This window comes from Abramis brama (genome assembly GCF_963993115.1).
Source record: "Abramis brama genome assembly, chromosome: 11".
NCBI lineage: Eukaryota > Metazoa > Chordata > Actinopteri > Cypriniformes > Leuciscidae > Abramis > Abramis brama.
In genome coordinates this window covers 12,969,796-13,041,884 of record NC_139973.1, presented here as the reverse complement: position 1 = coordinate 13,041,884, position 72,089 = coordinate 12,969,796, and the positions used below count along the sequence as shown (strand labels likewise).

At 38.6% G+C, this 72,089-nt stretch overlaps 2 protein-coding genes across 2 annotated transcripts; one reads left to right on the top strand and one right to left on the bottom strand.

Annotated features, from left to right (window-relative positions):
* Nucleotides 1–14,453: 14,453 nt before the first annotated feature.
* Nucleotides 14,454–16,896, bottom strand: her6 (hairy-related 6). The gene is made up of 4 exons (XM_084127878.1): nt 16,491–16,896; nt 16,261–16,356; nt 16,054–16,141; nt 14,454–15,839 (listed from the first exon to the last, which is right to left on the bottom strand). The coding sequence occupies exons 1-4, from the start codon at nt 16,596–16,598 to the stop codon at nt 15,319–15,321; spliced, it is 813 nt and encodes a 270-aa protein (XP_083984004.1). The 5' UTR covers nt 16,599–16,896; the 3' UTR covers nt 14,454–15,318.
* Nucleotides 16,897–27,795: 10,899 nt separating this feature from the next.
* On the top strand, nt 27,796–43,760 carry LOC311092741 (uncharacterized protein; the record flags this gene model as incomplete). Its single annotated transcript, XM_084129687.1, has 6 exons — nt 27,796–27,902; nt 29,376–29,456; nt 34,211–34,258; nt 35,132–35,408; nt 35,533–35,632; nt 43,120–43,760. The coding sequence occupies 6 exons, from the start codon at nt 27,796–27,798 to the stop codon at nt 43,167–43,169; spliced, it is 663 nt and encodes a 220-aa protein (XP_083985813.1). The 3' UTR covers nt 43,170–43,760.
* Nucleotides 43,761–72,089: the final 28,329 nt, after the last annotated feature.

Below are 72,089 nucleotides of genomic sequence, written 5' to 3'. Positions count from 1 at the left end.
TATATATATATATATATATATATATATAAAATAAATTAATACTATATATATATATATATATATATATATATATATATATATATATATATATATATATATATGTATGTATTTTTTCTTTCTCTCATACCCTCACACACTTTCCATGGCACGCCAGTGCAGCCAAAGCTTTCAGTGGCTTGCAGAGTGAAATAGATTTTTCTCCCTCTATTATCCACCATTTTAATCCCATTTTCATCTCTCTCCTGTCACACAAAGAGAGCTGGCATGGCAGGAGCTCTGGAGTTCTCCTCGGAGCAGGCATGCCATCAGGGTTATGATTAGAATGTCAGAGCGGCTGTGAGCCGGCCTGCTGTTTGATGCTGGACTAGCACACACTGGATCTAAGGCCTGAATTCTCTCCGACCTGCCATAAGGCAAGTCTTCTAAAAAATGCAACCATAAAAATACCTAAGAGCACCCCCACCCAACACATTTAGCTCAGTTCTAAGAAAATGGGGGTGCTCAGATGTGCTCTTCTTTTCAATTGTGATTTTCAATCACAGGCCAGGGATGCTGAGGCCTGCAAATCTGCCACCTTGAAAAGGCTGAGGGAAATTGATGGAGGTCTGTTTGAAAGGGCTGTTCACAGAGCACATGGAGAACTGCTTCATCAAAAGGTGGCACTGCCAAGACCCAGGACAAGGCTCTTGGAGTTAATCCCCAATTAGCTGAATCAGCAAAAAAAAAAAAAAAACCAAGCCAACAATTATTAGTTTAGAGAGTTTGTAAGAATGAAAAGCAAAGTCCAAAGGGAATCATTATACATTGACTTCAGACCCAATGAGTCACACATAGTTCAACAGTTAAGAAACGGCAAGACCAAAGATAATTAACCAAAACAAACTATTAATTTTAGAATGAGACAAGGGGGCAGACACAGGAATGAATGAGCCACGACCATTAGGAGTCTTGCAGCTGTCTGGCTTAGAGAGTGAGTTTCCTTTCTTTTTGCTTTCCAACTAATTGCCTTATATATAAGCATTAGCTTATAGACTTGAGCAAGGCATTTAATCACCATTTTCTTACCATTCAGCTTTTGTGCCAAAGAATGCTATCCATGTGCTCATTTAAAACATTAAATAGGAAATGGTCAACATGAAATGCTTATTTGAAAACCACTATATATATATATATATATATAATAGTAATGTAACATAATATAACGTTTATCGTAATATAGTATATTATAGTAATATAACGTTTAATATGTTTTATTTTAAAATATTGATATAATATTTACATTTATGTGCAATATAATTATTTAGGTTCAAGGATACCAATAGCACTGTGATGAAATCCTGTCAAAGCAGTTTGCAGACCACACTTGTCACTTCAGTGCCTAGTGTTTAAAAACTTGAGGGCCCTGGAATACAAAGCTTGGAATGTGCCCTCGCCGAAGGAAAGTACGTGGAAGGACTTTGCCCGTCTCTGTCGCATTATGGTATGGGGTAAACACACTTGTCTGCCGCTGGTGGGAAAGCTATGCCTAGCTTGGCGTGGGGCAGGAGGGGGTGTGTGGGGGCTCTTTGAGTTTTTGTATGGGAATGTGTGGTTACTCAGTGAGACTGCTTTGAATGTGAAAGAGCACCCACCTCAGAGAGACAGCCCAGGCGGCCGGCCCATGAAAGACGGGTTGGCAGCTGCACGGCACGGAACCAATGTGACCGTGAAGGGGCAGCATGGGGAGCATGCAGTATGTGGCAGAACCTTCCTGGCACCTCACGCCAGCTCGACTTTCCACGCCGCTCACTCTCCACCCTGGGACCTCCACCAACAACCCCTGCAGACCCTGTCCCGCACCCTCAGTAATCCCACAGGAAAAATAGGGCTATGCAGGTGGTCCCCTCTGACAGCCCTGACTCTACGCGTCTTTGCATGCCGTCACTCTATCCGTGGATAGCTAAAGGAAAGCAAAGGGATGGTTAGATGGCAGATAAAACAGTTTTTCAGAAAAGTGGCTGGGGGAAACATGATGCTCTACACCACAGGGATTTCTTCTGCTCTTCAAGCTCCATTAGTACCTGATGCAGAGCCTTTTCTAATTTTGCTGGTTCTTTTGTCTCTCCCAGATCTTGTCTGAGTGGGTGAAAGGTTTAGATGTTGAGGTTAAATGGGCATTATTCTCTCTGTGTTCTCAAAAGCCTAATAAGGGTTCTTCCTTTCTGTTCAGATCCCTCTGGTAGTATTCTAGAGAGAATTTCAGAGCCATTGAGATCCTCTCAAGAGCCACTATCAACAAAAACTTCACACGTGATTATGATCATGTGCCTCTGGAGAATTTTAAATAGACCCTTTTTGTGTTTCATATACGTGTAATACTGAGCAAGACACACACATGCATATCATCAATCAGTTAATATTAACAATTAAAATTTCTGAAGTCCAATTTACATAGACCTTAAAGTCATGATTTTACAGGGTTTGTTGACTGTGCATGTATACCTTCATTTTACAGAAAGGAGAGATTTGTGGGGGATGGAAAAGAGACAGTAAGCCTGCATCCAATTTTTTTTTTTAAAGCTTCCTGTGTAAGAGAGAAACTGCACGCTATAAGTGATGAAAGGGGCTCATTCTCCCAATGCGAGATCCTCTCGGATTCTTCAGGCTCACTTAAGCAGAACCATACACACACATCCCACTGTCCACCCGACATGATCAAATTCACAAAACTTCCAGTTTATCTCACACCTGAAGCATCTACTCTGAACTCCTCCCATCTTATTCTGCGGTAGTCTGTCATTGCGAGGCTGTTTACCCAAATGTGGTGTGTGGGTGAACACATTTTTATTTACACACATTTTTTACACACCATAACCCACAGATGGCCTGCACTTTGCTTCCAAAAGCCATGGTATATGTTTGTATAATGTTGTTGTTGTTTCTTTTGGGTTTTTTTTGTTGTTTTTTTGCATTCATAGCTGTAACAAAGACTATTAGTTTTATTTTCAAATATAGAGGGGTGAATTCAGGTAAATTGGAGCACTCTTTGCCATTGAGATGACTGGATGAAATGTCCCAATAATCCTGAATTAATCCTATGTATGAATAAATTAGTTACATACACCATAATAAATATTATGATGTATTTATTATCTGGAGTTTTTTCTACTGAAATGTTGATTTAATTTACTGGTCACTTCAAAAGGGATGCAGAAGCACCATAAACGTGTACTAAAACATTGTACAATTCATGCACTTTATTTCAAGTCTTCTGAAATCATATGATAGCTTTGTGTGGCAAATAGACCAAAATAAAATCATTATTCACTGATAATCTTCCCCTCCAATGAGCTAATTACGGAAGAGGATTAGGGCCAAGCAATAATAAAAAAATAAAACCATCTCGAGATTAAAGTCATTATAATGCGAGATTAAACTCGTTAAATTTCGAGAAAAAACGTTGAAATACAATCTTGAGTATTAAATAAAGTCGTTATGTTTCGAGAAAAAACTCGTTAAATTTCGAGAAAAAAAGTCGAAGTAATCGTGAGAATAATCTCATTAAATTTCGAGAATAAAGTCGTTGTGTTTCGAGAAAAAAGTCGAAATGAAATGTAGAGAATAACGCATTCGATCAGTGTTCATTGCATAGCCTACTGATATCAACCTCATCGAGGTTTCGTGGTTTCCCAGGATACCATAAGACGTATTATTAATCGTTGTTGGTTGTGTACGCCTCCATCCACAGCAATGCCGTACGGTTTTAATTTATCATAGCTGTCCATATGCCAGAGTGCATTTGGGCCAGCGCAAGTGTACTGGCGCCTTCTCAAGCGTCTCCTTCGTCGAAATTCCACACCTTGAGGATCAACAAGTTTAATAATGCGTCTTATGGTATCCTGGGAAACCACGAAACCTCGATGAATTTCATGTTGGACAAAAGCGAGTACATCGCGCAAATTGGACTGATTTTTTCTTCTAAAAAGACCTAGCCAACCTAGACCTAAGAATGTTCTATTCTTTGTTACTGAAAGAAAGTCTAAAATATAGCTTGACTAAGTGATCCAACTCTGCAATATCCTCTATCAGTAGGCTATGCAATGAACACTGATCGAATGCGTTATACATTTCGACTTTTTTTCTCGAAACACGACTTTATTCTCGAAATTTAACGAGTTTATTCTCACGATTACTTTGACTTTTTTTCTCGAAATTTAACGAGTTTTTTCTCGAAACACAACGACTTTATTCTCGAAATGTAATGAGTTTATTCTCAAGATTGTATTTCGACTTTTTTTCTCGAAATTTAACGAGTTTAATCTCGCATTATAATGACTTTAATCTCGAGATGGTTTTATTTTTTTTATTATTGCCTGGCCCTAATCCTCTTCCGTAGCTAATAACCAGTAAGTTGAGAATGATTTTTTTTATTTCACAGGTCAGATGTCGCTACTTCTCTCATGAAAGCATGGAGCTTTTTAGTCAAAAACAATAGCATAAAAGTTGTGTGGACCACTTTTATGATTTTTTTAGATTTTTTTTATTATTTACTTTTATTAAGTTGAAAAGGGTGGCCAAATATTCATCAAAATGTCACATTTTGTGCTCTGTGAAAGAAAGAAACAACATTAAGGAGATTAAATAAAGATGAAACTATGAACTATTGCTTTAAATGGAGGCCTGCAGTTTTTGGAATTATTTTTTTGTCTGTTAATTCCCAGGACATAAGGACTTGAAATATTTTGTGCTTCCTAAGGAACAAGGCAGCAAATAACCCCTTGGGCCCTATCAGTGAAATCTACACCACAGAATGATTTCACATTCTCTGTCTGTGTTTTCAGTGACCACCTGTTCAGCTTTCTGCCGAGGACTGATCTGTGTCCGACCCTATTGTAGTACCCAAATATTCTTTACAGCTATTACTGGCCAAGAAACTAAAGTCTTTTCCAGTTTCCCCCTATCATTTTATGGAGCTTTACTATCATCTCACCATGGTTACATGTCTTTCTTCACCATTTAACCAGACAAGCGGTGCAGAGGAAGAAGTCTTTAGATTTCTATATGTCTGCCCGGCTGTCTCGTATAGCACGACGTGCTGTCAAAGAGAATTCTGGGAACGACAGGAGTTTGCTGCTGCCACGACAAAAGGTTTAGATTTACAGGGATTTTTTGGGGGGTGAGACTGCAAAATGGACTGTAACATTGAAACATTTATAGAAGGGGGCTTCAGTTTTAACAGTTTGCTTTGAAAGAAGGTTCTTACTGCATGTATAAACGAAAGCGAGAAGTGTCTTTATTGTACAGCACATCTACATTTTTACTGCAGACTGCATTGATCTGCAAGACACAAGGTGTACAGTGTTCAGACAGTGTAGGGGCCAAAAGGAATGTCCATATAGTAAATGTGGTGTGTTTATATAGGTGTTTGCATGTGAAACCCCAATAGACTGTAAAATAAAGTCTACATTTCTAATAGGATGCAGAAGACCTCTAAAAATATACAGATGTTCTGTGTGCAGCATCACTTCTTTTACCACTAAATGAATGTGTAGACACTGAATGGATATGGACAAATAGTGACAAAGTGGTGAAATATAGGCATCTGTGAGCCATTGATACAGAAACAGTCATATCTGCCATCTGAATCAAATTGTCCCTGCTTTCAGAGAGCATCCTACAGTCTTTAGTGTTACACAGAGATGGTAATACAACTTGACTATTATTAATATTCTCCTAGGCCTCATACATAGAAAGCTCGCCTAAATTATGCTAATAAAGGCAGATTTTGACCTAAAGGGAACACAAACTGAATACCTCCAATGCCTTCTTGAGACAGGTCACTGCTCAAAGGAGGATTATAAAAAAATTAGTCACAGAATCCACATTTCAATGACGCCACATATTTCAAGTCACTGCTGATTACTCTGACACCGTTTGTTGAGGGTTCTGGCTTTCAGGGGTAAAAGGAAGCCACATTGCATTGAGACACATGGGAACAGGATACTCGATCTCCCTCCTCCTGCACTTTAGTGAACTGAAAATATTGTATCTGTTTCAATTATGGATATTTTTAGACCCTTTCATGTGTGTTGTTCTACTTATACCCTTTTGTTTCATTTCCACAGATTAAAGGGATAGTTCACTCAAAAATTTAAATTATGTCATCATTTACTTACCCTCTTGTCATTCCAAACCTAAATGAATTTTTCTGTGGTATACAAAAGAAGATATTTTGTAAAATGTTGGAAACTAAACAGTTACCAACAGTTACTGGATGTCAATGCTAACCAAAACTGTTTGGTTGCCCAAATTATTCAAACAATCTTTTGTGTTCAGCAGAAGAAAGTCATACAGGTTGCAAACAACATGAGTGTGAGTAAATGATGACTGAATTTTCATTGTTGACTTTCCCTTTAAAGCAACACTATGGAAGTTTTCCTCTGCAGTCCCCCTACAGGTTGGAAGCGGAATTGTCCATTACCGCTGTCGTAAATCATTTAGCCTACTGTTAATCATGCCCACTGTTTATCCAGCACCGGCTTTGGAATGAACGATGTCCACAGACAAGGTAGAGTATGATGCATGATTTTATGAAAGTATGATCTATTGCAACATCAGAAACGAAGAAAAACAAAATAATGACTATTGTAACGCTTTCCGTAAAGCAAGTCAAATTTGTAGTTTTCTTATGTCTCATTATAACTACAGAAACTCAACCCGATCTGGCAATCTTACATAGTATGGTTATAGCAGATAAAGGACCGCAAAGCGGAGGCATAAGTGCCTTTCACCCTGTAACGACTTGATGTACCACAGAAATGATTTTGGAAACATTATTTTAAGGTAATAAATGTTACATAGTGTTGCTTTAAGACATACACTATAAAAAAAATATATATTGTTAATGAGATTTTATAGATTGTATGGAGAAATCTTGGTCCCCTGCTTGCTGCCAAAACAGCATTGACCCGCCGAGGCAAGACCCCTGAAGGTGTCCTGTGGTATCTGGCACCAAGATATTAGCTCCAGATACTTTAAGTCCTGTAGGTTGCGAGGTGGAGCCACCGTGGATAGAACTTGTTGGTCCAGCACATCCCACAGATGCTCAATTGGACTGAGATCTGGGGAATTTGGAGGCCAGGGCAATGCATTGAACTCTTCATCATATTCCTCAAACCATTCCTGAACAATATGTGGCAGGGTGCATTATCCTGCTGAAAGAGGATCCTCTTCCACCAGGGAACACCACTGTCATGTAGAGGTGTACCTGGTCTGCAACAATGTTTAGGTAGGTGGCACGCTTCAAATTTACGTCCACATGATTGGCCTGATCCAGGGTTTCCCAGCAGAACATTGCCCAGAGCATCACACTCCCTACACAGGCTTTTTGTCATCCACAGTGCATCCTGGTGCCATCACTTCCGGCACATGGTAAACGGCACACACGTACATGGCCGTCCACGTGATGTAAAAGAAAATGGGACTCATCGGACCAGGTGATCTTCTTCCACTGTTCCAAAGTCCACTTCCGACGCTTGCGTGCCCATTGTAGGCATTTTCGACAGTGAACAGGGGTCATCATAGACATTCTGATTAGTCTGCAGCTACACAGCCCTATACACAGCAGAGTGTGATGTACAGTGTGTGGTGACACATTCCTCCCATAACCATCATTAAAATTTCGTGTGACTGGTTTGTTTTGTCAGACCACTGTTGGTAAATTCTCAACACTGCTGACTGGGAGTAACCATAGACTGTAAAAAAAATATGGATGGAGTGTACGTGGCGTCAACCGTAGGTTTCTGAAGAGCATTTTTCGTCACCATCTTGGTAGCGCGTCACTCCCAGATAAACGAAAATGGGCAAAAAGGCGAGATTAGCTGAGGTGACATGACAGCTAACAGACAACAGACAAATGGCTAGTAGTGACAGCAGCGGCAATCCACCTGTCCTGCAAGTGGCCACGCCATTAATTATGCAGAAACTTAAGGCTTGATATAATTTAAAGGGGTGAGTTATAAAAAAAATCATCCCCCTCACAACTGTCATGAAGGGTAAAATTAGCTATATAGACCAAAACTACTTTTTGCACCAGGCTGGTTCAAGGACTTTTGTTGTCTCGTCGTCTCCAGCCCCCTTGACGACGAGACCCTGAAGACATTGTTCTGGATCGAGGCAACTTTCCACCACCCAATCAACCTCCCAGACACCACCAGATTGGACTGGAGGGAGACTATCATTAGGTGTCTGGAGAGCGGCGTGTCCCGATCCAGAACCCAACTAGACCCAGAGCCCGGATTACCACCTTCAACTTCGGAGAACTCGTGGGCTACCAACCGCCGCGACGTGTCAGCCAGAGCCCGAGGAGAAGAGGACAGGGCTGACCGTCAACCCGGAAGAGGAGCTCCAGCATGAGTCTGACCAGGGGTGTGAGCCCACGACATCAGCAGACGAGGGAATGGTATCTACAGAGAATGAGGACTGGCTGATTAACTTCAATGAAGAGATATCAACTCCCACCTATCCCCCCTGGTACCTTCATCATCGCGGTGTTTGAAAAGCAACAATGACTGTTTCTCTTACCATTTGTCTGTCAAGTGTTGTGGCCTCCAGTCCTCCAGCCCCACTGCTGCCGGATGTCTACAGCCCTGCGCCTTCTCCGGGGAGTCCCTGTGACGTTGAGCCTCTGTTCTCTTCACTCCAACTCGGCCAGTCGACCTGTCAACTCCGTATTGGCTGCTCCCACCTTCGACTCACCTTCGGTCCCCTCGTCCTGCCGGCTCCCCCTTTGTCAGTCGTCACACTGCTTCCGCCACGGACTTACGTTCCTCCTTCCCTTCGGTGTCACCTCTGCCTTCCATCATGCCGGCTCCACCTCATCCCTTCACAATCCCGTCACTCCAGCCTCTCACCATCACCTCGCCATCACCTGGTCCACCTCTAGAGTCCCCTCCGGCAATCCCTCTGTTGCCCTGTTACAGCACGAGGCCACGAGGGGGGAGTCATGTTTAGTTGTATTTGGTTCAAGAACTTTTAGTTTGTTTTCATTCAGCACATGTATTTCTGTTTTGCTTTGTCTACATTCCCGCCACTCTTTAGTTTCCATGGTGACTATGATTAGTTAGATTGGTTCAGCTGTGTTAATCTTGTAATTGTTAGTATTTAAGTTCATGTGTGTTCCTTTGAGTTTGTCCAGTCTCGTTTCAGTGTGTTTACCGCTACCTGTTTGGATGTATGCCTGTTTGGATTCTTATATTAAACCTTGTATTGGAACTTTATTTGTCTTTTTCTTCATCAGTCTGCCGACGCACACGCGTTACTTTAAAACCATTAAGAAGTTTTTTTTAGTTTTTTTCATAGTGTAGTACATCAGCAGGTTGCTAAATTAAAAAAATATATAAAATAGTAATGAAGTAAATAAATGCTCTCAATGCTCTGCAATTTAAAAAAAAAAAATTTTAGAAAATGAGTTTTGGACAAATCACCTTTTTATGTGTGGATTTTTTTTTTAGTGGACAAACTTTTTTCTGATCTGTGTAGTGGTGCCACTTTTCTTCGTCTTGACTGAGATGAAATTCAGTCCCACTCCAGGCGCTGAAGGTGATCTGGAGGCCGTCAAACATCTTGAGTTTCCACCATTACTCCTGCACCTCTGAAACAAGACCACATTTCAATCAAGGCCAGGTGGGTCAGTTTGCATTGAGAATTAACATTTTGCACAACGAATATACTGTACAACTGTTGAACCAGAAGTGTGAAAAAAAAGTCAAATGTTTGAACAGGTTTGCCTCAAGTTTTACCACTTTAATGAGAACCATGTACACTTTAAAATATTGCAGTATATCCTTGAAGCCACCAGGGGGCATTAGTAGATTCTAACACAGGACTCAATACCTTTTGAACATGACTGCCCTGCAACTAACTTTGTAAGAAACAGAGAAAGAAAGAATACAAACATAAGTAACCCTCTTACTGAATTTACATTCAATAGATATGGCACATGTGATGCAACCTTAGCATGCCCACCGCCATCAAAACATGTCTCCCTACCCATCTCATTATGTCTGATGCAAAAGAGCATCGGCAGAACAGCAGCCTGTGGGTGTCAGATCAGAGTACCTTCCCAGAGTGATCGCTGGCAAGAATAAAAGCTCTGCGGTGGATCTGAAAGACAAGAATGTAAATAAAAACACAGACAGCGCGGCACTTTAATGGCTTGTCACACTAGTGCACTATCGCACTGCCCAGCGATGTAGCGGTCCCGCCACTGGTTTTATACAAGAAAGGGGATTAGCCAGTGGCCCACGGAAGCATTGCTGCGGCTTAAGCCATTTTGCGTGGACGGTGTGAGAGGCGGTGGGATAATGCCATTTCACATCCCTGTGTTTCAGAAGCTCATGGAACCTTTAGCATGATTTGGGCCTCTATCTGGTACTGCAAAGTCCAGAAGAATGACTATGAGAACAAAACGTCACCTATGGATTAGATTTCAGAAAACAAGCACCACCTAATCTAAAGTGAGGAATGTAGACTGAAGCATACAATAATTTGACTTTAGGATTAAAACCGTGTGTGTTCTGTAAGATTGTAGTATACAAGCTGAAAAAAAAGGAACTAAGCGTTAAAACCTTGAGCTGATATTGTACAAATTAGGTTACACTTTATTTCGATAGTCCACTTTAGACATTCTACAAACTATAAGTAACTTTTCAACTACATGTCTAACTACAACTAACTGTCATTAGAGTATTAGTAGAGTGTAGTAGACTGTCAGTAGACTGTTAGGTTAGGGTTAGGTGACTTGAAGTTGCCAAGTTACTTATAGTCAGTAGAATGTCTGTTAGGGGAACAACAAAATAAAGTGTTAGCAAATATTAAGCAGACAGTCTACTAATACTCTAATGACAGTTAGTAGACATGTAGCTGCAAAGTTACTTATAGTTAGTAGAATGTCTAAAGTGGACTATAGAAATAAAGTGTTACCAGAAGTTATTTTAAGTAGGAATATAACAACAGCCACACAATCACAAGTCTGTGTCTTTTTGCATGTCTGTATGTGTGTGTAAATATACATCCTATAGGAGTTTCCCAATGGTCCTGTGACGGACACAGTCTGACCTATGACAGGAAACACGTGTCCTCACACCTGCTTGAATTCTTTTTATCTCTAAATGTTCATACCGTCTCAACTTGACGAAAAAAAAAAAAAAAAAAACCTTATGCATGTGTAACGGATTTAGATTGAAGAAAAAAGTGCCAGAAATGTGTCAGTATTCACACAAATACAAACCTCCAGAGACATTAGACTTCCAGAAAGGAAATCTATTAATTGTATTGTAGTTGATTTACAGGAAAAGAACTACACAGGCAACCAAAAACTGCAGGATGGCTTCAATGGCTGCACATTCAATGTAAAAACTGACAACTTGCATATTATGTCATTATTAAGTAATTAAGTAATAATTATAAGATTTAGAACAGAATGGTGGGAGCAAAAGACTCAAAAAGCTACCATTCAGGTTCACAGATTGTGTTTTATACTCTTATTATATAGTCTTAATAGTCTTTGCTATTTAGCATTTAGTTGAGAGATTTGAATGTGTCAAAAAAAATGTGATTGGCCCCAAGTCGAGTATCCTGTCTAAGTGTATAATGTTTGGTTACATTGTGAAAAGGCAGCATATTTATATGACAGCATATCTATTTTGAACTTGATCTTAAGCAGTGTATCTGTTTTCAGCATTGATAATAATAAGAAATACTTCAAATTGGCATATTAAAATGATTTCTGAAGGATCATGGGAATGAAGACTGGAGTAATGGCTGCTGAAAATTCAGCTTTGCCTTCAATAAATTACATTTTAAAATATATTAAAATAGAAAAAAAGGTATTTATAAAAGCTAACAATATTACTTTTACTGTATTTTTAATCAAATGCATATATGAGATACTAAATGCAGTCTTCCTTGCTTGTTACACATATTTACAAGCCACAATACGTCTCAGTGCTTAATTGAGCAAAACAAAACAAAAAAGTTTGCTATGATTCATTTTCAAATTTCAAATAATCCCATTTCTTTGCCATAGACAAAATACATATCTTCCATCAAAATTTTGAAAAGAATTCCCATCTTGCGTTCATATTCCTTTAAGCTTTTTAAACTTTAAATGCTGCAGATCTTTTGCCATCTCCCTCATTCGCCTTGCCAAATTGTCACTTTGATTATTCATAGGTCTCTCACATTAATCCTTATTTGCTCCAGTCAGAATGAAAGCCCTTGACCATTACTTCTCCTGTCTGGGAGGAAGTAAAGTTGTTTAGAGGCTCTCAGTCTCAAACCAAAGCTTCCTGTTTATATAAAAGACAGTCTTTTTTTTTTTTTGGCACAGTGAAAATTACATTTTTGTTAGCAAGAAGATAAAGAGTGAACTGATTGAATATTATGAATAATACATTTGTTTTTCTGTATTTGCAGCTTTGTAACTGACTATCCAACTCCTGCTTCTCTTTGAATGGTATCACCTGCTACAAACACTACTTCTCTAACTGTATATTTAGTGAACATGTTCTTCTCGTCGTGGCTTCCATCATTCCATCCTCCTTCCTGTCCCCTGTCCTCTGTCCTCATCCTCACATACGCCTCTGCTGTCAAACTTTCCACATACTGCCCCAATCAGCTCCACTCTACCCCCCTCAGATGGGCCCTGTGCGTCAGCGCTTGCTGGCAGGCAGGCGGTGGGGTGTTTGGGCAAGCAGCGGGAGAGTTGATGCGTGTGTCAGAGAGACGCTCTCCCACATTCCCCCGGCGGCTGGCAGTGCGCCGGCTGTGGGAAGGGGGTTCGCCTCTTTCTCACGACCTCTCAGGTTCCTCAGCTCATCTGGGAGCTATTCATTTCCTGCCAGAAAACAGCCTTTCCCCTGCAACTGCAGGAGAGGGCGAGAGAGGGAAAAGGAGTGCGAATGAGAGAAAGAGGGCTGCATAGTGAGTCCAGAGCTTGGTACAGCAATCCCTGTGCTTAAATCATAAATCCCAGGCTTGTCAGGGCTACAATCAAAGACAAGGCGGTAATGATGACGAGTTAAGAGAGAGAAAGAAGGAGAGAGAGAGATAGAGTGAGGCAAAGAAAGAGAGCAAGAGAGAGTTCGTGCCATATGGTAACACTTAAGAGCCAAGGAGGAAGCAGAGAGGGGGCTTTCGTTTAGTCCTTTTTATTTTTCTCCCTTTCCCCCCTCCTCCTTTCTCCTCTCAAGCCTCTTGCATTTGCAGAGTGTGGGAAAAGTTAATTGACATACATGCCGGCTAACCCTCCGGTCATGTTGTGACATGTGCACGGGTGCCCCGGCACAGTGGTCAGTGCGCCAGTAACCTGAGACCCTCGTAAAGCTGTCCTCCAGAGGCGGGTTGTAGCAAGACGGGCAGGGGGAAGCATGCCTGAAGGGGGTCGGGTGTTTTTTTGGGTTGCACTGCTCGCCTCTGGATCTATCTGTAACCTTGGAATAAACAGGAAATGAATGCATGGTCCGACACATCATTGTGGATCTGTTGAGGTGGTGTTGTGCTCAAAGTTAAGGTGGGCAAAACAGGCTGACCCACCGTGTATGCGGTTCGAGATGAGCATGTCCTTGCAGGCAACATGTGGTTCCAATCTCTATACTCTCGGCACCACAAAAGGTGTGATGGAAATTCAAAATGATTGCACTTATCTACACTTTGTGCCTCAAAGCAGGTAATTGCAAACACCTGCAATGCCCCCTTCAAAGAATGGCCACACTGAAATAGCTATAGGCAACACACACCTGGAAAACACAGGGATGCATGGAGAAGGAAACGTTTCATCATGTCAAGCGTTTTCCCATTTTACTCGAAATAAAAGCCATGTGAGTTGTGTGTAAATATTTCTACATCCTTTATGCCCACACAAAGATAAAAGCATATAAAGTAGTTACTTTGTTATTATCATAATCATTTTTTGAGTTTATTGTTTTTTTTAATCATACATTTGTATTTGTTGATGCAGATGCTTATAAATAAATAAATAAATAAATACATACTTTCATTTCTGTTAACATGGCATTATGCTAATAATGTGGCTAGGTACATGTCCTTAAATTCTTTCAAACTGAAAGTGTTGACCAGTCCGCTCGGTGACTCTGCGTGTGCAGTTCACATTTGAATTACTAGATGGCGCTAAATGGTTGTGTAATAAAAATCGTCACTTGTACTTCTCTCTGCTACTGAACTTTGATGCTACACTCAGCTTCAGACTCTAGTAATCCTCTTGATGGAGCTCTGCATGTCACACTCATATACAGACATTAATCGTTCAATAGTAATGTTTATGAAGTAGGCCTATTTATTGTGATAAAATCCCCATGCTAAATGTGTAAAGCGAAATGCTATTAATTCAACCTTATTCCAATAGCCTATCGTCCTGTGTTCGACATAGTGTTCGACTTTTTTTTTTTGGAGAATCTTCATTTAATTAAACTTCAAGTTTTATGATATTTATCTTTAGCAATAAGAGAAAACCAGGCTATTTATGAAAAAATAACTTATGTATAGTTTAGATTTTTTTTTTAAAAACGTGGGTTTCACTATCAATCAATAGCCTATATAATATATAAGTTGTTTGACCAGTCATAGCCTGTGACTATAAACCTATTCAGTGTAGACGAGAATGAAAACAAGGGTGTGAGTGACAAATGTAGTTTGATCAGTTGATTGCGATGTTTAACAGGGGAAAAAATAATTAAAATAACTTGTTAGACGTAGGACAACCCACTGATCGCAATGTAAATCCATACTACACTGGGGGCCGTTTAATGTCTTATCCGCCGGCGTGATTTAACATAGGCTACGTTTTCCTGAGTTTGTGCTTGACAATGATTAAGAGTAGCAAACAGCTTCTTTAAAGGCTGCAGCATGTTTAGCCTTAATTTGCATGCGATACGGCCCGAATCTTTGCTTAAAGTAAGAATAAGCATGGTTAACAAAACGAAAACAGAATACAACTAATGAGGCAAAACGTTTCATTTTTTTTATATGTAATTTATTTATCTTCCAAAATGAAGACACTTGAAAGCGCATTCAACATATCTTTGGCATCACAACGTGGAAAAGATACCGCAAATATAAAAATGCATTGAACGGAATTCAACAATACAAAACTTATTTCAATATGAACTTCTCTCCCTTTTGATCTATACAAATATAGTGCAGCATCTCATTAAAACACATTTTCATACAAAAAGAACAAAAAAAGTAAACGCTGAACAAAGAAAACAAGTGTAATTTGTCTTTAAGAGTCTATAAGAGTTTTTTTTTTTTCTTCTCTGTCTACCAAGGCCTCCAAACGGAATCTGCCGTGACTGACGGTGCTCCCGGAGACACGGCCACCGGAACCGGTGTGCTGGAATTGTTGGCATACACTGGAATAACGGGGCCGTTTGGAGCAAAGGCAGCGTTGGGAATCAAAAAGGCGAACTGTCCGTCCGTTGCCGGCACAAGCTGGAAACCTCCGTAAACTTTTGTTGCGTCAGAAGTCAAGTTGGAGGAAGACGCGCTTTTGCAGGGGACTCCGCTAAGAGGCACAACGTTGGCTTGTTGAGTCGCGCTGGGGATCTGAACCATCGGTTGGTTGAAGGATGGATGAGGAGGCCCGGCAGGTATCTGGTGCTGTGTTGGGTAATTCATTGCGTTGATCTGCGTCATGCAGCTGGCTAGGTGACCCAGCAGCCGGGTCCTGACCTCGGTGTTAACCCCTTCACAGGTGGACAGGAACCGGGTCACCTCGTTCATGCACTCACTGAATCCAGCTCTGTATTTCCCAAGAACGGTGGGATCCGTGTTCAGCGCAGCTGTAAAGAAAATGAGGAAAGACTTTCGGTCAGATCATCTTGAGTAGCTGAACATGAATTTGTTCTATAACTAGTTCTATTCTATCTAGAAAACTAATCTTGCAACATTTAAAACAAGTGTAGCCTACAGAGAAACGCTGCGTAAAAACTGCAGCCGAGTTTCTGGAAGTTCGCAAACTAATTTTTACGAATATAGATTAGATCCGCGACTTACCGGTCATTTGTGCACGCTGCATGTTTCTGAGATGTTTCACTGTCATCTCCAGGATGTCCGCTTTCTCAAGTTTGGAGTGTCTCGAGCTCTGCGTAAAAAAAATAAAAAAAATAAAAATTGGTTTAGATAATTGCGGCTATGTAAAGAGATGCATTAATATTTAACCCAGATATAATTGTTAGAATCAATCGGACTTTCAGTACTTACATCTTTTTTCAAGGCGTCTAAGATTAACGTTTTCAGCTGACCCAAGCTTTCGTTGATTCTCGCTCTTCTTCTTTTCTCCATTATGGGTTTAGAAGACTAAAATGCAAAAGAAAGAAAAAAATAAGTCAATATGTCTATTAACTTCGGGAACTATTTCTTGCAATGTAACGTAGTGCGCACATGTGCGATGTTTGGAAATAAATGCAGTACAGTGTAATATCAATACAAACCTTCCTGTGCTCCGAAGCCGTTTTGGGTTTATCAGGTGTACTGTTCATGCTCGCTGGAGTCGCGGCAACCGGAGAAGAGGAGTTTTTTTCCATGATGTCGGCAGGCATCTTCTCTGGGAAGTATCCTATGAGATTTGTGTTTTTTTTTTTAAAGAAATCCTCCTGTTCAGTATCTTCTGTTAGAGTACACGCAGTAAAGTACGCAGATACAGTTCCAGATATGAATGGATATCCGCACGAAGTGTCCCGAGTTCAACTGGTGCGGCAATGATGTCACAGTCTCTGATTTCACCGTTTGCCAGCGGTCGTAGCAACTGCCTGCCTCAGCGTCGTGTTGGTCTTATTTATATCTCCGACTGCACGCGAACGGCTCGTGTGAAACTTCCCAAACTTTCTTTCCCACAGTAACTTTCTACCAATCAGCGCGAGGGACACGCGGCCCGAGGGGAGGATGGCTCGTGGTCGGCGCCACTCCATTGGTTGTTTAGCGTTTGAGCGGGTGGCCAATGGCGCGCGGCCGGGTTTAGGGCACAACCGGGACTGCCTTCAATCATTCAGTTTACATATTAACACTTAAGAGCCAGTCTCCGCAAAGAAACAGCAAACTTTGTAATTGCAATTCAATACACATATAGATCCACACTGAAACTAAGGAATGCAAAAATATACTTACGCAATATAGAAAACGTAAAAAAGTTGAGTGCAATAGGCTTTAACATTACAAAACATGCAGCTGAGTTTGCCTTTTACTAAATAAATTGAACTGTTGCAAATACCGCAGTATGTAGACTGTTACAATATCCCAACTGATAAGTCATTAAAAAGTGGTCTGAATTTTATGAATCTGAGAAAAAAAAAAGAGGAGAAATATCTGTTTAAATTACATTTTCCCTGTCATGTTACACTGAAGAAAATTAACACTGAAGAAAGTCCATTTAACTTTTCACAATAAATACTGTCATTCGATTTAAAGTGGCTGAAAAGGTGCACAACCTAATCAGTGCAGGCTGTAACTTTCCCACCACTTTGATTTTACTTTTAAAAAAAAATAAGGCAGCGATTAATTGTAGGCTTTAAATTTTAGTGTGTTAAATATTTTTTTCTGTGTACAAGTTCACTTGACAGGGCTGCGCTGTATTTCTTTAAGCGCGTCGCTGCTGTTGGCATTTTGACATCTGTCGGCTCACGAGCGCTATTGTGAATGTGGAGCACGTGCCAGGATGTTTTATTACCTCGGTGGTTGAGGTTTGGCTGGCGGGCTAGGGGTGGCGGTGGTGGTTTACATTAGAGGGAAGGTAAATAGCAGCTGCTGTTCTAAAAGCCTGGGAAAACCACGCCCACTGAGAGCTCGATCGGGCTTATCGGAATGCGAGCCAGTGTGAAGATATTTCAGACCGAAAGCGCGCACAGCGCGGATAGTGTCCTTGACTGTGTCTGACAGAAGCAACTCTAATTTAGGTCATGCTTTTATGATCCTCGGTCGAGGTCACAAACAAACGCAACAAAACACCAAATTCATTCATGCTTTTCTGCCTGTACTGCAATTAAAACGCAAATAACAAAGTCCAAACGCATTTGGACAAAAACGATTGTCGACGTGTATTGACGTTTAAACGATGACGTTAACATATTGCATATATTTGCCATCTATCATCAACTAACAAACTTAACAGTTAGGGTGTCATAATCCACTAACAGTAAATACACTGGTTGGTGTGCGTGTGTGGAGTGGGTTGCCAGCCCTCTGATATGCACATTTACAGGGGTGAGAGTCTCCAGCTGCTGCAGACCCCGCGACACGTGGCGCGCAAGCGGCGGGGGAAGGCGCTGCTCCTGCCGGCTTTGCGCGCGTCTGCGGGACAGGGCGCCGGGGGTTCGCCGGCAGTTCATCAGTGTGTGTGATATATCATAGTGGCAGGCTGCTAAACTGTCTGTGTTGCTATATGCGTTTCGAATCACCTTTTTCCTCAGTTTTTGTTATAAAATTCGTATTGATGACACGACAGCGTTTATGTAACATGCATGTTGATATTAATTAACTGCTATATGGCAATACATTAAAATAAATATAATACTTTCAAGCAGATCCACAAAGCAATTACATATTGTTCATTATCAGGTTTATGACGTTATTTATTTATGTACTATATTATTCATTTTTATTTTTAGATTTTTTGGAAAGAAAGACAGCTGTTGTAACTCCAACGGGTGAGTTGTAATGGCATCAGTTTAACCAATAAAAAATTCTGAGGTAAGAAAATGAATGTTAATGACTGTTATTTGAGAGAACTTAATGAGAATATTCTCTTATTTAGTGAAATATGTATCATCTACATGCATTTAATCTAGGCTGCATGTTAAACAAAACAGCTTAATATAATGGCTGACCAGACATGTTTTCTATTTTATTAGCTTTTATGAATGAAAATGTTTTCTATTTGCATATGTACAGCTTTTAATTAAAATGCTTATGAAATGGGGGAGGTGATGGAGGGGTGGCATAACAATTATTTTGAACTTTGTAAATTAGTGTAAGAACCCACCCCACCTACTGTACAACCCACCCCGGAAGTGGGGAACATTGTGCTTTACGCTAATTCACACAGTTTAGGGTTAAGTAGATTTCTAAATAATGTAAATTTGAAGCAGATAAATATGGGAATACTATATCAAAGTTTGAGACACAAAAACACTGAGTTACATTCAAAATCTGTTACAATGCTCCTGTTTTCTAGCTCCACACATTTTTAAAAAAACCTTAGTACTCAGAGTACTCAATGTCCCATTTGTTTACACTGCGAAACAGATTCATCGCTCTTTCTCACACTTGTAAAGGACTCGCAAAACAAATGTATTGATGTCAAGTAGACAAAGACCGGTAGATTCAGAAACCTTTCGTCTCCGCATGAGTAACTTTCTCATGCTCGTGTTGCACAAGGGATCTAGAGGGTGCATTGAATTACGGGCAGGTTGCGTTGTCCCTCCCTTTACCCCCCTTACCCACCCCCCAAGCACCTGGACGCTGCCAGTCCCGTGTGCATTTTCCTGCAGTGTTACCTTTTGTGAGATCATGTCGTTATTGTGTCTATATGGGGGGAAAAATTTGGCTCATTGTTACAGTGTGTATTAATTGCAACAATGAAGAACAGCATACATCTATGCAATTAAGTTAATTATAGCCTTGTAAAAAGTCCATATTATTTTGTGTCACTCAGTTTTATTGGCACTTTTATTGACATAAAAAATCAACATATACTCATTTTAGCAAAGTCTTTATTTCACCACTTCTATCTCTATCTCTTGATCTCGCTCGCTCACGTAAGCAATCATACACTTCCCTCTGCAGCCCCCTTCCACCCCACTCTTTTCTCTCTCTCTCTCTCAGAATCATATCTTTATTGAGGTCTCTCAACCATGGCTGTCCACACACAGCAATAATGTAATCAGGACTAAAGTACGTGAGAAAGTGGGAGATAGCATGCTCCCAAACAAGCTGAGCTGCAATCACAGAGCCAGTGTAAAGTTAATGTGTAAGCCAGTGATGAATGCCAGCTGCCAAAGGAAAGTTGCTGTTGACGGCTCATAGGGATCTCTTGAAGAGGTCGGGCAGCCGGCAGTGAGGGTGTCATGGTGTCAGCCTCGCTCAAGGAGCTGTCAATCACCTTTGATGGCTTGCTGAAATACGTAAAATGACATTGGCAGATATCCATATGTGATAACGAGCAGATTCATTTTAGGCTATGTTTAGTGTCTGTAAAAAAATTCTTAGATCAGGTAAATGATGCTTGATAACAATACAAATAAGTTTACTTACAGTTCAAAAGTTTTGAGAAATTACAATGTTTTGTCCCATTTACGGTCTTCTCCGTTTTTGCCAGGTTTTCTTTATTGTTGTTTGATTGCTGTCACATGATGAGTATGTGATGTTTTTAATAGTTTAACCCAACAAGCACTTGGCTCTCCATGTATATTTCTGATAAAAACATGAAATTACGGATACGATTTACAATTGAACAATTTAAACGTAAATGAAGAGAACAGTTTGCACATAACTCTTTTTAGGATGTTAGATCTGAAAATAATCTGATAATCTGTCATTATTTACTCACTTGCATGTTGTTCCAAACCTATAGACCTAGTCAGGTTAGACTCCATATTGAATTTCACACAGATGAAAACAAGGCTATGAGGGATAGACAAAGTATTTACAATGGCCCACACTGTATGTCATTTTTAGTGTTTAATTTTTACAACTCACAACTTTCAAAACAGTTTAGGTAACAGTTTATTTTAAAGTGATCTAGGTTACACGTTATTACATGTACTTACTATAGTAATAATAGTAAATGATCCATAATTACAAGTAACTAACCCTAAGCCAAACCCTAACCCTAACATAATTCTATATAAGTGCATATAGTTAATTAACATTACTCAGTACTTATTTAAGTACAATGTAACTACGTCACCTTAAAATAAAGTGTAACCACAGTTTATAAACGGTATGTTGTCAAACAACAGTACAGTCCATTGATGCACTGTACTTTGATCCCTCACAGCCTTGTTTTCATTCCTGTCAAAAATGTAATTTGGCGCTACCATGACTAAGATCTACAGTATATGACTTTCTTTCTTCAGCAGAACACAAAAGAATGTATTTTGAAGAATGTTTCAACTGTTTTTGTCGTGTATGGAGTAATCAAAATATCTTCTTTTGTGTTCCACAGAAGAAATACAAAGTTCATTCATGAAACTCTAGATGGCGCAGGTTAGTAGGTCCTTAACTCAATCTGCTTGGACACGTCATTCTCTGTAGGGCACAGCTGATTTGGTTCCTGTTGTATCAGTAGCCAATGAGCTTGCTGTTCAACCTTTAAATACTTGGTCAGCATTTGCTATAGCAGTGCAGTGCGCTTTCAGAAACCCTCCACCTTCCCCAGCTCCACCTGTATAGATCTGCAATGGGTAATTCATAGCAGCAGCATGCTTACTTCCTCACAGCAGCGTGTCATGTGTGTATTGGCAGTGGGAAGTCCTGTACTTGCTCTGCAGCAGCAGCGTAGCAGATCTGTTCCGCCATGACCAAACATATCAACATTGTCATATCCATTACCATGCAAACACTCATACAGGTTTGGAATGACCTGATGACAGAAGTTACATTTTTGGGTGAACTAACTATCCCTTTAAGTTGGTTATTGTTACAGATATGACAGATTTAAACTGGCATTTTAAGTGCAGTATTATTATCATCAAATAATTCAACTAATTCAACCAACAACAACAACAACAAAAAAGCCATGAAAACAGTTACCTTTATTGTTATAGGTGCACCTCACCTTTTACAGTGCATTGGTATATTCACTTGTCTATGTGTGTTCTGTTTATCTAGAATGATTAATATAGCCTGTAACCAAGATATAAGTAGACAACCACTTGCTGAAGTAAAAAATGTGAGAGGGTGCCGAAGTTTCTTCCAGCACCAAGACCCTTCAAAGTACAGAGAGACAGAGAGAAAGGAAGCGAAATAAGAGGTGGGAGAGATGAGAGAGGGGAGTGAGTGTTGCTTTGTAGACCCTCCAGCAGTCTTCCCACGAAGCAGACGCAGCAGCCAGAGCGAGTGCTGGAACATAGGCGCCACATACTCACACACAGCAGCAAGGCTCTGAACAGCACAGCCTCCAGGGCCTGAGGGGAACAGAGGCAGGGGCGTGATAAAAGCGTCGATTCACAGTGCTCTTCACGCACATGCATATACGCACACATGCGCACACCTACATGTAAATTCCCCGAGACCAAAACACACCTTCACGCACGCACACACACACACAGATCACTCGGGGTCACCACCAGCCTCGCAGACATTAGCGCTCTGTGTTTTTGTATTTAGCAGGGGCTGGGGATTTTTTCAAACAGATGCCTAGCGCAGTGGTTATTCAAGCCTTTCCGGGCTCGCTTCGGCTCCTGTTGCTGCTCCTGCTTCTTCTGTGGCAGGGGAGAAGTGTGTGCCTTAGGGGGAATCTTTAGTAAAGCTTAGCCAAGATCTCTCTCCCATGGAGTGGCGTACCAGGGGCTGTGTGCTTATGTGGAGGAGGCAGTAGAGACTGGGTCATGGGTCACTACATGAGCATGAGTATCTGGCTGCCAGGCTCGACTGGTTTGGGTGGTGAGTGAATTAACAAGCCTGGGGCGTTATTGCTAATGACAAGGCTTCCAAGCTCAAATAAATGCATGAAGCACTTCATTGTGCATTAACGTACCATGCAACATTCTGTGTATATGTCGCTTAATTTAATTAGTCTTTCAATTGCGAATTTCTCAGACCTCAAACATTGAAAACATTCTTTAAGTTTGAGATAGCTGATAACCGATAGCACTCTTTCTCACGCTGTTGATGCTATCTGAACCCTAGAGATAAAGAAGTATTCTGCACACAATGGCCAAGCAATGGGTTTTTGTTTACAAAAAGGATCTTGATCTTGCTGCATTTGAATTACAGGTGAATAAACCGGCCTGTTTCCTCTTCAGGGAGTCCTGTTGTTTACAGTAGATAAACTGTTGAAGGCATAGGCCCTCTTTAGTTTTCTTGCTTAATTACTGTAACAGGCACTGGGAGAGTGTAAACAGACTGCATGAATTGTTGAACTTCCTTCACCTCTCAATTTACATATCATATCATATCAAAGCCTATCATAGAAGTTTTTTAATTATTCGTTCACTTTTCTATAAAGCATGCAATGTATTTGTCCATTTTTATACGTTCATATGCTGAATATTAGTCCTCTATAGCATTACATTTTAAGCAACATAACATAACGTTATTGGCTCTCCAGTATTGAAAAGGTACAGAAAGCTTCATGAAGTGATTATTCCGAAAGGAAATTATTCAGGGGAATGCTTTTGGATTTAGACTCCATCGGGGCTAAATGAGGATTTATTTCCTTGTAGTTCTTATGCCTTCATCTGTTTTTTTCAATAAAATATATTTTTATTTAATTTTCATTTTTATTTTATTTTTGCATGAGCGATGAGTGTGGGGTGACTTATACATTTGTCTTTATGCGTTTACTAGCCCAGTACTCTTTCATTTATCGACTACACAAAATATATATATATTTAAAGATTGTTTGTTTTTGTTTTTGTTTTTTTCCTTGCATATGAGCCCAATTCTGGGATTTGGATATGCACACATATTTTGTATTTTTTCCTAATAAGCGTTCTCTAAAAGATCCTAAAATGAACACATTGCTCAACTAATAACTGATTATAAAAGCTATTTTTTTCATTGTCTTTTCATTGTCTTTCCCTACACAATGTCATCCTTTGGGTTTTGCTTTCAAAACATAAAGATTGAATTTGGTTTTAGTGTCCAGCATTGATTGAATCTGCATAAATTAGTTATTCCCATATCTGACTCTTACTTGGCCTCCTTGTAGAAGCAGATGTTGAAAATGTTTAAGGGTCACAGTTGCACCTCCACCTCAAGCAAGGCCAGGTCCCTAGATAACAGCTCCCTGGTTCATGAGCTTTGCTCCAGCGTTATATTGTAGTTTTTTTCTCCCCCTTCCCTCCACCTCCATCCAGCCCAGCCACCTCCCCTCACTCCACCACCTTTCCCGTGGGAGTTTGCAAAGCCAGGATAACCTTGAGACCTCCACTGGGTCTGTGCCAGGAACATTAAAGAGCCCTAACCCCCTCCAAGCATGCCCACCCAGTGCATTTATACCCCATTTCTAACATTTCTATGCTTTTTGTCTTGTTTTTACCTTTTCTTGGACTCATTTTTTTTTTGATTTTTCTTTTTTTGTAACCTGACTGTGAAACATCTCTCTCTTTCTCCCTCACGCACACACAAACACACACTCTCACACAAAATGCTGCCTCTCTCTCTCTCTTTCTCTATCAAGTCTCGGACAAAAAAGGGGGTAAAAAAGCACCATTCACATGATCTCCTGTGCAGTGCACTATTATCTGTAGATTGTCGAGCTGCCAATTTCAATTTCGCCGCCCTATTATCAGGCCTTGAAATAAACGCCTCATTTGAAAAGTAGAAATCAAACTGTCTCTACAGGAGGGATGACTGACGTTGATTGCAAACTAACTATTTGGTGCCAGGCTGCACTTTGTGTGGCTTTTGTCTCTCTCTGCTTTTTTTCCCCCAGCTTCACGGCTGTCATATTCTTTAGTACTGGAGAAGGTCAAGTGCCACTGTCTGAAAGATCTGAGGAACTGGAATCGACTCAGCGTCTCCTTCTCCGCCCCGCTCTTGTCACCGCAGGTTTACATATTTTCTTTTCTTATACAGTTTTCCATTTCTTTTTAAGGTTCCAAAGCATTTTTATTAAATGTACTTCAAAGTTAGCTGAAGACCGAATCATTTTTGAAATGAGAATATAAGAGGATTGTTTGTATCATACAGAAATTTCTGAAAAAAGGTTCATCTCAGTTTAAAAAAAAACGTAAAAAGTCTCCCTGAAAATACATATGATTGTATGATTGTATATATATATATTATGAATATTTATAGTGTTGAATTGTGAATAAATTGTTTTAATTTGTTCACAGAATGGTCTGAATTATTCATTTGAATCAGTCTGAATCAAAACAGTATTCAACTCCAAAAGAAAAATCCATAAGTCATGGAAATAAATTGGTCAAAAAAGACCAGTAAATTGCTAAAACAAATTTTCTGAAACAGGTGTTGCAAATGATTGAACTTTGATCCATGTTGATACACTGCCATGGACACAAAGTCTTTCAAAACATCTCACTGCTCTTTCTCACTCTATCCAGTAGCCACTCACAATTTCCCATGACATCATATGCCGCCTTTGAGTTCCTGGCCTGTTGCTCATTGTAGCCCAGGCTATTCATTGCGTCTCACACAGAAACACTCACACACACATGACCTCATCGCTGGCACATTCTCCCCAGGTTTCACCTTGCACCTCCCAATCACATTCCCCTTTCCCTCTGGCCGTATGAACACTGAATCTGTCCTCTTAGTCTCACTCCACCCATTCAGGGTCCATTGTTTCCCACTGGACAAAGTGGCTAGCTTAGCCCTGCTGAAGCATCAACTTTCACCCTCAGAACTTACAGTCCCATTGCTGGTGCTAGACTGATGCCTGGGAGCTTATAATTGGTTTCAATTGTAGTTTCACCCATAAGAGGGTTTAAGCCTGAAACGATCTGACTTGCAAGAATACAGATTATCAGAAGCTACTTTGCTGTATTCATTCTGACTGAAATGTACAATTCAGGTTGAAAAACAACTATAAGGCATGTTTGCTAATACACAAGCCATTAGATGTTCTTCCATCACTGGCCTGTTTTTTAGTTTACTGTAGTTTACATAATTTGCTGTATGTCACGAATGGAATTCATCCCTCAAGGTGAGATACCTGTCACTCTAAACCTTTTTGTTGTGCTTTTTGTTAGAACAAGCACACTACCGGTGTTCCATGCATCACATTCCCAGTCTCTCCCTTCTTCTTTGTATTAATATAATCATTTGTTGTACTAATTTTGCCCCAAGCACCCTGGTGTAATTTTTTTTGCTTTTCCGGTTAATGTTTTTTTCTGAAGTATGTCAAAGTATGTATCACATTTAATGTGGCATTTACGGTTACACTTTATTTTGAGGTGCCCTTTTTACAGCGTAATTATACTGGGTATAAGTGCTGGGTAATATTAATTAACAACAGGTACTTACTATATAATTAGGGTTTGGGCTTGTAATTATGCATAATTTACTGTTATTACTAGAGTAAGGACTGTAGGATGTGTAACAGGATGTGTGTGTGTGTGTGTGTGTGTGTGTGTGTGTGTGTGTGTGTGATTTATGAGGACAGAAGTTTGTATAATGACATGGATATTACACTGTTATTACAACGTGAACGTTATTTATGAGGACATTTCCTGAGTCCTCATATTTCAAATGGCTTTAAAAAACATACTAAATAGTGTTTTATTAAAAATGTAAAAATGCATAAGGTTTTCTGTGATGGGTAGGTTTAGGGATAGGTTTAGTGTAGGGGGATAGAATATACAGTTTGTACAGTATAAAAACCATCAATCAGTGGACTGTGTGGGCCCTATTTTAACGATCTGAAACGCAAATGTCAAAGCGCAAAGCGCAAGTAACTTTGTGGGCGGGTCTTGGCGCTGTTGCTATTTTCCCAGCGGGATAAATGACTCTTGCGCCAGGCGCAAATCTAAAATGGGTTGGTCTGAAGTAGCTTCATTATTCATAGGTGTGGTTTGGGCGTAACGTGAAATAAACCAATCAGAGCGTCATCTCACATTCCCTTTAAGAGCAGACGCGCTTTGTTCTAAAGCGGATTCCTATTATAACGGCGGATTTGCCAGACGCGCGCCAGGAGCGGTTCACAGCCAAGGAGAGCAACGCTCTCGTCAGGGACGTTGGGGATGGAGAAACCCACCCAAATTAACTTCGGTTAAAAAGGCGTATGATAATTTGGGTAAATGTGTAAGCTAGATGTATGCTTTTATAATAAATTGTCTATCTATCTATCTATCTATCTATCTATCTATCTATCTATCTATCTATCTATCCATCATAATAATGTATGATTTGCAAAAATGAAAACTGCTGCTTCTGTGTAGATGAGAGAATCAAAGTGTATGCGCGTTGTGCACACGCTACATTGATTATGGCCAAGCATGCGCCCTTAAAATAGCATATGAATAACATGCGCAACGCGCCACTGACTTTAAACTATTTTTTCCTGGTTAGTGGCGCAATTGTTTTCTAAACCTGCAAAATAGCATGAAGGAACGTTTGCGCCGGAACACGCCTCCTTTTTTGCGCTGAACCGCCCAGGGAGCGCAAGTTCATTCCCTAGTTTAGCGACGTGCTTCTGTGGAGGGAAAAGCGCGCTTTGCGCGGGTGCAAAATAGGAATGATACATGCGTCAGTGTACAAAGTCAATTGCGCTGGGTGCAAGATAGGGCCCTGTGTGTGTGTGTGCGTGCGTGCGTGTGTGTGTGTATTCTGACATACTACTCATTTGACATACTGCTTTTTGCATTCTATATATTAGGAAATCTATAGGCATATTCACATATTGTCTTCCATGATTAGTACAGTACGTTGCTCTCAAAAGCAACTTTGCAGGCAGATTGAAACAAATTTACCTTGCATATAGCTCAAAACAGCCTTTTGTAGACTGCATGTGATGCAGTACATTCACATAAAGCACAGAGCACTTAGCTGTCTGTCATTTGGCGTTACTGCAAATGGTAATATATTAAAATGCAGCTATAGGCTTGTAAGGTCAGCATGAGGTCAAAGGTTGAGTATGCTGCTAGTAGTAACCTCTGCTTTCTCATCCCACGTCCTGAAAAGATCAGTCTGGATAACAACATCTGTCAAAATTGGGTTCTTCTGTAGATTAGGAGGTGTTCCCTATCTCAAAGACCATCACAAATCCCCCTTCCAGTCATAGAATGCACCCCCGTTCCCTACAGGTTGCTCTCTGCCAGATTCCCCTCTTCCATAGATTTGGTGAATTATTTATTTTTGGGAAACAAGACGCAACGCTCCACATGATGTTGAGCCTCCTGAGTCTATTTCATGCTTTGCAGGAAGCAAGGAGCCAACTGGACATTTAATCACTCAGTCGCTTTTTAAAAAGAGGACAGCGTAAGAGCTTTGCATAAATTATAGAGAGAAGTAAATGCACAACTGGGGTTGATTTATTTATTTATTTTTTCCCACAGATTGGCTAATTATACCCTTTAAGAAAATGGGTAATCCTGGTCCGATCCAGTCTGACTGTCTCTGGCTAGATTGCGAATCTTCATCCTTCCTTTCCTGCATCCATTGGTCTCTTTTTCTATCCTTCCTTAATTTTACCCCTCTGCAAACCCCTTTTTTTTTTCTTTTTTTTTTTTCTCCTCCTAAGTAACTTTAATTGTCCTGGGAAAGTCATGGTTGGCCCCAGGGCACAAAGCTCTGCATGCTTTCTAATGAATGTTCCAGCGAGGGGATTATGAGCAGCCATGATGTAAGAAGTTGTGACAGAAAGGGCATGATTTTTCTTTCTGATTTGAGTGAAATGAGGTAGAGCGCAATATGAAACCATCAAGATCAATGGTTCTAACTTTTATGTTTGGTTGATAATTTCATTCAGATTTATAGATTATCCCTTAAGGTTTGTTTTTTGGGAATCAAATCTATAACCTTTGCATTGCTAGCACTTGATATCAATATCTTATTTATTATATGTTCAGCAAGGACAAATAAAATTGATCAAAAGCGACGATTTATTTTTCAAATAAATTTTACATAAACTTTCTATCAAACAACCCTAAAAATAAGTATAACGGTATCATAATCAACATTCATAATAATAAGAAAAGTTTATTCAACATTAAATCAGCATATTAGAATTATTTCTGAGGATCATGTGACACTGAAGACTGAAGTAATGATGCTAAAATTTCATCTTTGCCATCACTCATTTAAATATATTTCATTAGAAAACTGTTCTTTTAAATTGCAATATTTCACAATATTACTGTTTTTATTTTTTATCTGCATTGATAAAAAAAAAAAAACAGTAATAATGTGAAATATTGGTGATCATGTGGTGATCATAAGAGACTTATTTTACAAACAGTCACATCTTTCATAAACTCTTTAAACTCTGTCACACTGTAACTTTCGCTTTAAGATAATTGAAGAGGCATGTTTGGCAACTGATCCCGATCAGATGTGATTTGCTTAAAAATCTTTTACAGTGTTTCTCAACATAATCACGTGTCAGCTAAACAGAACATTTACAGTATGTGTGTCAGCGATCTGTGTTCTCTGTCTATGTATTTGCAATGTTTGTGTGCATGTGTGTGAGTGTTCAGTGCCTTCGAGGGTTACTGGAGGGATCAGATGAGGCCTGAGCTCATGTCTGGAAGAAAGTGGAGTCTGGAAAGAAAAGAAAAGTAAGACAGTGAGAGAGCAGAAGAAATGGTGAGCACAAGGAGAAAAGTGTTCTTCAGCAGCAAGTCGGATCAGAGCAGAGATCAGCCATGAGCAAAAGCTCCATTCCATCGTGCTCTCTGAATCCTGTTCTGTGCTGGGCTCCAGACAGCCTGCAGGGCCCCCCACGCAGACAAGCAGGAGTGTGTGTGTGTGTGTGTGTGTGTGTAAGAGAAAGATGGAGAGGGAAAGGAAATTAGGTGCACAGCCAAGCAGCATGCAACAATGTGTGTGGGTAGTACTTTAAGCGTGTGTGCATGCGTGTGTGTGTGTGTGTGTGTGTGTGATGTGGTTAAATTGTACTCAAGTTGCCAATGTAAGTGACTAACATCTGTGATGTGCATATACAGGCATCTTTCTTTTTTTTTCTTTGCCTGTAGTTCGTTCATTCGTTCCTTTAATTATTTGTTCCTTCCTTTCTTAATTACTTCTGTTTATTTTTTTCTTTCTTTCCTTCCTTATTTCCTTCTTTGTTCATATGTTCTTTTGTTTGTTCATTCATTCGTTCACTTTGTCAGTTGGTTTCCTTTATTTATTTGCTTGTTCAGTCCATCCTTCTTTTCTGTATTTCCTCTTTCTGTTTCTTTCATTTTGTCTCTCTGACATTCATTAATTCGATCATGTGTTCATTAGTTCATTCACTTTTTCTTTGATTCCTTTAATTGTTCATTTGTTCCATTTTTCTTCCTTCTGTCTTTCTTTTTTCATTCCTTCCATTCTTTTTCTTTCTTTATGTCTGTTTCTTTGTTTATTATTTTTTTCATTTCTTTCTTTCTTTCTTTCTTTCTTTCTTTCTTTCTTTCTTTCTTTCTTTCTTTCTTTCTTTCTTTCTTTCTTCATCCTCTGTCTGCCTGTCCAAAGCTTGTTTATTTACTTTTCCTTCCTTCCTTCCTTCCTTTATGACATTCATTCATTCATTCATTCATTCATTCATTCATCCATTCATTCAGTGTTCATTAGTTTATTGCACTTTTTCTTTGATTCCTTTAATTGTTCATTTGTTCTGTTTCATTCTGTTCATACGTTTCTTTGTTTGTTAGTTAATTTCTTCATGAATTCGTTCTTTCTTTCTTTCTTTCTTTCTTTCTTTCTTTCTTTCTTTCTTTCCTTCCTTCCTTCCTTCCTTCCTTCCTTCCTTCCTTCCTTCCTTCCTTCCTTTCTATATGACTTTCATTCATTCATTCGGTCATGTTCGTTTACTTTTTCCTTGATCCCTTTAATTGTTTATTTTTTTCATTTATTTTTCTTTCTTTACGTCTGTTTCTTTGTTTATTATTTGTCCACTCATTCGTTCCTTGCCTTCCTCCTGTTATTTCTTTTTCTCTTTGTTTGTTTTTGTTTGTTTGTTTGTTTGTTTGTTTGTTTGTTTCTTTCTTTCTTTCTTTCTTTCTTTCTTTCTTTCTTTCTTTCTTTCTTCCTTCCTTCCTTCATTCCTTCATTTCTATATGACTTTCATTCATTCATTCGGTCATGTTCGTTTACTTTTTCCTTGATCCCTTTAATTGTTGATTTTTTTCATTTATTTTTCTTTCTTTATGTCTGTTTCTTTGTTTATTATTTGTCCACTCATTCGTTCCTTGCCTTCCTCCTGTTATTTCTTTTTCTTTTTGTTTGTTTGTTTGTTTGTTTGTTTGTTTCTTTCTTTCTTTCTTTCTTTCTTTCTTTCTTTCTTTCTTTCTTTCTTTCATCTTCTGTCAGCCTGTCCATAGCTTCCTTTCTTTCCGTCTGATTATCCTTCCTTCCTTGCTTACTTCATTCTTTCTTTCTCATCGTTCTTTCTATCCCTCATTTCTTTCTCATTTTGTTGGTGGGTTTGACAGTGAACGCGGAGAGTATCGATCCTCCCTATAGCAGCGGAGGCAACCGTAGCCCCTGGAGGAGACTGAAGGGCAGAGAGAGCTTCCTCAGCTCTCCATGTATTCACCTGCACTCAGCTGCAGCCCTCGGCACTATCAAGACAACCTGTCACTTCCCCACACTCATCTTCCTCCAGACTCATTACAGTGTAGTTGACTAAAGAGCACAATTACTCAATTCTTAATTCTACAATTTAAGGACATTGTGAACCAATTAAATATTTATATTGTAAAATTAAATTAAATTAAATTATCATTTTGGAGAATTTAGAGGTCTCTGGGATCTCTGCTCTATAGCATTCTGGTTCTTCTGCAGTGGCACATCGGTACCCCCCCCATCCCCCACCCCCCAACACTCCTCACTTATACTGTTTGATCTCTCAAATATGTCAGAAATGTTTCCATACTCCCCTATGATGGCAGCAGCACCAGGGTGAACCTAATCCTATAAGATATGGAATTGAATTGAAAAGCCCAAGGAGGTGAAAAGCTGCTTTCTGTAAAGAGGGAAAGGACAGGCTGATTGGAGGGGAGCTTGTCCTGTGGAGAGCAGGGGATGCCAGATTGTGGAGAAGAGCCTCGCAACAGAGATTCTGTTATATAAAGTGTACTGATGATTGAAAAGGTTTGGGTGTGGGACTTATGTCACGGCTGTCAAGTCCATGTAATGTTGACAGGCCGGGGCCTTTTTACCTCTTTCCCCCCTCCTCCAACCCATGCTTGACAGCGCAGCGTGCAGAGTGTGGGAAAGGGCGGCCCAGGCACGCGCCAGATAAGATCACACAACAAACTGCCGGGGCCTCTCCAGGGAGTGCCGCGCATGCTTTCAGAGGCAAACAGGCTCCCGCTGGCACGTAGAGAGGGCCCCCCCCAGGGCCTGGACACACACACACGCACATACACTGGCTCGCTGTTGTAGGGGCCCTTGAGAAGAGGGACGTGTATGTCATCTCTCATTTCCCGTCCACTCACCCTCCATTTCCCCCCTTCTCAGTGTGAGTCATTTTGGTTAGCAAGTCCAAGCATTTTTCATTCACTGTTTATCTTTGAATGGGTCTTTTGACTGTTACTGTGTTGTTTTGTTTGTTGCCATCCGTGGACCTCTCATCCGACTTCCTGTCCTGATCTATTCAAATTGGTTTCCTTTTCTTCTTGTGCTGTTCGTCTGTTTTTTCCCCAAAGACTTCAAGAATGGTTTCACTGAAAAAAAAAAAAAAAAAGAGAGAAAAAAAGCTTCATGCCTGTGGTAAGTAAAGAGATTTTTATTGCTTACCTGCTACATACTTGGCAGCTGTATACTCTTCACAGAGATTGTTCATTTTTCCATAGGCGTAGTGATTTTTAACAATAACTTGACCTTTAAAAACCATCTGGAGCTCCAGTTTGTTAATTGATAGTATATGCATGTTGAATCTATCAATATTTATTATTTCCAGTTAATTTTAGGAAAACCATTTTGAAACCCACAATTCGTTGTGAAGAACTACAATACCCATGATCCTGCAGAGAAATATCCATCCAATCAGAGAAATGCGGCAGACACATTTCCCATGAAACACTGTGATTGCCATTTTCAAGTAGGCCTATTTATACATTTCTACACTGTAAAATATTATATGATCAATAAGTTCTGGCAACATATATTTTTACATTGCTTTAACTCTTAAAAATAAGGTAAGCAATTTTAAACTTTTTTTATAAGTTATACAAAATTCAACTCTTTTTTTAAAGTCTAATGTAATTTAAGTTGAAATGACTTGAACAAACAAGTTGATTGTACTTAAATTTAAGGCAGCAACTGTTTGTTTTTTTCTTTTTCTTTGTTTTTTCAGTGCTGATTATTTTGCAATAAACTATTGTTTCTATATTTATAACAAGCAACTTTCAATAAATAGTTTTATATTTTCCATTGTTTTTAATTAAATTACGCAATTTACAATGCTTATATATAGGACTGTGGTACTTTCACTAATCAAATATGCCAAATTCCTTTGATTTGTTTTGTCTGTCTAATTTAAAAATACGTTTTACTTCAAACTTGTTATTCACCTCAAGGATGGTTGAAAATGGTTGAAAAATCTATATACAGTATATAAAAAAAATACATAGAGGTGTAAAAGGCGAGGAAAACTGTTATAAATAAGTGTATATAAATAAACGTATTCCATTCAATACTGAAAAGTATTGTAATTGAAACAAATATTTATGTGTGCTATATACAGTATTTTATGCGTTAGCTTAGCAACATGCTAATGTACAACTATATTGAAATGTGGAGTGGAGTCTTCTGTGCAAAATGTGAAGTTGCTGCCAATGTAGAGTGTTTTAAATTTGGACAGTTATGAGGTTCTATGATGGTTAAGATACCTTTGTAGAAAATCAGCAGTGAAGCAGCTCACTAGGTTTTGGAAGATTCAAGGATTCACTGTTATAGTATGATGTGTAAACTTGACGGGGGAAGAAATCAATCCATCTGCCCGTCGTATTCTTCCATCTCTTCTCATCCACAGTCTCACAACTCATATATTTTCACCCTTTCTATCAAGCTATGTGTTGTGTTACGCTGCCTCACCATCCTCCTCAACACACGAGCGAGCAACACAGTTACTATTACATTTTACTAAGACATTTTGTCATATTTATGTAATTCATATTTATGCAGATTGTAAATGCTACTGAGTATGTTTTTAGGCATTCGTTTGAGAAGCAACCATAAAATGTGCGTGTTGGTGAACGTTTCCCTGGTGTCTCTTTGTGAATGTCTAAATACTCCTCCAAAACAGAATTAGGAGGCAGAGGTCAAGAGAGATACTCTTATCCCAGAGCTACGCACTATCTTTCTCTCTCTCTTTTTCACACAGACAAGGAGCTCACTCGTACAAAGGGAGTTTGAGAAGCTATTCTCCCAGGTACTTTCTCCTTATGGCAAACACTGCACACCCACACACACGCCTACTTGCGAAGATACACACAGGCCAAAATAAAGACCAACACACAGACTGACAGGCACATATACAAGGAGTTACGTATCATCGAATGTGAAAGCTTATTCAGGGCACACACAATTTGAGCATTCACACGCTTGATTCTTGCCGGCATGTCAGAATAGATTTCCTTCCCTTTAACTAAATATTTACATAGGTTTGGACAGGGGTCAGATTGGTGAAAACAAAATAGACAGTTTTTTTCCCTTGGAAGACAGCTGCCCACATAGTAGGATCTTTAAGGCATTTGTATGCTTGTATAGATATTAAAGGTATAGCTCACTCAAAAAGGACAATTCTGACATTATTTATGCACCCTCATGTTGTTCCAAATGAATATGTTTTTTGTTTTTCTGTAATGTTGAAAAAAGCAATATTGGACCCTATTGACTTACACTGAAGCTATTGGACCCTATTGACTTCCATAGAACAAGCTTTTGGGTGTCCCTTTAAATACTGATTTGTGTGAGTTTGAGCTTGAATTTGAGGTAACAAAGACTTTAGTATGGACAAAAAAAGTTTAAACATTCATTAAAAATATCTTCTTTTGTGTTCCACAGAAGCAAAAAACAGCATATGAGTTTGGAACAACATGAGGGTAAATAATGAAATATTTTTCATTTTTTAAGACAAAAACAGCATGTTAGGTACAAATAGTAAAATAATTTAATTAACTAACGAAAAACTACAATAAATTAGACCAAAAACTGCGGACTCCTCACCAACTGTCACAGTGAGGCTTGGTTTGAGAAACGTGGGGTCAGTGGAAGGTCTGCTCTAATGGGTGATCCTGTGCAGGGTAATTGGGGCCCTGCAGATCAAACGGGAACCTTCATTAGCAGAACTCAAGGGGCCACTAATCCAACAAGTTCACACACACCGGGAGAACAGAACGGATGGGGTTGATGAGGGTGTAAGTGTGCAAAGGGGGTGCATTGCCTGGCGCCCGCCTCGGCGAGCAAAACATCTCACCCATAGATCAAAGACCCTCAACATCTCTGAGCCGTCCTGGGAGGAGAAAAAAAAAAGGAGAAGAAAAGCAGAGAGAACTAGGTCTTCTTGTGACTGGCACAAGGTAATCCACCTCGTGCTTATAGATGAGCCGGGGACTTATGGCTAGTAAATTCATTCTCATTTTACTGTAATAGTACTGTAATACTGAAGGTTTGTTTCCTTACTCATGCTCTTTGATCCCAAAGGAAGCAGAAACCAAAGTCGCAATGAAGAGGAGTGGAGTGATGACAGGAGGTCTGACTCCAAAATCGGCTCCTAATTATCCCAGAAGTTACTGTGTCAGAGGTAAGAGAGGGCTACAGCCCCTTCCTCCGTTTCCTGCCTTTGTTGCTGTTTTGGGGCACACGGAATTAGCACCAAGCTGATTTCCAGCCCTCTTTTACGTTTTTCTCCCAGGGCCGGGCTTGCCCGGTCATCTGGAGACGTTTTCATCTTGACCCTGACCAAGGGGGGTTCAGGAGCCTCGCTTAATTGCCAATTTGTGATTCAGTTGAGTCCCATTGCAGATGGGCACTCAAGTAAGAAATGATTTGGCCCCCTTTCATCAGCTGCCCCACCCTGCCACCCACCCCATTATTTTCCTCCCTTCCTTGCTCGGGTGTCTCTTTCCAGTTTCTCTTTTTCCTCCTCTTGTCGTCTCCTAACCCATGTTTTAAATCAGAGCTAATGGGTGGTCTGTCGTCTGCGAAGGCAGTTTTTGGTTTCCCAAGCCCTGTGCTTTTCCGTGCTGAGATTCTAATTGCCAAGAGGGTGACCTCCTCGTTCCTTTAAAATCACACCATGCAGAACGTTTATTTAGGAGGCACAGGGGAGAGGAAGAGGCAGGGCCACGTGGCCTTGGCCGCCACTTCAAAGCCTGGTCGCAGAGAGGAGGAGGGAAGAGGCGATGTACAATGATTGCTTGGGAGAAACCGAAAAAGCACAACAGTGGCATGAGAAGATCAGCAATCCCGCTCCACCGCACACAAACGCCAAAAGCACATCATTTGTTTAGATTTACTGAAAATTCTGTCAGAAGTGAGCAAGTGTTCTTAATGATAGTGCCAGACAGCCACCTGTTTCATGGACTTTCACAGTCACAGTGGAGTGAAGACCTTCTTGATGTTTATCCCAGATGAGTCTAACAGATGGAGAGGGGGAAACGGCACAGGATGTTGTACTCACTGATCAATTGTCAAAGTGGGCGTTGCATGACTCATTTTTGTCAGATATGAATATTTTTGTCTGGACAGAAATGAAATGGTACAATCTCAATATCTTAAAGCCAGGTCATGTTACAAGTAAACTAACATTCAAAAGTCTGGGGACTGGTTACTGCCGTCTCATCATCCTTCAGACTCATCATCCTTCAGAAATCATTCTAATATGATGATTTGATGCTCAAAAATATTTCTTATTATTATCAATGTTGAAAACAGTTGTGCTGTTTTAATATTGTTCTGGAAACCATGATACATTATTTATACTGTTTTGAGGATTCTTTGATCAATAGAAAGTTCAAAAGGTCAGCATTTAGTTTATTGCAATCCTGCTGAATTAAAGTTTTAATTCAAATTAATTTTAGTGACTCCAAACTTTTGAGCTGTAGAGTTTATATTTCAGATTTTTTTTGTCTTGGTTTAAATAACCACGTTCAACATCAACGAGAACTGGCAAGGGACTGAACATAACAGGGAGTATAAATACACAGCATGAAATGAAGAAACTAACTAGACAGGTGGAGGAAGATTAACTAATAAGGGACTAACAAGAACAGGTGCAGACAAGACAGAACATAATTGTGACAAGTAAGTACATGTTAATTATTATTACTCAGTTCTTAAATGTGTAATTACACTGTAACACGGACACCTTAAAATAAAAAGGGTAACACTTTATTTTACAGTTCCCTTGTTACATGTACTTACCATAGTAATAACAGTAAATTATATATAATTACATGCAACTAACCCTCAACCAAATCCTAATCCAACCCTAACCCTATAGTAAGTACATGTAGTTGCTTAATATTACTCAGTACTTAAATATATAATTACACTGTAACAGTGACACCTTAAAATAAAGTGTAACCATAAAAAGTAACTCAGACTATTTCTAAGTGTATTTACATGCAAGTACAATGTCAATTTGACTAAATCAATAATTGCCCTTTTCTGATGCTCTAGTTTGACTGATATTGTACCTGTATGGTTTTTGCGAAGTTGGACTAAGAGATCTACATAATGTCATTATATCTAATTTTCTTTCAGCCTATTTACACGTTAATAGCATTACAATTGGTCTTGTCATTGTGCCATCGCTCCGAAAGTCAGAGGCATCGTGTGACATGTATTGAATAATATCAATTCATTTCTGATATGAACTTGAACAGACAGATAAAGATTGTACACAAACATCATCCTGTTTGATTATAACTGCATAAATAACTTAATAACTTTTAGCCACTTACAGTCTTCATTTTTGGGTCATCACATGTTCATTTACACAGTACAAAGGTTGAATACATGACATTTTGTTGAGTGTCATTAGAAAGACATTTACTACATTTAAACACACTTCCTCTCAGTACAAATAAACAACACAGCTATAGTTTCCCTCCTACACACCAGACAGACTCGATCCACTTCAGCAGGTCTAAAAATACGCACAGACACGCCTGCACACACTCGTACACTCACCCTGGACGAGAGAGGGTTAAAGAGCACAACGTGGGTTACACACACACCCCTCCCTCTATATCTCCACACCGGTGCGAGTGCCAAGGGCGGAACACCACCCCTTCAAACACACACACACACACATAAATACACACACATACACACATGTACCCTTGCCACCCCCCTTCCCTCTCTCTTCTCCTCTCCTCCGCCAGGCTGTGCTTCTGACGCTCAGTACTGGCTCAGGCCCCACCGGCCACAGGCTGTGGAATGTGTGAGAGCCATGTGTCAAATCCCCAGACTGTGGGAAAGTGCTGCTCTCTGCTGAACTCTCCCCCTCTCCTCCCTCCCTCGCTCTCTCTCTCCACCGCTTTCTCCTCTGGCACTCTCCCGGCGACCGCCCTGCCCCACGTCGGCCGCACACAGGAAATGGAGGGGGCTGCCAAAAGCGCGTCGCCTGGAACTATGACTTCCGAAGAACGTTTTCACGCCAATAACACCCCCCACCCCCCACCCCCCACCCCCACCCCAGCCCTTCCCTCCCCTCCTTCTCTCTTCTCTCCCACCCTCCTACTCAGTCTTCTTGGTGGGGACATGAACTGGGCCTAAGGAGTAGAGCTGTGTTTCTTTATCGCTTTCTGTTGCAAGTGCATTCATGTATTGTATGCTTTTAAAAAAGGAAAATCTTTTTAGCACCAGGATGTATTTATTTATGTATGTATTTATTTATTTATTTATTTATTTATTTATTATCACTTTCAAAAAAAGTCTTCTTCTTTTAACACCAGGTTCGTTTGATTGATTGATTGATTGATTGATTGATCGATCATTTAAGACATAACTAAAAAGTTTTTATCAAGAGTATCTTGATCTTTCAGATTTATTTATGTATTTGTTTGTTCATTCTTTCGTTCATATGCTCACTTTTTTAAAAAGTAATCTTCTTTGAGCAACAAGGATCTTGGTTTATTATTTATTTATGTGTTTGTTTGTTTGTTTGTTTGTTTGTTTGTTTATATACTTATTTATTTCCTGCAAGAGCATATTTTATATAAAAAATGTGATTTGATTTATTTGATTTGATTTGTAGTCTTTGAAGGATGCTACATGTCATGAGATTGTGAATTCCTGTCACCTAAACAGACTGATTGACAGATTGAGACTTAAATTCTACAGACAAGAGTGACAAGGCAGGCAGTAAAACACAAACAGAGTTGTTAAACAATTTTAAGTTAAGTTATTAAAGAAAAAAATAATTACAATAACTTAAAACAATTAATAAAATTTGAATAAAATAATAATAAAAAAATTATCTTCTCTAGCCACACATGGGCAGAACAGTGTAATTTGAACCGAGACTGTATAAAATATAAATAACTGTTTATAGATAGAAAGGATGATGGAAAATGAAAGGTCTTGTTGTAGAAAGCTGGACAACATGTCACACATGTGAGTGTGGGTTATTGTTCTCCTGGTCACTTGTTCACAGAATCGCTGACAAACGCAGCAAATGAACGAGAAGAGTGTTTGCCGTTCCCTTATCTAGAAATATTTCTAAAAATACCACTGTACACCTGCCACAGACCAGCCATACACTATGCCTTATGAACACACACACACACAGATTTAAAGCTAATGACATCAACAGCCGCTGTTCATGTGCAGGGTCTTCTAATGATCCTCCCAGTAAGTGTGTGGGAGGGCAGAGGTCAAAAGGGGCCAACTGATCCTGCTCACTCGGTGACAAACAATAACAAGTGCAAGTGGCAGCACTCACTCAAAAATGCTGTTAACTACTATCTTGGACAGCTCACTCATGGCATTTCAATGCGCATATGGTTGTCAAAGCCTATAGGCTCAGTTCTGAATGAACAGAGGTGCATGAGTCTTGTCAATTTTGGGGGGCAGCCGTGACAGTGAAGTGTTCTGGAAAGCATCCACCTTCCTGTTTGGCAGTGTGGCATTTCAAAGGCTGCTGAATTGGCACAATAAGAATCAGTTCTCTGTGTAATGTTTGAACACAGTCACAGCAGTCCAACGTCAGTCACTGGACCTAGAGTTCTCACTGGTAACTCCAACACCACTCCCAACCGTGGGAAAAACTCGAAGACTATATCTACCTCTGTTTATTTAATGGGCCAGTGCCACCTGCCAGTTTTTTTTTCACAGGCTTTTCAAAAGTTAGACATTCAATCTGTGCACTTTGTTTATTTCCGATTCCGATTCCGGTAGATTTAAACAGGCAAGCTGAAATATAATGGATGAACTCAAACTTAACTGAGTAGGCACAGTTCATAAGCCACTGAATCGAAACTTACGGTCACACTTTAGTTTAGGGTCCAATTCTCACTATTAACTTACTTTTAATTACGACTTTTGCCTCAATAAACTCCTAATTACTGTTTATTAATAGTTAGTAATGTAGTTGTTAAATTTAGGTATTGGGGAAGATTAGGTATGGAGAATAAGGTCATTCAGAATAAGGCATTAAAATGGGCTTTATAAGTACTAATAAACAGCCAATATAGTAATATGCATGTTAATAAGCAACTAGTTAATAGTGAGAATTGGACCCTAAACTAAAGTGTGAACCAAACTTACAATATGAACATTCAAAGTGACATTCATAACAAATGTCTGATAAAGTTATAAAAAACTAAAAAATGCTTCCTGAATGGTGTTAAACTCAAATTAACACCATTTTTTTAATAAACAAGGGATTAAATAGGCTGTTAATTTACTAAAAACATGTAATCAAATTAATTATCCAATATGCTAATTAATCAATCGAATTAATCACATAGGCCTACCGAATTAATATTTGCACATTTTTAACATGCTTAATTTGTCATTTTTAGCAGTTGTACATTAAACAGATTATTGGAGTATGTTTTACAAGAAATTGTTTTTGTTTTTTCACTGTTGTTTTTCATATAATGATAAATAATATGATTAGTTATAATATAACTAAATTAACATTTTAAATTGACATTCCCTTTGTTTTTCTAAACAACGAATCCCAAACCAGCTTACATATATACAGCTCATCCACCATCAACTCCACTCGGAACTTCACACTAAGCCTCATATATTATGCTTATGAAAATTGTGTTAAAGATTATTTGACCACACTTGGTTGAGCACAAAGTCCAACTGAAGATCAGGAGGTCTGGGTGGTATTTAGAGGGGAATTTGTGATCCAACTGGGAACAGCTGTCCTGACCTCAAGAACATGCCATACAAATGTCCCTAATAGTTTATGCCTTATTGCAGCAATGCGGCTAAATGCAGGCCTGGTGTGCCATGTGGAAACTGAGTATCCAACAAACAAACAACATTCCTTGTGTGATGGCACACAAGATGTTTTGAATATGCTGTAAAGATGCCTATTTGAATTGTTTTGTTTGTTTTTTGATTTTTTTTTCTATTAAGTTATGGTCACGAGAGATAGCTGTGAGTTGTTATGCCACTCTCCCACCAAGTCACTTGCAAGTTCTCAAAAACGTCTGGGGGACATATGGTTACACGTGGTTTAGCACTGCAAGGATGATCAGCTGTTTTTCCTATCCCTCTGTAGCACTGTCTTAGGCATCTTACATTACGGACATTGTAGTTTATTTCTCTGGTCACATCTGCAGTCCTCATGTAGCAGGTGTATGACATGTTCACACAGGTGATCAGAGACCCTGCATCTTTCTCCTGGTGTTTTTCAGAGTCAGTAGAAGGGTCTCTTTATTGTCCTTAGTTATTTTAACTGTGCCTTTAATTGTCTATCGCCTGTAAACTGTTAGAGCCCTATTTTAACGATCTAAGCGCATGGTCTAAAGCGCACGGCGCAAGTGCACTTAGGGTGTGTCCAAATCCACTTTTGCTAGTTTAATGACGGGAAAAATGGTCGGCACACCCAACGCATGGTCTAAAAGGGTTGTCCCTATTCTCTTAATGAGTAATGGGTGTATTTTGGGCGTAACATGCAAAAAACAATCAGAGTGTAATTTCCCATTCCCATTCCCTTTAAAAGCCAGTTGCGCTCGCACCATGGCGGATTCGCTATTTACATGGCGGAATTGGCAAGCAGAAAGACTGAACGCTTCTCCAGAGAGGAAACGCATCTGCTCGTGCGCGAGGTTAAAGCGCGCAAGCAGACCATCTATGGAACAAGCCGGATTTCACCACATCTTTATGTACACAATATTAATCTTTTACATTGTAATCCTTTTATTTTAATATTTGCCTAGTTTGTGTGCTGCTGTAATAAGCAGATAGGCCATAGGCTCATATTACTAACGCGCTCTTAAATAACAAAAAAATTTGTCTAAAGTCTAAAAGCATCTAAAACCTGGTCTAAAGTCAATGATGCAGTCTATTTCAGTTCCTCAAAATAGCAATGCGCCAACAATGTGCCCAAACACACCTCGTTTTCAGACCAGCAGCCCATGGGCGCACAAATGGGCGCAAATGCATTTGCTATTTAAACAACATGGCGCAGGATGTGAAAATGATAACTGCGTCAGGCTGAAACTAGCAAAAAACACTTGCGTCGCATTGCGCCAGGGGTATGATAGGGCCTTTAGTGTCTTAAGGACTGTGCATTTGCAATAATTGGTTATGGTTCATTGAACAAGCATGAAAAACATTGTTTAAACCCTTTCCAATAAAGATATAAAAAGCTTATTTGGATTTTACATAATTATCTTTAATATAAAGTATACAGAGGAAAAAGAAAAAGAAAAAGGGGGAAAAAAAATATAGGCCTATATACCGGACAAATATTGCGCTGAAAACATTAATAACAGCTTGGCTTTAACTTGTCAATACTGGCAAACAACCATGGTAAGCGGGATAATCCACGGCATTTTTGCATTAAACAATTCGAATATTTGTCGGGTGGTTCTTTGCCTTGATGTCATGCATTAAAATCATTGTAATTGTGGATTATATTGCTCAATGTATCACTGAATATGCTAAAATTTTATTGAACTACTCCTGCTTATACTCTGAAGAGAATAGAGATTCATCTTAAAAAGATTATGCAATGATAAAGAGCTGATCCAGTGCCAGCAAAAGTGCCATTGTCCTAACCAAAAACCTATTCTTATTCTTGGTTACCTGTAGCTAACGTCCACTCTAAACTGCCATCTGCTGTGCTGAGCCAGTGCCAGTGAGAGAGCAAGTGAATGGAGGGACAGTGAAGGGGTAACTTTGGGGCACGCTGAGGCACAGCATGAACCCTCTTCTTGCACCCGGGAAGTTGAATAACTACCATATGCCCCACATTGGCCTGGCATTCTCCCATCAACTCTGGCCTCAGAACATTTTGCCAGCTTTCAGCCACTTTTCCCACACTCTACCCCATAAGAAAGGCCATTGGGATTTCCCATAGGTCGCCCGCCTGGTCTGCCACTAGCCACCTCCTCACCCCCAGCCTCCTGGCGTAATCCTCCTTGGCACCCACGACCGGGCTCAATTCAATCCCAATGACTGGCTCACAAAAAAGGCCGGGCTGGGCCGGAGACATGGGACCAGGCGCCTGTGTATTGAACCCTCTGTGGCCCAAAACGCTTACGCCCGCCATACAATAGCTGAAAAAAAGAGAGGAATGAAACGCTTGTCTGTCGCCGTCAGCCTTCAGTTGGTGAGACCTGCTGGGGATACAATGTGAGAGTGAGCGTGTGTATGTGTGTGTGTCAGCATGCTGACAGCTTTTCTGAAGCGGTGTGTCATCCGTGAGGAGACACGCTGGCGGAGCACGAGCTTGCGCCCTCTTTCGCACACATCTTCCCTCAGGATGGTTGTTGTAAAAGTGCCACCTTTAACTGCACAGTAACACCAGTATATAATTGATGAGTAAATGGAATTTTGAATCTTGTGTTTTGTCTATAATCTAGATATAAGCTTGATGACATCATATTATATTTAAATCATACAGTTGTGGTCAGAATTATTGGCACCCCTGGTAAATATGATCAAAGATATCTGTAAAAATAAATCTGCATTGTTTATCCTTTCATAATTGATCTTTCATTCAAAAAATCGAACATTTCATTGAAGTAAAATAATTGAAAGTCGGGGGTTAATCATATTGTGAAATAAATGCTTTTCTCCAAAAACATTGGCCATAATTATTGAATTATTTATTCAATACTTTTCAGCCTCCTTTTGCCAAGATAACAGCTCTGAGTTTTCTCCTATAATGCCTGATGAGTTTGAGAACACCTAACAAGAGATCAGAGACCATTTCTTCATACAGAATCTCTCCAGATCCTTCAGATTCCCAGATCCATGTTGGAGTTTCTTCTCTTCAATTCACCAGACTCATTTTCTAAAGGGTTCAGGTCAGGGGACTGCATGGGATGGTCATGGCAGAAGCTTCATTTTGTGCTCAGTGACACATTTATGTCTTGATGATTTTTATATTTGTTTTGGACTGTTGTTCTGCTAGATTTCTAGCAGAAATGGTCAGGTTTAGATTTTTTATCTTTTGGCATTTGCTAGAATCCATGATGACATGTATCTGAACAAGATGTCCAGGACCTCCAGCAAAAAAAAAATAAGCCCTCATCATTAAAGATCCAGCAGTATATTTAACCGTGGGCATGGGGTACTTTTTATCCCTGTTTGCACCAAATCCATCTGGTGGGATTGCTGCCAAAAAGCTCTTTTTTTAGTTTCATCGGACCATAGAAGCAGGTCGCTTTTGAAGTTCCAGTCGTGTCTGGCAACTGAATATGCTGGAGTTTGTTTTTGGATGAGTGAGGATTTTTCTTGAAACCCTCCCAAACAACATATGGTGGTCTAGGGGTTGTTTTATTTTATTTTTATTTTTTATTTTTAGGCTTTCTGACCCCAAGACTCAACTAATCTAACATCTTTAGTTGATTGGAACTTTTTAATTATTGCCCTGATGGTGGAAATGGGGATTTTTTTTAAATGCTTTAGCTATTTTCTTACAGCCACTTTCTATTTTGTGAAGCTCAACAATCTTTTGCTGCACATCAGAACTATATTCTTTGGTTTTATTCATTGTGATGGATGATTAAGGGAATTTGGCCTTTGTGTTTCCTCATATTTATACTTCTGTGGAACAGGAAGTCATGGCTGGACAATTTCATTCTCCTAGTCACCCTGGTGTGCTAAAAATTTTAAATATTAATGGGAATATAAAAAATATTTTACTCATAAAAAATTATAGGGGTGTCAATAATTGTGGCCAATGTGTTTAGGAGAAACACATTTATTTCATAATTTGATTTTCCCCCCACTTTCAATATTTTACTTCAATGAAACGTTTTGCAAATTTTTTGAATGAAAGATCAAAAGTATAAACAATAAATGTATTTTTATTGATTGATTGATAAACTGTATTTATCCCCAGGGGGGAATTTACTTGTCACAGCAGCACAAAAATACAATGAATAAATAGAAAACATACAACAACATTCACAACAGCAACAAATCTTGTTCTCCAGTATCAATTTCTCAAAGCATTATGATTATATACAACCAAGTAAAAAGAAAATAGCCTATCATCTTGTATAACACTGGTTGTAAAATCCAATTGCGGTTGGGAAAAAAGACCTCCTAAAACGCTCCTTCTGTGCGTGGTTGAATTAATCTTGAGCTGTAGGTACTCAAAAAAGCTTGAGATATTTCGTTAAGAGGATGACAATCATGATTCATCATACAAGAAAGTTTCCCAATCATTTTATCCTGCACTATCTCCTCTAAGGTGGGTACACTGTTATAGACTTTTCTGTAATTTCTACAGTTATTTACTTTAAATCACCCAGTATTATACTGCTATTTCTCTTTACAGTAAATAACTGTGATTCCCATTGCATAATGGGAATTTTCTGTGACGTCAAACACCACATACAGAGACTTACTGTATTTTTTAAATTTGCTGTATACTACTGTATTTGACGTAACAGCCTCTCTGGCACCATTCCATCGTGCTTTTATTTCCTAATGTTTGCCTTACACCGCATGTCTACAACGCTACAACAGCCAGAGCCAGTCTATATTGGACACATTGAAGCGACCGGACCATTAATGCAAAATGCAAACCTGTTTGTCCCTTGTCAGAAATAGCGCGAGCGCTTGGACTCGGAGTACCGCACGTCAGAAATATAACGGGGCATCACTATGGTAAATGGTAAATGGACTGCATTTATATAGCGCTTTCACAGACCTATGGCCACCAAAGCGCTTTACATTGCCTCACATTCACCCATTCACTCACTCATTCATACACCGACGGCGGTGTCAGCCATGCAAGGCGCCATCCAGCTCGTCGGGAGCAGCTGGGGTTAGGTGTCTTGCTCATGGAGACCTCGACACTTGGTCAAGTGGAACCGGGGATTGAACCACCAACCTTTCGGTTTGTAGACAACCTACATGAACCACTGAGCCACTGCCGCCCCATAGTATAGTCCTTATAGTGCCGCCACAGTGTATAGTCCTTTTTGACTGCTTAAAAATGTATTTATATTCTGCAGTTTTATGAATGTAATGGTTGATATTTCATTATAATAATTATGTAAGCTAAACAACCAATGACTCTACATTAATTTTGTCAAATGCTAACGTTTTGTTTAGGATTTGTTTATGTTTATGCATGTTTTTTAACAATGTGTGCAGTGAAGGACAGCACATATGGGTTAATTTAACACATTTACACATCTTTGTGCTAACCTTTCTGACAGTGTTGCCAGTTAGTTACCGTAAAAAAACCCTTGAAATGTCCAACAGTGTAACACACTCCCCACGACAGAGCCTGCCTTCTTTATAAGTTTATTTAACTTATTCTTCTCCTTTTCCAATAGTCCCCCTCCCCAACATGTGACAGAGTACAAAATCACAGATGAGACTACAGAGTCATAGAAGGTCTTAGTACATGACATACCCCAAAGGATCTAAGTCGCCTTAACAAATGAATACGACTTTGAACCTTCTTATAAACTTGCATCGTACTGTCAGACCAGTTGAGCTTGTTGTTCAAATATACACCCAGATACTTGTAAGTTGTTACAATCTCAACTTCTGACTCTCCTAAATTTACTGGTACCGCTTGCTGAGGAAGTCTGCAAAAATCAACCACAATTTCCTTTGTCTTACTAGCATTTAGCCTGAGACTGTTTTTCTCACACCAGTCCACAAAACTCTTTATTATCTCCCTATATTCATTCTCATTGTGGTCCGTTATACAGCCAACTATTGTAGAATCATCAACGCTATTTCACGACCAATTCGTACGAATTCGTACGAGTGATAAAAAGTTGGCTAATTCGTACGAATTTGTACGATTTGTCTAAACCCACGTGATGGGTAGGTTTAGGGGCGGGGTCAGGGGTAGGTCATTCGTATGAATTCATACAAGCAAAAATCGTACTAATTCGTACGAGTGAGATCGTATGAATTCGTACGAATTAGCCACCTCGTAGAATTCGTACGAATTGCCGTGAGATCAGGCTGGAATCATCAGAAAATTTCTGGAGATGACAAGATTTTGAATTATACTGAAAATCTGATGTATAAAAAGTTTTTTTTTAAAATCGTTCCTTGATGGACTCTTATGCTCAATGAGAATGTATTTGTTTAGAAATACAGTAAAAAAACAGAACTATTGTGAAATTTTATGATAATTTAAAACAACTATTTTCTATTATAGTATGTAATTTTATTTCTGTAATGGCAAAGCCGAATTTTCATCAGTGTCACGATTCTTCAGAAATCATTATAATATGCTGATTTGCTGCTCAAGAAACATTTCTTATTGTTATACATGTTAAGATAGTTGTTTTGCTTAATATTTTTGTGGAAAGCATGATATATTTTTCATGGTTATTTGATGAAAGGAAAGTTCAAATTACCAAATGTAAAAGTCTTTAATGTCATGTTTGAGCAATTTAATGCCTCCTTGCTAAAATTAATAATTTATTTAAAAATATTATTAATAAATTGTACTGACCCCAAACATCTGCATATATTCTAGTGCATTAGTATTCATAGTTTTGCTTTTGTTTCTTTTCTTTTGAAAATTCTTGTTTTATTGCTAGTCATAATAGTTTCTTTATGATAATAACTTGCAAAAAAATGCTCAAAATGCTTAATACTCATACTGACGCAAAACCATGAGAGAGAGGGATGTTTATCCTGGTATGAGTGTCATGGGTGGTTTACAACCAATTAGACAATCAAGTTTGTCAATCAACACAATCACAGAGATTGTCTGTAATCACCAGTTCCTCAAAACATCCTGCCTTAAATGAACATATACTCCTACACACATCATCACACACACCTACATGTTCAGCCCAGAGAGTTTACATGAAAATGCATTGTAGAAGAACTGAAATGATGTTTCAATATGACCTTTTTTAGTTTACTTCAGCTGTGTTGTTATTGTTTCTGATGAATCTGAATGTCATAGCATTGTCTAACAGATCAACTGTGCAAATATGAGGAAACGGCATACTTTATATCAGGTGCCATGGGCCAGTATGTGTGGGACCGGTGGGAGTGGCAAGGCGCCAGGCTGCCCTTATCAGCCCCTACGGCCCAGTCACCACTCCCGAGAGACGGTGGGGGGGGGAGCGAGGAGTCCCTTTGTTGTTTTCTCTGATCTACGACCGGCCTTTATGGCATGCTCTAGATCACTATCACTGTGGGAAAGACAGAAAGAAGGTCCAGGGAGGGTGTGTGTGTGTGTGTGTGTGTTTATATGTGTGATCAACTGAACAACCTCTGCCTTTGACTCTCCGACAACTATTGCAGGGCCTGCCGCTGCTGATATTGCTCATAAAGAAGCTCCCAGCCAGCTGCAGGGATGATAAGAGTGAACTTTGACCTCTCGGTTCACCAGTCACACTAACAACACAGACATCAATGAAGTCATGAGGTATGACGACCCATTATAGGCAATATATGACAGAGGCAGGCGAAACTACATTTAACTTGTCATCTGAACTGTGAACACAATATGATATCAAGTGCAAATAAATTTGCATTGTCACATGAATGAAACTCATGGGATATCATGCCAATATCAGGGCAGGATTATTATCACTTTTGTAATAATGTTAATAACTTGTGATAATAAAATAAATATAAATGATTTGTTCACTAAATATATTTTAAAGGGATACTCCACATACAGACGAAAATTATCTCATAATTTTTTCACCCTCATGCTGTCCCAGACTTTCTTTCTACTGATGAACACAAATGAAGATTTTATTTAAATAAAAAATAAAAAACTCATATCTGTGAGATCATATAATTCAAGTGTGCGGGACCTTCAAAGTTGATGCTTAGAAAACCACACAAAGTGAACCTTGATGCTAATCCATATGACCTAATTAATCATTGTCTTCAAATGCTAAAAAATAAGTGTGTGTAAGAAAAAATACAAATATAAACTTTTGAATCTATACTGTCATATGTGGGTTGATGAGTTCACGTTTGATGTAAACTTCCTTTGTGCTTACACTTCACTTCTTGCACGAATTGCACAATGCGCTTACGTCATGCTTCACAACATTCTCATGTTAACGTCAAGTGTGAACTCATGAACCTGTGAATGACAGTGGGCTGGAAGTGATGGTTTATAATATGATATTTATTATGTGATATTTAAAATATCAGTATTCTCTCTCACACACACACACACACACACACCTATCGCTTTACTTTAGAAGACATTGATTCATTAACTGGGGTCGCATGGATTACTGTTGTGTTCACTTTTTCACATTTTTGAAGTGTCAATTTAGGAGAACCCGTACACTTGAACTCGCAGAGGTGGAGTATTTTTCTAAAAGTCTTTGTTTGTGTTCATCTGAAGAAAAAATGCATATACATCTAGGATAGCATGAGGGTAAGTAAATGATGAGTAAATAAATAAACTGCTCAAAAAAGGGGATGCTACAAAAAAAAACAAAAAAACACATTCGATTCAATTTCCACATCTCTGTGCGGCTGAAAAATAACCTCACATTTCTTTCTAATAAAATATTGACAATGTAATTTGGTCAAATTACCAAATTATCCATGCAATAAATGAATCCAGTACTCGACCTTTGACCTCTTAGTATCATCAATCTCAAAATTCGCAGTGGCCTGTGGGAAACGAACGTGGGATAATTAGTACCAAATTGATTTTTATTTTTGATTTTGCTTTGCTTTTTAGGAGTTGATAGCCAATGTGCCCAGACAGGGAGGCTGACCGATCTCCTCCCAAACCATAAACATGAGCCGCCTGTGGCCGTGAGGTCATCTGGCAATCTGTAGAAGGTTGGGCTGTTAGCTGAGTCATAAATGAGTTCATGCAGGTGCTGTCAGAGAGTGAGGGTAAATTACCCCTCACTCACATGACCTCAGTAGCCCACACACTCAATTAAAGACCTAATGAGTCACCCAGCCAAGCAGGTTAGACATGCAATAAATGAATAAGGCCGCACTGGCACCAGTGATGTCACCTGTATTTGAAAATAAAAGGATAGGGCCACAAAACTGTCAAGGCTCTGGAGACCAAGTATAAGTGAGCTGAACTTTAACCTGCGTGGAGTAGCAGGTCTGGAGTCGTAGACAGCCTGGGTTGTTGAAGGGTCTATTGTGATGTGACACCTATGCTCATACAGTTGTTCTTGCTGGATTCAGACTTTTAAATGATGCTCAAGGGACCCACGCTGGACAGATGAAAAGAATTTACAATGATGTTTGAGCTGCGATGAGAGGAACGATCAGAAAATAAAATTTGTCATGTCCAAAAGCAATGGAAGGCCAAGACTTTTATAGGTCTTATGTTCCCTGAGCAAAAGTGAACCTCAGATGGAGTGAGAGCATAAATTTGGCACACACGGAATTAAGAAAGAGAAGGTTATTACCCTTTCAAGAGCAAATACTAAAATATCTTCCTGATGTAATAAATTACTGGTTAGATTCCATCTGTTGACATTTTGTAACATGAGCTGACAATGAATAATTTTTTTATTAATCTGGACTGATGTTATTTATAAATATGCTGTTGTCATTGTTCATAATACATAATGTCAATTTATACAACTTGAAATGTAAAAAATGTATTAGTGTATACATAAATGTATATGTAGGAATAGTACACTCAAAAATAAAAATGTAAAAAAATATATGAATAAAATGAAATATCTTCTTTTGTTTCGCCAAAGAACATAAAGAAAGTCATACAGGTTTGGAATGACGTGAGGTTGAGTAAATGATGACAGAATTTTCATTTTTGGGTTAATGTCTCTTTAACATTAATCAAGATGCTGTAAAAAAGTGTATTCCTCATTAGTTGATGTTAACTAGTGCATTAACTAATGTTGCCCTAAAGAACCTTAATGTAAAGCAGGGTTATTATCGTTAACTAAAACTAAAACCATAAAAAATATTTGTATCCCTTAAAATATAATAAACATTATATGAAATAAAATAAAATATACAAAAAACTCATTTTGTTTTATTTCAACTGCCAAGGCAATATTTCTCATTTTTGTTTAGTTTAGTTTTGATGAAATAATAAAATAAGTAAAACTAAAAACTAAACCAACTTTTAATACAACTGAAAAGAAAACAACACACAATTAAATAACTAAAACTTTAAGTAAAATATGTGAAAAATAAAACTAAAATCTAGTTATAGTAAATACTAACAAAAACTATACCAGTATACAGTATCAAGAATACCAAAATAACACTGTTGTAAAGTGTTGCCATTGTGATAACAGTGTGATGATGTGCAACAAAAAGTTTTTAGAAACATTGGTCCGCTCCATTATCATCACATTTTAGCCATCCCTAAATTAACCCTTAACCGAAATTTGTGTTCGTTATGTTACCCCATACAGGACGTCAGCTTTTAAATTTTGAAATTCTCTGTGAGGAAGCAGAAGACATGCAAATATTACAAAATAAGCAGTTGGATCTGCATATGCCGAGTGCTGTTGCTTAAGTCAGAGTATGGAGACCTCCCACCAGCTCAGCCAGTGACAAAGCTGCATGACAATGGCAGGACTGGTCTGTCACTCACCTCCTGGGGCTCCATCAGAATGTATGATAGGGAGAGGAACAGGCCTGAGGTGGACACACCCTGACCGCAAACTGCAGACTGGGGCTGTTCTTGCCTGTCAGCTGGGATCTTAGTCAGCATGCTAAGAAGTAACCATGTACTGCCTCATTTTAGAATGGTAGGCTCCTCTTGTGTGACCAAGAATAAGCATAAAAACTGTCACCTGACATTGTAAATGCAGAGTTAACCAGAAATAATGAGCCCCGGGCCTACGCAAGTGTGTAGTAAATCTACAATCTAACTGACAACATCCACTTTAGAGGGTGTTAATGTTTCACACCTTGAGGCCAAGAGCCTGTCATGAAACAGCTTCCTTTTGCAAACACTCACACCCATCTCCCCTGGTGAGTGTTACTCAAGGTTTTTTTTTTTTTTTTGGCTTTCTCATTTCCCAAAAAGAAGGTGGTTGGTTGGTTGGTCGGTCAATCGGTCGCACAGTTTTTCTTCCAGTTTTGATTTCTGGCCAAAAAACCCCAAGTCGTGATTAAAGTCTGCAAATCAGTAATGTTCTTTTTTTTCTCTCTCAGTAAATCTATCCAAGATGTAGTTATATGGCCGGTTTCAAACTTGGGCTGGTAATGCCTGACATCGGTTGAAAGTAAATCTAGCTTTGAATTGCTCTTAATGGGTATGTATGAAAGAATTACTGTTGTTTCTTGATTTGGAATAATATTATGTATTTGTATATTTTGTAAATTATATTTCAGATATTGTTTTTTACTTTTATTCAGCAAGCACATATTAAATTGATCAAAAGAAAAATAAAAAAATTCTGAACTAAAGAATCCTGAAAGAAAGTATCAGTTTCCATAGAATATTATTAAGCAGCACAACTGTTTTCAACATTGATAATAATAAGAAATGTTTCTTGAACACCAAATCAGCATATTAAAATGATTTTTGAGGATCATGTTACTGTATGTAATAAATGTAATAAATAATATATAAAAAATATATTTAAAAAAATTCCCAATATTACTTTTTACTGTATTGTTAACCAAATAAAATAAGCTTTGGTGAGTTCAAGAGACTTGTGTCAAAAAGCAAAACAAAAATTTAACAGTATTTCAGGTTAAAATAATAGACCATTAGTTTCTGAGAACAAAAGTATATTATCTTTTTGCTGTTAGGTATTTTGTTATGTAGATGGGAATTGTAAAGAATGTCTTGTTCCCTGCAATTCAGATATCTTAATGGTACTATTAATGGTTATTTTAGTAATTTTATAATTTGAACAAAGGAACATTGCCAAATTATGATATTATTTCAATTATAATAATAAAAAAACAAAACAAAAAAAAAAAAAAAAAAAAACGTTTTTAATGCTGCATAAATGAAATTCAGTAATCGGCCATAACTGTATTTTAAATATTAATATGGTTACATTCTCTTTCAATTAGACATTCCAGTAACTATAAGTAACTTTTCAACTACATGTCAGCTAACTCTCATTTGAGTATTAGTAGACTGTATTTGACTATTATACTGTTAGGTTAGGTTTAGGTGTTAGGGTTAGTAGAATAAGTTGACCAAAATGCATCTTATTACCAGGTGTAAACAGGGCCTATTACTACATGTTGTCATATGAACCACCAGCCAGTAACTACTGGTTTAAGTCTCACATTATGTATTTGTTTCATTTCATTCACATCTACCGGAACCGAACGTCATTTGCTTCCAGTATTTTTTCCCAGTATTTTTGGCTGATTATCTAGTATTGTTCAATGAAATAAACTTTATTGGCACTTTTCGACTTATAGTATCAGGTTTTGATTTGTTACTAAAAAGAAAAAAGTAATATCACTGCTTTTTGTTGATGCTAATCAGCCAGTCCAAACATTGCAACAGTCTTGAAGTGGAGCCCATGTAAAAGACCAAAGCAGAGTACACATACAACTGATGAGCAAACACAAACCTAAAGTCAAATCTTGTGAGACAAGCTACACAGTCTTCATCAGCAACAAAGACATGTTCCAGTATCATTGTTGGCATGATAGAGAGAAATAGAGAGGTTTGTTGACCGAGGGGATCGAGACAGCAAACAGACAGAGCAGCTTGGACTCTGTCCCACATCTGTCTCACGTGCACTGCCTATTGGGCTGCAAGATTTGAGGGATTGGTCTCTCTCAAGAGGGCTGAAGCCAGCCTTTATCTCCAGCCAACACAATGTGATAAAAGGTTGTAATTAGCAGTACAGCAAACATAAAAACCTGAGCTGAGTGCAGTGAAACATGGGCCATTTGGGATATAACAGGTCTGTGTGTGTGTGTGTGTCCCTAAAGCTGAAATCACTGAACTAATCCGAAATACAGAGACAAACACACAGATACCCCAGAACAGCGATGGGTGGGTGGGTTTGTAAAGTAACTGCTCTTTGACCTCCCACTCTAATCCTTATGTAGTTTCACAGTATTAAAATGCTAATATCAGAAGCATTTCGTACTAAGTTAGGAAACACCTGCCATGTTGCTCATGATCAATGAGGGGTCTGAACAGCCTGTTTGAGATTTATAAACCATAATTGAAATGTTATCGTAATAAGGGCTACATTGTTATAAGAAAACATGATATGCAAATATATTTACTGTGGAGCCATGTAGACTGTTTCTTTTAGTATAACTGATAGCTAAGTGAAAAGGTTTGGGTGAACAAGTGAAAACACATAGGGCTAACAATGTGTGTCACTAGTGGCAAGACAAACTTTTTAATGTCATAGGTATCTGTATTTTAGGATTTTTGTTTTATTTTCTTATTTTGTAGGCTTTCTTGTTTTTTTTTAAAAGAGCTCTATTGTTTGAAGCGAGGTTTGTGGTATAAGGTTATATGTAATTCCAGCCACTGTTTTGCGCTTGAATGAGGATATAGGATTTTTGGATATATAGTGGAAGGTGTTACATCCTTATCCTCACATCCTTTTCATAAGCACTGACATGAAAAGTTTTTTCACTGTATTTTTGGACAGTTAATTAGGAGAATTATTGTTAATATCCTTTATTTTTGTAACGTTAGTAAGAAATATGGGCTGCTTAAAGAAAAATCACAAGAAAATAAACAAGATTTAAAAATATATGCATCACTGCAACCAATTAGGCATATTATAGTTCACAATTATCTTCAAACATTGCAGGTATCAATTATGTAATTACAAATATTTTAAAAAATAGCAATACAAAGTAGGTTTGTTAGTTAAAGAGACTTTTAAGTGTACAAAAATAATGTATGTTTAATAAATATATTTTAATACAAACCTTTCAACCCATTATTTTTTTAGGATTTGTCTTGCTTTTTGTAAATGAGTATATTTACTCATTCATGTGTACTGAAGTGCACTTTCATAATATAGTTGGCCACTTCTTTGTAAAAGTGAGTAAAAGTGCTATCCTGAAATGAGTAAAGTGCTTGAGAGGTCCTTTAGCCCATGGAGGGTCTTTGAGAGCACAGTTTCCCCACTTTCCCCATTGCTTGCCTCTGAAGGTTTCTTGGATAAAGGGGCACCTCTTTGAAACCAAAATGGAGGGAAAACGTAACAAAGGATCATTTTCTCAATTGCCTGATCGAAAAGTTTCAACTACCACACTACAATAAACGCACACAGAAACATGACTATACTGGGCTAAATTAGCATTCAGACAATAGCCAGTCCATGTACAGCTCAAGCTTCACACACTTTACAGTCTATCAGGCCAAACCAGAGTAGCACTCGCTTTCCCTAAAGACCCACCTCTTTACATCTCTATGGGGCAACTCATTAGCTAAGTAGAAACTCCTCTTTTCTTATTGCATCTCTGTCTTTTGTGATAATGTCAGCTTTTGTCTCCTTTAAATGATCCTAAACAAGGCCCATTTTCTGGTTAATACATATTTACAGCCATGTAAGGTTTTTGTGGGGACCCTGTAGTTTTATTTCTGAGGGTGTCATTCCCTGAGCAATAAAATCATTAACAAGCTGTTGAGGGGTAATTGTTTAGCCATTTTAATTTTGTTTCTGCAGACTTCAATGAGTCTGTAACATTTGAGGAGACAGATGGCCAGACAACACGAGCTAACTTTAGTACCCGACTTTAGCCCTCACATTGACTAACGCTGGAGATGAAGCTGAAATAAAAGTAAAATCTAAAATGTGCTATAAAGACTAATGGCACATTAACATGTGAACATGCTTGCGATTTGACATCCTAATTAAAAATCCTACAATTTTGAAATCCTTACAAATATATATAATACAAAAATGTGCCTTATATACTTAAGTAAAATTACCATTTGGGAAATAGTATATTTAAACATATTTTAGTCCAATCTTAGGCAGCAAAAATCAGATTTTTTTGGTGTAACTGACTAAAATTTTAACATATCCGGTTTGAAATCCAATAAAAATCTGATTTTTTAAATGCACAGCATATGCATTAACATGTAAAAAGTATGCAGTAATGTTTCCAATAGACATTTTGTCTGATGCACCTCAGCACCACAGCTAGATGTCATGGTGGACATGAGCATAAGCAAAATGTCTATTTTATTTGTCCCCTCACAAATAACATCTACACTTTCTTAAAAAAAATAATAAAAAATAAAAAAACAGATCCGACTTCAAAACAAATCAGGTTTATGTGTGAACGAAGCATGAAGCTGTACAGAAACATTATCATCCACAACAGTCCCATTACCATCAGCATTTCCCAAAGGATTTCACAACCAGTACCCAGGGTCACATCATCACGTACAAGCTTGGACACCTGTATTGTTCATGGTCTGATGAAATTGCCTTGTTATCTGTCAGTGTTTCTGTTTTCTAACCCCCCTTCCCTTTACAGTAGACTCTTGGGTGAGGGGTCATCCATTGAATGAAGAGGGCATCTGTGGTGATCCGTGAAAAGGGACGAGGAGAGAACAAAAGATGGAATCCCCTTGGTTACAAAGACAAAGGAGACAGACACAAGGCCCAAAAGATCACCCAAATCATCTCCTGTCGACAATGACAAGTTTCCAAGAACAAGCGAGGATAAGGGGGGATCGGTCTGAGATAAGCTGCGGTCCTGTGCTGAGATTTGAGCATGAGCCACTAATTCCACTCTGCTTAGCACACAATTAATGCCTGTCTCTGCCAGCGTAGCCTTGGTCCAAATGAGTCCAGAGACTTTCAACTTCATTTTAAGTGATCAAACTGGGGAATAAGTGCTGAACAGATGTTTCAGATGAACTTGCTCGATTAAGGACCTAAGAATGACACAAAGCCTCATATATTTTGGTAACACTTTATTTTAAGGTGACGTAGTTACATTATACTTAATCAAATAAGTACTGAGTAATATTAATTAACTATATGTACTTACTATAGTGTTACAGTTAGGGTTTGGTTTAGGGTTAGTTGTCATTGTGAATCATTTAGTGTTATAACTATAGTAAGTACATGTAGTAACGTGTAACTACGTCACCTTTAAATAAAATGTACCTATATTTTCCCTTTAAAGTTTATTTTGCACCACATCATTGTGATTTCATTTTGCATCTTCATATATATATATATATATATATATATATATATATATATATATATATATATATATATATATATATATATATATACATATATACGCATGTGTGTGTGTGTGTGTGTGTGTGTGTGTGTGTGTGTGTGTGGATATATACATGAAGATATATACGTGAAGATATATATGACACGCTATAAGTAGTTTAAGTAGTTGTAGCTGGTTTCTAATTACAAATGTTTGTTTCTTGTGTACTTTATGGTAATATTTGTGTAAGTAGTTTAAGCTTACTAATGAGCAGGATGGCAGAGATTTATCAGTGGTGTTCCCAAAGTAGTTAGCGAGTCTATACAATATATGCATGTAGCGTAATGATGTCACTTTTGTTGAAAATGTTTTGTTGACATGATTTGGATTTCCTGGGTCTAAATCCAGGTATTGGGGAGTAGAGGAAATTCTTGCTCACAAAACAGGGACAATATAGCTACCCATGCTGAAAACGATGCCCCTGCTGACTTTTACATGACAGTCAATGTAGCAAGAAGCTAATGCCCCAATAGGCTTAGCAAGTAACAAAAGTTATTCTTGGGCCTATTAAAGCACCTGCCGGTTGCCCCGGTGGTTCAGGAACTCCTCTCTTCCGATGGACAACTCAGGGGTCTAGATTAGGCGCCTGCAGCGCAGACATCCTCCAGGCTTCCTTCTCTTAAAAGCCACCCCACAGGATATCATGTCCTATATCCACAACCCTACAGCTATGCTCAAACCCTAAGAAGATCTGTCCCTCCCCCATTATTCTCACTCTTTGGCATTTCTCATGGGTGCTCAAAACCAAATTTGTTCTCTTAAGTTGACTTGTAACTCGAAATAAATTTAAAAAATCATTATTTACTCGCCCTCATTTTTCAAACCCATATTTCCCAAAAGTCAGGTTTGTAAAAAGGTTATCAGGGAATAACTAAAACAATGGTTTGGCCTCTTGTTTTTAAGATTGTGACTAGCATTTCAGTGGCTTATGAGTTATATTCCACAGCAAATCAATTGGCTACTGGGGTCCAGAGATAAGGTAGTAGTAGTTTGTGCCGGCCAACGCACATAACCCTGCTTCCATCAATCTTTGTCCCCTGACTCTCTCACAAGGAATCACTGGTTGATCCTCTATCAAATGCTCCTCAACAAACAAAGACAGCAGATGCTGTTATCAACTATTCATATCTCCATATCTTTGAACACATCTGATTTTTACAGCCACAGAATGTAAGCACTCTAATTGGAGTATTCAAATATGTATGTAAGTATGTATGTATGTATTCACTTAAAGGACAACACAATATACATATATATGTATATTAAAAAATATTAAATATTAATATTATAACACATATATAACACATTTATGTTATTTAATATGATTGTATGCTGTATTATTTATTTATTTATTATTGATAATATTTCCAATAATAATATTATTGATAATTAAGTGTTTCTATACAAAACGGGTCTCTCTGACTGTGAAGTGTTCAGTACAAAGAACATTAAGATGTTAAAATAACCAATATGATTCTTGAAAATTATGAGAAACTGGAGTAATTCAATCTATGGGAAACAAAATGTACACAATCAAGATGCAGGTTATATGTTGTTGTTAAACAAGCACGCAGAAAATTACTTAATGAATGCTAAACCTTGGATTAATTGTTCCCCAATGTATTCGCTCAGGTGTTTGCATTTGTATTTGACCACATAATGGGTGATTATGATGCCATGGCAGGGGTTCTTCAGGTTGGTTTAGAGGGAAACACCTTCAATGATGACATACACACACCTTAGGGCTAAGAGGTAGGGGGCGAACTGTATGGTTCCAGGTTCCTGTTGGGCTATTCACAAATAGAGTAAGTTAGTAATTATGCTGCCAAACTCTAAAAGCATTTAACAACACTTAACACTGCAGCTCATGAGTGAGGAGCAAAACAGAATTGACCATTGAGTAGAGTGGACAATTAAAGCACAGATGGATTGTCTTTAGCTATCCTACTGTGAGAGAAAATCTGTTAAAATCAGATGATTGTGGATTTGGAATCTTTAGGAAAACATCTCACTATTTTCTCTCCAACTTCACACCTAGAAGCTATTAAGAGAGTAATCTCCTCTTTCTTTACTATTTTATTGTTATCGCAGATAAGATGCTTCTGATTTGGTGGAGCAGAAACTGCCAAGAAAAAGGACATGTGCGCTCAGATACAAAAGACGGGATCCTTGTGGCCTTTAAGGTTAGAAAATCCCTCTACACAATCACCAAAAATGAAACAGCAATGTGGACCATGACAAAAAACAAAAGAACATCAATAGTTTGATACAAAACCATCTCTTTTTGCCATGCTTTGGTCAGTGGGTCGACCAGTGGAACGGTCAGCGTAGCAAATCCACAGCTCTCCATCATCCTGAAAGCTGTGTCCAATCGCATTCATCCAAAGCAGCAGGTAGCCCACATGCTACAGCCACTGCGCTGACCATCTCCTCCCATTGGCTGAGGATCTCTGACCAGTTCATGGGTCACTGGCCTGGCCAGACACAAGCGATACTCATGACAAATGTGGTTTGGGGTGGCTAGCGAAGTGATTAATGGCTGTTCAGATTACAGGCCGTACCACACTACAAAACACCCGCTGGGCATCAAACTCAAACAGCAAGGCCTTTGTCAGATGCCATTCTCCCTGTTCCCCATGCCCAATGTGCTATTACCAACCTGCATTGTGACATTCTTTTTCAAGTTTGCATGCCTGAAGTCGCTGTTTTGGTAGATGAAATACGGCAGACATTTTCAGATGGCCTTTGTGGACTGTTCTCATATGAGCATGCTAAAAGCTTGAGGCTTTCAGATCATCTTTGATGTTTGAAAATCACACTTTCATTAGTTGTGTACCATCTCTCCAAAAGCTAAATTAAGAAATGGCATTGTCACTCCTCCCGCTGATAGTAGTTAATCTAATGCCAAGCCAGTTAAGTGAAGCCATGGCATTTTTCCTCATTGGAAGAAGTCGACAGACATATTTTCATTGACCTTTTGTTCTTGTTAAGGGATTATGAACAGATGGGCTTTTTCTTAATTTTTTTATGCTGGATGTAGATGTTAAATCTACACGCAAACAACAAAGCAAACCTTTATTAAATTATCTCACATGAAAAACTCATTTTAAAACCCTTCGCCATTTCTCACGCAATTCATGAGACTCTAATGAGTCATTTTAGCTGCATGCGTCGCTGAAAATAAGATCGATGGTGTTTTTGGGAGCAATCTTAGCAACCAAGACAGTTGTGTTTTATATTATTCCACATGAATATTAATACATTAAATAGATAGGAATTTAGTGAGTCACAGTATTGAATTGTGCAACCTATTCAAGGCTGAATCAAAGGCGCAGCGATGTTTCTTAGCTTGCTGAAAAGCCCTAGCAGCTGCCAGCGTGTGTGGGTGGACTGTTTGTCTGCATTGGACCAGGGAGACGGGTCTGGAAAGCTCCTCACCCTTTCAGCTAATTGGCCGTGGGCTGGGCCTGAAATTTATTGGCATTTGCGTGATAAACTGCCGGCATTGTATCCTTTTCCTATTGTGTGTTTCAGGAAATAATAGCCCCCCTCACCAGATATAGAGCCTGTTCTGGTCAAAGGACATAGAAAGGCAGCATGGGTCCTGAGGTGACTGACCTGCACTGTGGGACGGTGGTATCCTCCTTGGCCATATCCCGCTGCTGGAAATTAGTCGCCAACATGCCTCTCTTTCTGCTGGTGTCAGGCGTGGGCCCCTGATGAGAGATTTGTTGATATGATAACTTGATTAGACTGGTTTATTTTAGGGTACGGTGGCTGCAGAGCACATGGTGGTGACTCTCCACGTACCCTTTAAACCTCCTTTCTGAACCATGAAGTTAAATTTGACCTTTAACCCCTAGGGGCTTTATATCTTACATTTAGACTGGTAGTCATCAGCCTTAAAGTGCTTAAATAAGATTGAGGCTGGTTTATGATCTAAGTTAAGGGTAAACTTAAAAGCCCTATTTTAAGCCGCTTAAAGGCATGTAGTATTATGAGCGGAGTGGGTTTGTAAAAGTTTCACGGAAAGTTTGACAATTAACGTCCACAACACCTAGACATGGTAATGAGCTTAATGAAACTTTATACTGACAGCCTGTTTTTAGAGTCTAAGGGCCTAATTAAAGGTAGCGCAAAATGGCTTAATTAATTTGGATCCTTCAAAGGCAGTTTCATATTAGTTTAAAGTAGTACTGATCCCAGGTAGCGGAAGTGGTATTATTTACTAATTCACCGTGAATGGTTTAGTGAGTTCCGTTCTCTATGGTGATCCGTTTTTTTTCTAGTGTTAGGAGTGAGTTGCATTCTACACTAAACTCATTAGAGTATCAGGATGGATTTATATCAAAAGACTAGATCCTACTTGAAATGCACCAGTGCATTTAGACGGTTATTGCAGGGTCAATCGCAATTCACTTGGGTATTAATTACAGAGCAGGGAAGCTTTTAAGACGTCTCTCAATTTCTCATGCAACCAAACTATCATAAATGAGCAAGTCATCAATCTCACATTAACTGAACTGCAGTGTGTGAAAACAACTATTATTATATTTTGGAAGAAAAAAAATCAAAATAGTTTTTCGATTAAGATTTTTTCGAATGTGATCCATCCTCCGTATTCTAGCAATAACTGGTTTTGTCAATTATATTCAGTATTTCTGATTTGTGAATCATAAAGGCCCTTGCTTCAATTTCATTATTATTGCAACAATGTTGTTCCAAATTGTGTTAAATAATTGCAACTAAACCCTCAAGAACCTTATATATAATGTAATAGGTAGCCTACACTTTATTTCCATGGTCCACTTTCCATTCTATAAGTAACTTAGCAACTACATGTCAACGAACACTCATTAAAGTATTATTAGACTGTAGTAGACTGTTATTGTAGGTTAGGGTTAGGTGTTAGTAGAATAAGTTGACATAAGTTGAGTTGTAGTTTCAAAGTTACTTATAGTGAGTGTAATGTCTGTTGTGGGACCATCAAAATAAAGTTTTAATAAAGATATTAAGCAGATGGTCTATTAATACTCGGTAGTTAAATACTATCATTCATTGTGTACTTTCTGTGTCACTAGTTTTATGAAACAAAATTGGGTAACACTTTATAATAATGGTCCGTCATTAATAAGTAACTATGCAGGAAGTAATGAAGGACTAATGAGTAGTTCTACATTAACACTTCAGCTACTACTATTAACTAATAAAGAAACAAGCTTAACTAATCAGTAAGTAATATAAAATTTAGGAGATTATTCCCTATTAGGTAATCAATAATTACTTAATGAGATTAGCTTCATTAATAACTATTAACTAACTGACAAATTATAAAGAATATTATTGTGTGTCTGAGACGTAATCAGTCATCATTTTTACTATGAAAATAGTCATAAAATGCATCACTCACTATTTACTCAAGTGTTACCTAGTCACTATGCAGGAACTACTAGTGATCTGGACCATTATTTTAAAGTGAAAAACATCTTTTTCACTTTAAAAATAATGGTCCAGATCACAAGTTGAAGAGTGACTAGGTAACACTTGAGTAAGTAGTGATGCATTTTATGACCACGTTGAAGGTAAAAAAAAAGATAATTGCTAACGTCTCAGACACGATAATGTTGTGATTAGTAATTAATTAGTAATTCTTTATAAGTTGTCATAATTACTTATTAGTTCTTAATGATGCCAATCTCATTAAGTAACTATTGATTACCTAATAAGGAACTATCTTAGTCCTAAATTCGATATTACTTACTGATTAGTTAATATTGTTTACATATTAGTTAATAGTAGTAGCTAAGGTGTTAATGTAGAACTACTCATAAGTCCTTCATTACTTCCTGCATAGTTACTTATTAATGACGGACCATTATTCTAAAGTGTTACCCAAAATTGTAGTCTCTTCATTTGAGCTAGTTGGTTTGTCTGACCAATGGAAGACGAGGCGAGTGTTTGAAACTTGTTTGAAAACAGTAATTATGTTAGCAGTTCTGTTGGGTGCCACTATGGGCGCAGAAATTAACCACTAGTTATTTCATTCTCAGGTTTGTATTCCAATTTAAGAGCCAAACAAAGTGGTCTGTCATTCCTTCAGAACTTTCCTCTGACCTGCACTTTCATCCAAACTATCTGTAATGTCTGTCATGTATCTTCTAGCACACACAGTGCATGAGGCCATGTTCCAGCTGTCACAACACACACACATGCTAACCCGACCCCACGGCCTCTCACTGTCCTGACTCGAACATATGCCAAAACTCAGCAGCTCCAGACAGGATGTAGCACATGTCCATCATATTACATCCACATTTTCCCATGACCCATGGGTGGTAGTAGATAAACAGCTGCCCTGTACAAGAGACCCAGCTTCTGCATACTGATATTTTACACTTGTGTGCCACACAGGCTGCAGGTGGGAATGTCTGAACTGAAGGAGACTAAAAGACACTGTTGTTTTTCCCAAAGTGAGTTGAACAGGGGGAGCTATTCAATGAGCCAAGTGTTGTACGGTCTCCCTGGTTCAGGGGAAAGCAGCGGGCTGGTTGAGGTATCCTGTTTAAAGACTTAAAGATATGTGCAAGATCACGCAAGGAGCACAGTTTAACAGCAGGGACCTTTTCAGCTCTATTAGAGATGCTAGATTTTCAGGTGACTGATTTAACGCAGCACAACAGCAGAACGGTCTTTCAATTTTAAAGGCACAATATGTAACTTTTTTGCTTTAAAAATAGCAAAAATCACTATATCTATGTTATATATTTTTTTTAGTTGTGTACTTACATTATCCCGACTGTTTCCAACAACTTTCAAACCAGGAGAAATTTGTAATTTAATTTGAGAAACGTCCCGTTTCTTTATTTCCGTTTTGTCGCCGCCAATGGCGTCATATCCGCGTTGTCCCTGGTTTCCGCTCGTGCTGCCATGGCAACCAGAGCTATGAACCAGAGCCGTCTGATAGTAACCAAAGCGACTGACGCGGACAACTTTGTAGTTCGCAATGTTTATTTGCACGCTGTTGTTGTTTCGTTCAAACATTATGGACCATGGCAAGCAGACTTTGGATAAAAAAGGAGAACTTAAACGGGAATCAATATCAGCGCGGTGTTTTCGAGATGCCTAGAGCTCCCACAGACAGTAAACGAGAGCTCCACATCCGAGACTTCGACCGCTCCTACATGTAGCTACTTTATTAAACAGGTGAGCACATTTACATAAAACTAATCAATGTTTTATAGTTCAACAATGATAAAATGTCAGAATATGATCTGTATGTTATTCTAATGTTGATCTAGCTTACTGCTAGTCTCATACAGACAGACTAACACATACATTTCAACACATTCAAATGAAGTTTAGTGTGATAGTGTAATGTTAGACCAAGTGAAACAGCGCTGCGTTAACGTTACCTCACAAGTTTAATTTGTCTAATAAACTGACCTGTGAGTAGTAATTCTGCGTGTAGTTCGGTAGAATGAAATGTCCATATTCCTTTTATATCCACGGGACTCGCGTCGCGTGTGGAGCTGATAGCTGTCTCTTAGCAATCCCGACCTGCTTCATATCACAGTCATGATAAAAACATCGATGTATTCAGTCATCCATAAACATTATTAGATCGGTCAGCTTGACGTTGACGACAAGATCCATAATTCTTAGCAAATGTTGCGTCATCAATCTACGCCTTTGTTATTGTAAATAGGTTAGCGACCCCTAGTGGCGAAAAATGCCATACTGTACGTTTAAATGTAAAAATGGTAAAAATGTATTGCTTTTACTGTAGCAATTGAATGTACAATGCACTCCTTTGCTGGGCTGGTCAAGCTGAGTGTCCGAGTTAGGGATTCCCATTTAGATTTGGGCTACTTTTAAACTACGTTTTTTACATGTTCATTAAATTTACCCAGTTTATATCATACCATACTAAAATAGACTTTAATAGAATAAAAAAATAGAGTATTTTGGAGTTATTTCTTATCTTATTTGCACTATATTTTCTATAGTTTATTCTGACATGCATGCTTCTTATTTTGGCTGTAGTTTACATTAGTTGCCAATACATTTCCTTTGTTAAATAATGGGAAAATATATAGATATATTTGGTTTTTCTTCTGGTCTGTTAATGTACAACGTTCACAATGTGGATGGCCTATGTTACTCAGTATATATCTGTGGCTTTATATTGTGTACTGAACGTGGTAATAAGTTTGCAAAGAGTAATGGTATTGCAGGTTGTGTCAGTAAATGATACAAAGAGTATGTTTTCAAAACATATATTTTTCATTATAGCACATGCTCTAAAAAATTATGTGGACTCTATAGGACTGTAAAAATCTAAGTGATTTTAATTATTTGCAGGAAAAGGGGAAAGTTTAAGATGAATACTTATCCCAAGTTTTATAATAAACAAGACTGCCGTAACTAAACAGTCCATGAGAAATTAGACCTCTACTTTTGTGAACCGCTGCCTAAACGCAATAAACACAGCAGCAAAACATCCTTTCAGTCAGTCATCGAACAAAAAGAAGATCTTAGACTGAAACTATATTGACAAATCCTCAAATAAAATCATTTATTTGCTCTTGGAGAAGAAAAAGAGTTTAAAAATACAGTACTGTCCTGTAATGCTTCTAATGTGGTCATGAAAAGGCAACACATATTAAATTGTGTTTTGAATTAGATATATTTGAACCATTACACAGTTTCAAATGGTAAATTGACTTGAACCCAGTGGTCCAGTTTCAAACGAATGGTATTCCCCCAGTGAGACAAATTAATAAAGCCATATTGAGACATTTTACAGCAAAGCTGTAATATATTTAGCTGTCCATATCATTTATCAAAGCGTTTTTAGAAGTGGGCATGGATAAGCCTAATGTTCACATGGAAGTCATAGAATGCTGCCAAGTAGGCAAATAGAAAACAGCCACTGACAGAGTTCTTGTTCCAGTAGCCCTCCAGGGGCTTAAAACATTTTAAAAACTACTAAGTTTTCAATACAGATTGAATTATATCATTTTGATAAGATATTTATTGCTGGCACCACATGTTTGTGGATCACCACAAGGTGGATTTACTTATTTAAAAGCATGTAGATATGAAAATCCTGTCGAAATCCTTTCAAGCACCAAGCGAAATATGTGTTGATGTGAAAATGGGAAACAGCACGTTGTGAAATGCCACCCGAGTCTTCAGTCGAACTATTTTGGTGGCATGATCAAATAGGTTCTATGCATGCAAGAAATATGAGTATGATCATGAAAAATAAACACGGGAATGAATTATTGCTTTATAATTATTCCGCACCACATTTCTGTTGCAGGATACCTCCAGATGAGAGGTTAGACATGTAGGGACTTGCCTGGATGTGGACACATGTCCTCTAATGTCCAAGAAGACCCCCTCTAAGCAGCTGAGCTAAACACAAACAGTCAGGATTGCCCTCATGCTGTCGAAACCCAAATGATGGGGAGGTCAAACAAGACAGGGCTGGGTGAAATTAGGGGACTTTCCGAGGGGCTGGATAAGCATTTAGGGTGGAGATGAGAGTATACAGTTCCCCAGCATGACGTGTAGAGGGACTCTACAGGTAGCTTTAGGCAGATCGCCAAACAAAGCCAAAGAGGGGGAGTGACAAATACTAATGTGGGCATCTGGCTTGCCTGCCCCCTTTCCAGAACAATATAAAAAGATGTCAATGTCAATTTCACGCCAGTTGCAATGTTTTTTTCAAGTGAACGTCAGATGCATAGGCTTAAAGTAATTCATTGATTCACAAAATCCATTGACGACTTACTCCATAGATTATTATTTAAATAGATGTGGCGTACCAACTGTCCCAGTGCTGAGTCTGTAGATACCCGTGAATGAAATGTAGCTGACACAGCCATTGTGTAAGTGTTTATCACTGTGTGATGGACAGCTGTCCCTCCCAGTAGACCTCTGATAGTGGCACCTGCTTTGTGGCAAGAGGTTAGTGACATGTGTACCCTTTTGTACTCCTACCCAGGAAAGTCTATCCATGAGTGTGCTCTTCTGATGAGATCAGCAGGAGGAGGGAGTGACGCTTCTGCTGATCTGTGTGGCAAGAGGGACAGAGGATGGATCAATTCTGCTCATGTGTCTGGTCAGATGAAAAGTACAAACATTTTAAAACTAAGGAAAATATGTTAAATAAGGAAATACTTTAAGATTATGCACTATATCCATGTCACTAATCATATTAGAAAATCATGCTGGATAATATGATGTTTTACACAAGTAAACTTGTGGAGTGCAGCCCAAGTGCTGCTATCATTAACACAAAACTGAGGTAATAAAAAACACAAAACAATTTAGCTGTTTTATAATTATATAAATGTACAATAACTTGTATCTGTATGATTTAGTTCCATTGTTTACTGATTTTATAAAAGACTTTGAGATATACAATGATTTGCCATTGAGTGTGTTTCCAAATTGCTAATATAACATGCTCTCTCTGTATGTATATATATCTGTATGTATGTATATACAGTGAGGAAAATAAGTACTTATACATTAGGGGGTAAAACAATAAAAAAAAAAACACTTCAGATGTTCATATGACCATCCACTAGGGGTGTGCAGCAGAGCCGATATCTAGCAATCTCAAAATTATTTGTATTTGGATAAAACCAGAAGTCAATTGAGAAGCTTGTTTTAATTGTATATATATATATATATATATATATTTTTTTTTTTTTTTTTCATCATTTTAACTTAACAAATATGGCCTATAAATCATACAATTATTTTATTATAATTATAACATTTTTAAATATCTTCCAATTAAAATAATAATACTAAATGTTTTATAAAAGGACAAAAACTCTTTCGCAGAGAGACATATCATGCATCATATCATATAAAAACATTTATATGAAACAGAAGAAAATGTTTGTGATTTAGTATCTTAGTTTATATTACTCTTGGCAAGCTATGATTTTTGAGAGATGCACAGAGACGGCAACGTGGCTATTTAATTTGCGATCGCGCTTTGCTCATTTCATTCATAGAGTTTACATTCATCTACTTCACTCACTCATTATTGCATAGTGATTTGAAAGGTTTATGCAGCTCTGATATCGTGATATCCCCTGGCTCACCTGTTATCCTCAGAAATTTGATCCGCAGAAACCTATTATTTGGTAGAATTTGTTTTTTGTTTTGAAGCCATTTTCTGTGCCTTTCCGAATAAAATATTCGGCTTTGGGCACATCCCTACCATACACAAGTATAATAGGTGTAAGATCAGAGGTAAGTCTCACCTGCCCGCTTTATAACCCTCAACAGATGAGTGTAGCTCCAAGGATGGGAGTTCACCAAGAATAGTGAGTAATTACCAGTTGGAGGTAAAAGAACGACGGTACTGCATTCAATATAATCTCTTCAAAGGCCTCAAAATTGAAATGAGTGTCTATGCATGCAATTACTCCATAATACAAGATCAAGAGATTGTGGTTAAACAACCAGTGGCTGGGCTGGTAATATCTTTACTTAAACACCTGAAAATTGTAGACAGCTAATTTGGTCCATCATTAGCATGCTAGATTATGGTCTTTAAATAATTATACTCATTCATTCAAGTTGCTAAATTGCAAAAGCAATATAGCACAGCAATCCATCCTGTAGCTCAAACTATAAGGCTATAGTAATACCAAAGTCATGGTATTTAATCCCATGGGAAACCAGAAGATAATTAAAGTATATATCTTCAATGCATGATACATTACATTTGGGTAAAAGTGTTTGGGAAAATGTGAGAACATTATCATTGCTTCATAAATTGCTTCATTGTCTCATCTACACAAGAAACCACTGATCAGCACCAGCATGTTAAAACAAGAAGACCAGGATGTTTTTTGATCTGCAATTGTGCAAACTGACAATGGAAAAAAGTAACAATGAGCAATCCCTTCTTGATTTTTGCACTCATTTCTACTAGAAATGCAGCTGTTTAAATAGTTACTCACACTTTTGCAATTCATACTTCCCGGTGCGAATTTAAAAAGGGCTGAGTCAAGACACTCTGGAGCAGATCCTGACAGGAATTATTTGGGTTAGCGTTAACAAAATAAATGGCAGTATGGCAGCTGGAGAGAGCTCCCCCCAGACCACAGCCATCTCCCTCCTTTCAAACACTTGAGATTATGGGATGGGTACCGCAAAGCTTGCTGGAGCACGGCTGCATATTGTCAGACTGGGGCCTTTCCCACATTTAAGCTCTGAATCAACTGACACAGTCTAGGGTGTTGAAATGAACCGTTACCTCCTCCCATCTCTCCCACTCTGCGTGTAGAGCAGTTTAACAGCTTTACAGAGGAGTGTATGTTATCTTGGGCAGTGTGCAGTACTGGGTCATTTCTGATAACCAACATAGCCAAATTTTGCTGCGGTATTTTGAGTTAACACCCGGAATGTAAGTTAAGATGATTCACAATGATAAAGCATTTCTTGTAAAAGTTTAAAGTTGTCTTATCAGTTCTTTTTCTATTCTTAAATGATGTTTTTAAAAATCTTTCGTTTGTTCCATTTGCCTGTTTTATCATTGTATCTCTTTCCCCTTGCATCTGCTTCCCCAAATTGGACAGATGGGGAGAGGAGGGATCCTGGGCAGGTAGGCATCTCCAGAATGCGGGGGCGGCTTGGGAGAACTCAGTGGGGGCTGAATGATGCATAACTGCCTCCCACCCACACCCACGGAGAAAGACCGGATGGGGTCATTGTCCCCACACTTTTAGGGTCCCCTCCCCTCTTCTCTAGGACCAAACCCACTCTGCTGAGTGGGCGAATCCTGGGGGTCTAACGCCTACACACACCTGCATATTGAGTGGGACACACAAATGTTCAATGCAAAATTCCCATCATTGTTTTTGCGGTAGAATCCCCAAAGGTAGTACAATACCCTGAGCATAACAAAAACTCCAAGACAGATGTTGAATCTGCTATTGCAAATAAGCGTCAAAGACCCTTTCAGCCAAAGACTCTGCTTGTTAAAAAGAAAAATGTTGAAACGCTAACATAATTGACAACATAGTCTCATGATTTTGTCCATTCATCAACTAAACTGATGTTTACGATGCAGTTAAAGGACCCATCTGTCTGAGTTATGTACTGTCTTCTATTACCTTGCTAACTCAAAGTGATTGTTACATAGATTAGGTATCATGAAAGCAACATGAATAATATCTACATATGATTTTAACTGGTAATGGATAGATTGGAAGCTGCTACCTGGAAAAGAGACACAATTTTGGTCATAACTTCGTCAATCTATATTACAAACCACGTATCCTATGTAGAGTCCTAAGCTGGAGCCATTCTAGAGTCTCAGGCTTTAGGCATGGAAACAACCTCGAAGAATGGCCAGTCTATCACAGAAACAACACACACTTATACATTCATACTGCCACTCACATGTATGTGCCGCCTTTGGATTGTGGGGGAAACCGGAGCACCAAAAGGAAACCCATGCCAATACAGGGAAAACACAGAAAAGCCTCCTGAGTCAGATAGGATTCAAACTGGGTGCCTTATTTCTTTGAGGATACAGTGCTACCCAATGAGTCACCATGACGCCCTTTTGATTAAGTAAATTTTGGAAAAGAAAATTCCTGAAAATGTACTTAATGCAACTTACTCTTAAAAATGTGCAACTTGCATGCACTTTAAGTTGCTTTGGGCAATGTGTAAATGCCAAATGTATAAATGTAACTTGCACCCAGGCCACCAAACAGATTTGGTAGAAACAGCAACTAGATCTGACACCTTTGGATAACACACCACTCATATCTCCATCTCTGTGAGTTACCAGAACCCCATTTAAAAAAAATTAAAAATAATGCTACACACACAGGACAATATATATATGCAGTGCAGTGTGTCTCACTTGTTGTCCAGTGAATTTCCATTCACTAAGCATCAACTAACCATTAACTTCAACATTAAGACACTGCCTTAAACGCAAGAGTCCTCTGTTTGTCATAGATGAGTTTCATGAGCATGTACAGTATGATTACAGTAGGTGAAGAAAAATAAGCGGGCTTTAAATCTTTCTGCAAATGGCCTGTCAACACTACAGAGCTTTTGAATGCAGGTCCAAAATTACAGCTGCCCCACAAGCAAGCAATTACTGAGCTGCTAGCAAGGCGATGTGCACCGTGGTGTGTGGTATATGTGACCAGTGTGCAGAGCTTGCTAAGAGGCTTCGCGTAATTTCCGCCACTACATTTTCCTAAGCATTGGTCTATTCCCAAATCCCACTCCTGTATAATTACATGAAATGTAATGATTGTGCTGATATGCAAATCTGACAGTAAAAGATTCTGAGAGTTTTCCATTAGGAAAAGCAGGACGAGAGCCGATATTTTTTTTTTAATTTTATTTTATTTTTCGCCAGA

Bases quoted from the DNA above. Each gene is read 5' to 3' on its own strand.
- her6 (XM_084127878.1), bottom strand. From the start codon at position 16,598: ATGCCTGCCGACATCATGGAAAAAAACTCCTCTTCTCCGGTTGCCGCG. The intron at 16,357-16,490 runs GTTTGTATTGAT...TTTGCATTTTAG, and splicing joins CGGCTTCGGAGCACAGGAAG to TCTTCTAAACCCATAATGGA. The intron at 16,142-16,260 runs GTAAGTACTGAA...TTTTTTACGCAG, and splicing joins TAGACGCCTTGAAAAAAGAT to AGCTCGAGACACTCCAAACT.